This window comes from Telopea speciosissima, chromosome 5, assembly GCF_018873765.1.
Source record: "Telopea speciosissima isolate NSW1024214 ecotype Mountain lineage chromosome 5, Tspe_v1, whole genome shotgun sequence".
Taxonomy (NCBI): domain Eukaryota; kingdom Viridiplantae; phylum Streptophyta; class Magnoliopsida; order Proteales; family Proteaceae; genus Telopea; species Telopea speciosissima.
Genome location: NC_057920.1, coordinates 26384433 through 26456521, shown reverse-complemented (window position 1 = coordinate 26456521; position 72089 = coordinate 26384433). Strand labels below are relative to the sequence as shown.

General features: G+C 42.7%; 1 protein-coding gene across 1 annotated transcript; it reads right to left on the bottom strand.

The window, feature by feature from the left end:
• Positions 1 to 18010: 18010 nt before the first annotated feature.
• On the bottom strand, positions 18011 to 58509 carry LOC122660994 (endonuclease V). The gene is made up of 8 exons (XM_043856271.1): positions 58213 to 58509; positions 57855 to 58125; positions 56504 to 56566; positions 56280 to 56319; positions 42867 to 42931; positions 42372 to 42488; positions 34002 to 34130; positions 18011 to 18184 (listed from the first exon to the last, which is right to left on the bottom strand). Exons 1-8 carry the CDS (start codon positions 58278 to 58280, stop codon positions 18113 to 18115), a joined length of 825 nt encoding a protein of 274 aa, XP_043712206.1. The 5' UTR covers positions 58281 to 58509; the 3' UTR covers positions 18011 to 18112.
• Positions 58510 to 72089: the final 13580 nt, after the last annotated feature.

The following is a 72089-nucleotide window of genomic DNA, read 5'->3' as shown; positions in this document are numbered from 1 at the left end:
TATGCTACGACCCTTACCAACAGGGTTTAGGTGTTGGGTAATCGCACACTGGATTCTGTGGAGGTGGGAGAGGCCAGTCATGGTAGTATTGGTTATCGTGGGTCGCACCGAGTGGTCTTAGAGGCTTCGATCGGCGTAGGTCCCGGTGACAATTGAGGTTTCATTGTGGCGATAAGTTAAGTGACCCACAGTGTCTCCCGAGTTGTCACAGTAGCATATACCTCTGACTTAGTTGTGATGTTAGGTGAAAAATTTACTTAACATATGCATGCATCATTGGACTATGTGAATTGTGTGTTTGTGCATCCCCATCCCCTCACTGGCTCAGTGGAGAGCTAACCCCCTTGTGTACACAATTTTTAGATTATGATGCAGGTACGGAGGAGCCGGAAGCTGTGTTAGAGGAACATGGCAACGGGTGTCCTTGTGACGATTGCGCCTACGGGCCGTGAGAATTCTTGGGACTTGTTCCCCTTTTGTTTATTTTAGGGCGTAGGCCCATGTAAAAATATTTACTGTTATACCCTTCTTAATCATTATTAGATGGTAATGAAAAATGGATTAACTACAGTATTTATCATCTAGGCTTTGATCATCGTGTAACTATTGATTTTATACGCTTCCGCAAAACTACTGATCATTTGGAATGTAATATTTCCCTTTCGCACTCTGATATTATATTGTTTTAATATTAGTTATGACTGTGCGTTGGGACACTGTGTCAGTGATCCTGGCAGCTTAGTAGGATGACAAGCGTTGTCCTAGTCACCCCTTATAATGTATTTTATCCCTTGTTGGGATGGGGGCGTGACACCAGGGGAGATTTGCACAGGAAATCTTCCTACCAGAAGTAGGCCCTCGCATGTGGAAGAGCAGTCAGTGTCCACCAATTGGAAGACCCATACCAGAACAGAGCGAGGTCGCTCCAAAGCCTCAGATGTACGTACTGAGCAGGTCGACTAGCAGAGGTTGCCCAGGCATGACCTCCGAGATGAGTAAAATGAGAGTTGTGCCCGCACTGACCCCACTGCCAACCAGATTGTGGAAAGTGAGCTTGATCGTAAGCTCAGGGAGATGAATACAAAGATTGCGGCCCTAGAAAAGGGCAGTGTCCCCGAGGAGAGCTTCAGATCCGGCCAACATCCATTCACGACTAAGATTATAAGGGCTGAGCTCCCCAGGGGCTTCAAACCTCCCACCTTTGAGGCGTACGACGGGAAGGGTGATCCCAATGACCACATCAGCTACTTCAACGCCATGATGATAGTCTACGGTGGATCTGATGTGGTGTCATGCCGCTTGTTCCCCACCTCTCTTAAGGGGCCAGCCGCACTGTGATTCGCGAAGCTGAAGCCCAACTCAATCAGAAGCTTCACCAAGTTGGCCGAGGCATTCGTGAGCCGCTTCCAGAGTAGTGTCAAGTAAAAGAAGATAGTTGCCAACCTATTGGCTGTCAAGCAGCGACCTGATGAGTCCATCAAGGACTACATCACCCGCTTCAACACGGAGAGCTTGGAGATCAAGGATCTAGACGATACGATGGCTTTCAATGCCTTGCATAATGGGGTCACCAACTATGATCTAGTCAAGTCGCTCGCCCTAGACCCGGTGACCACCATGCCGCAGCTACTGGACCGCTATTGCCAATACGCCAATATGTTTGACATCATGAAGGTGAGAAAGGTGGTGGACACAAAGGCCCCAGAGAAGAAAAGGACGAACGATAAGGACGGGAAGAAGAAAGATGTCAAAAGGGCAAGGTCAAACCGAGACCAGAGCCCAGACTACACCCCGCTCAACACCACCAGGACCAAAATCTTGATGGAGGTTTATGACCGGGGCTTACTGCAATGGCCCAGGCAGATGTTCTCTAGGCCAGAGGACAGGAACAAGAATAAGTACTGCAAGTTCCACAAGGATGTTGGACACGACACCGAGGACTGCAGACAATTAAAGAGAGAAATAGAAGATGTGATCCAAACGGGACATCTCAAGCGCTATGTGAAGGAAGATGGAAAGGATAACCCTAGAGGTCGTGAAACCAGAAGGAAAGACCACAGGGGGAGGATAGAGACAGAAGGGGAGGTGATCGAGGTCATTGCGACGACAGGCGCGATGACCGCAGGGAGGTCCGAAGAAACCAGGATGAAGCAAACACCTCCACAGCACCTGCCATTCTCACCATCCTGGGAGGCCCGGGATAGGAATCGTCACGCAAGGCCAAGGCAAAGGCGAGATTCGTGGCCGTTGCTGAGGTACCCGAAAAGAAAGCACGAACCGAGAACGTGATCAAGTTCTCTGATGAGGACATGAAAGGGCTAACCTGGCCACACGACGATGCTATTGTGGTTCAGGCAGTAATAGCCAATCGACCTGTTCACAGGATCCTGGTGGACACAGGGGCGTCATTGGACATGCTATCCTACGATGCCTATCTAAAGTTCGGGTTCGAGCCAGGCACGTTGAAGCCCTAGTCTATACCCTTATATGGGTTCTCAGGCGCACCAGCCCCGATCGAGGGGTCAGTAAAGCTCCTAGTGACAATGGGTACTGCCCCTTTCCAAAAGACTGTCAAGGTGAACTTTATGGTAGTGTGGGTTGCTACGGCTTACAATGTCATTCTGGGTAGACCTAGCTTGAACGAGCTGGGGGCCGTAGTCTCCACCAAGCACCTGAAAGTCAAGTTTTCCACCCCGAATGGCATAGGGGAGTGCCAGATAGAACAGAAGAAGGCCTGTGAATGCCATGGTGCCTTCTTGAAGCAGATCAAAGGCAACTGTAGGGGAATGGCGTACCTCGTGGAAGTCGTGGATAATTACAAAGCGGATAAGCACTACCAGCGGGGCGAGCCGGTCGAAGGGCTCGTTGAGGTCCCACTGGACGAGCAGGATCCCACAAGAACTGCGAAGATTGGGTCTCTGCTGAAGGGTGAGGAAGCAAGGGAGCTCACCTCGTTCCTCTAGAGGAACAAGGACGTGTTCGCCTGGTCAGCGGTTGATATGCCAGGAATACCATGCCACATTACTGAGCACGCCCTGCATGTGGACCCCACCAAAAAGCCAGTGCAACAGAAGAGGAGGATGTTTGCCCTAGAACACAGGCCGCGATGAAAGAGGAAATTAAGAAATTGAAAGCATCCGGCTTTATCAAAGAGGAGCAGTTCCCAACATGGCTCGCAAATGTGGTAATGGTCCCAAAGCCAAATGGAAAATGGAGGATGTGTGTAGATTACACAGACCTCAACAAAGCGTGCCCCAAGGATGTATACCCACTGCCAAGAATTGACCTGCTAATAGACGCAACGGCAGGGCATGAGAGGCTAAGCTTCATGGATGCATACTCAAGCTACAACCAGATCCTGATGAAGGAAGGGGACGAGGAGTATACGGCGTTTCGTTCTGACCAGGAAAACTTCTACTACCTGGTGATGCCTTTTGGCCTGAAGAACGCGGGGGCGACCTATCAAAGAATGGTGAACAAGCTGTTCAAAGCCCAGATTGGCAGAAACATGGAGGTCTATGTAGAGGACATGTTAGTCAAAAGCATACGTGCAGAGGACCACCTGGTTGATCTAGACGAGGCATTCCAGGTTCTGCGAGCTCATCAGATGAAGTTGAACCCGGCCAAGTGCGCCTTCGGGGTCAGCTCTGGCAAGTTCCTGGGCTACATGGTGTCTCAAAGAGGAATTGAAGCCAACCCAGCAAAAATTAAGGCCATCCAAGAGATGAGCCCACCCAGGACTGTCCGTGAAGTACAGAGGCTAAACGGGAGGATTACGGCACTGGCAAGGATTGTGTCATGTTGGGGGGACAAATGCTTACCGTTCTTCAAGACTTTGAAGAATCTAAGAGATATCAAAGGCTTCGTGTGGACTGAGGAATGCCAGAAAGCCTTTGACGATCTGAAGGCATACTTGGCCAATCCGCCACTGCTGATGCGACCAATCCCCAAGAACGAGCTGCTACTATACTTAGCCACCTAACCTGTAGCAGTGAACACGACATTGGTAAGAGAAGAAGAGGGTGTTCAAAAACCAGTGTATTATGTTAACCACGTGTTGCTAGATGCAGAGACTTGTTATCCGCAGATCGAGAAGCTCGCGTTCGCACTCGTAAAGGCAGCCCGCAAGTTGAGGCCTTACTTTCAGTCTACCTTATAGTGGTTATGACCAATCAACCACTAAAGAAAGTGCTCCATAAGCTAGACGTGTCCGAAAGACTGACCGCATGGGCTGTGGAACTGAGCGAGTATCAGATCGAGTACAGGCCCAGGACGGCCATAAAGGGCCAAGCTCTCACGGATTTCGTGATTGAGTGTACACAGAATGAGAATGCATCGGAGTAGGAAGACCAAATGGAAGTAGAGACCAGCCCAGAGCCGTCATGGACCATGTTCGTGGATGGTTCGAGCAATGCAGAGGTTAGGGGGGCTGGCTTCATTTTGTCGAGCCCAAAGGGCTTCAAGATACAGTTCGCGCTATGCCTTAACTTCCCAGCCTCAAACAACGAAGCAGAGTACGAAGCATTGATAGCAGGGCTAAGAACGACCAAGGCCATACAGGTCAAGAGGCTGGCAGTATGAGCTAACTCACAGCTGGTCGTGAACCAAGTCAACGGGCATTTTGAAGCCAAAGACGATCGCATGGCGGCATACCTTAAAGTAGCCAAGAGCTTGGTGAGCTCGTTCGATACGTTCGAGATGGGCAGAGTGCCCCGTAGTAAGAACGAGAAGGCAGACGCACTCTCACGCCTATCGACAGAGGCGCTGGCTCAGCTGGATGGGTCAATATACATTGAGTAGCTATCTGAGCCCTACCACCAAGCCCGAGAGGTTGCGTTGATCGTGGTCAAGCCTAGTTGGATGGATCCAATGGTCGCATACTTGAGGGACAATGTTCTGCCCGAAGATAGGGTCAAGGCGAGTAAGGTTCGAGGTCGCGCAGCTCGATATGCAATGGTGGAGGGGGAGCTATACAAAAGATCGGTCTCTGGTCCATTGTTGAAGTGCCTGACCCCCCCCCCCCCCCCACATGCTCTAAATGCCTTGACAGTTGTTCACCGAGGCATATACAGCAGTCACATGGGGGGCCGCCATCTGGCCTATAAAGTGCTCAGAGCAGGGTTCTATTGGCCCAATATGCAGAAAGAAGCAATCCAATATGTGAGAAGGTGCGAACAGTGGCAGAAGTTCACATCCATACCCCATCAGCCTGCCACAAAGTTAGCATCCATTCTCAGCCCGATCCCATTTACGATGTGGTGCGATGTGGGGAATGGACATCCTGGGTAACTTCACCCCAGCTTCAGGGAGAAGAAAGTACCTAATTGTTGCAGTGGATTGCTTCACTAAGTGGGTAGAAGCCGAGCCAATAGCAAAAATCACGCGACAACAAATGGAGAAATTCTTCAGAGATAAGGTCATCTATCAGTTAGGGCAACCAAAGGTACTGGTGACAGACAACGGAACGCAGTTCAACAACCCTCAGTTCAGGGCATTCTGTACCCAGTACGACATTGAGCTCCGAACGACCTCGGTTGCTTATCCACAAGCAAACGGCCAGGCGGAAGTCACCAACCGCACCCTATTGGCAAGAGTAAAAAGAAGGTTAACTGAGGCGAAAGCAAGGTGGGTCGATGACCTCCCCAGTGTCTTATGGTTATATCGAACTATAGTTCGAACGTCCATGAGGGAGAGCCCGTTTTGGCTAGCCTATGGAACTGAAGCTCTAGTACCGGTCGAGGTAGTAGCAGGCTCACTTAGGAGCCTAAATTTCAATGAAAGGACGTACCAGGATGGGCTAAGGGCAAACCTGGATTTCCTTGATGAAGTCAGAGAGGACGCGTTGATGAGAAACGTAGCCTATCAACAGAGAACGGCCCACTACTGCAATTCTAAGGTCAAGGAAAGGACGTTCAAGGCCGGTGACCTAGTGCTGCGCAACGTAAGCGCCTCCCAACCTCAACACCAAGGCAAGCTGGACGCAAACTGGGAAGGACCATATGTGGTCTCCAAGTAAATCAGGCCAGGCACCTATCGCTTGAAGACCCCTAGGGGCAACAAGATACCACGACCTTGGAATTTAGAGAATCTAAAAAAAATTTATCAGTAAAGTCATTAAGGTCTTGTAAAAGTTGCTCGTGAATCAATAAAAATATCTGTTCGTGGTCACAGTCTTTTCTACAGTGGCATTCACAGTTTCGTGGTGACCTAAAATGGTCGTCGTTAAAGTCTAGCTAATTGAGCTAGCACGAAAGCCTGACCTCTACAGGTCAGCACGAAAGTCTAGCTCGTTGAGTTAGCATGAAAGATTGACCTTTAGGGTCAGCATAAAAGACTGACCTCCAAGGTCAGCACGAAAGACTGATCTCTAGGGTCAGCACTAAAGACTGACCTCCAAGGTCAGTATAAAAGACTAAATCGCCAGAGCTAGCACAAAAGCTTGAGTTCCAAAATCAGCATTAAAATAAACAAAGGTAGCAAGATCGTGACTTGAAGAAAAACTCAAGTGAAAGATAAAGAGATTCCTTTATTAATATTCCAAAGCATAAAGTACAAGTACATGAGGAGATTACAATATCAAACGACAGTTCCAAAGATTGATTCATGATCTAGGTACACCTTCATAGAAGGAGAAAACGTTGCAAATTAAGCCCATCATCGAAACGAGTTCGAAGAAAGGCATCTCGGTGCTCTCGAACAGAAGAAGGCTGATGAAGCACAAGCACTAGGGGTCGCAAAGTGTGAAACAGGAGTAGCATCAGATAGAATGATACTGAGCTCAGCATTCATGATGCAATAACACCTGTTCCTGAAAGACCCCGAGAATCAAGAGCAGGCTGCTTGGCCAAATGGGATTCACCATCAGAGGGCTAAAACGCTAAAATAGCCTTGTTTCTACCCCTACCTCTGTAGGGAGCTAAGAGCTTGTAGAGCACGAGCATATTGTTGGCTTGGGTCCTCCAGCGCACTGATGGCTCCACATCATAACCTTCCAAATCCTTTAACAGTTGGATTGGAAAGGGGTAGTCTCTTCAAGATTCTCCACCTCTCCGATGTAACGTTCCCACTCCTAAGAGTTGGCAATGGGACGCTGCACAGAGAGGAACCCTCATAGCTAGTCACCCAAAAGACACTGCATGTCGATCGAGGATTGAGGCTGTAAGGGTCACTATCGATCGAATATTGAAGTCGAAAGAGGCATCAACAGGATGAAGAAGACTCCCGGAATTTGCAACCCTTGTATCTGGAAAGTCGTCGGCACTGTGAACGGTGGAAGAGGTATGAACCTTCAAGAGAAAACCAGCGCAATAATGAAAAGGAATCCATGGGTCTATGACAGGTACACGGAACAAAGGGCATTGCCCCTATTTAAAGGGTCAAGCGACAGTTCGAGATCCAGAGACACGTGGAGGGGAAGTTACGTCTAAAACCACGTGTCCTACCCTTATTGGCCTAGCACCGCCCCAAAAATTGGGAAAGGCAGTCACAAAGACAATGATTCAATTTCCGTGCCAATGTCATTACTCCCAGGGCCACGTACCAGTGCCCCATTGGTTCTTAGCCTCTCCAAGAAACCTAAATGGCGTTGTTATCGAAGCGGCATTTCAACTTCAGCGAGAGTCCCATTAATGGCAAGGGCAAATCGTGTGTCAGTCAGAAAGGAAAGATAATAAAAGCGTACATGGGAAATCCACAGAAAATCTCAGGGGAAGATTCAAAGTCATGATGACGCTTACGTCACATGGAAAGCTAACTTCAAAGGATGATAGGAAAGCCTAGTCCATGGGGCTGGCCTAAAGGCACGACCACGGAGGTTAGCACAATAGTCCAATTCCGAGAGTGGACTACCTAAAGGAAGGGAGAGACGAAGAAAAAGGAGCGTGCTCCAACACTTAAGAAAAATATCTTTCATTGAGGATGGGTTGAATATTTACACAGCAAAAAAAAAAAAAAAAAAAAAAAAAGAGGAGAAAGAGAACTTCAAAATCTTCAATCCTTGGCTAGGGGATCAGAAGCAGAGGCTGCATTGGCCGAGATCGAGTCCACTGGAAGAGGATCTGAAGCAGAGGCCGCAGGGGCCGAGATCGAGTCCGCTAAAGGGGGATCGTTAGAAGTTTGGTCCATCGGAGGAGGATCAGAAGGAATGGTCCCATCCGCGGTGGTCGTGATAGCTGCAGGAGATGGCACTGGAGCAGGGGGATCGCTCACAATCGTAGGGCCTTTGAAGGCCGCAGGCACCACGGGAGTTCCAGGAATAGGGGGGATGTAGTATTTAAAGCCTGAGAAGTTATAACCGGGAGTCTTCTCAAAGACTGTTTCACCGTGTCATTCACACCACCCCTGTAACCCTTGTTGCTCACTACTTTCATACGATCCCTCAGCTCTTGGGAAATTTTGAAGGCCTCCAGGGCTTTCTTGACAGCCTCTTCGATCACTCGGGGTTGCCGATTCTGGAAATTGGTAAAGTCCTCCTGGATTAAGGTGGTCTTTCTTTTCTCCAGCGCCTTCTCTGCCTCCGTTGCCGCCAACTGCTTCTCCAGCTCCGCTATGCGATCAGTAAGGGATGAGACCGTCTCCTTGTGATCCTTGGCCGCTTCCTCCATAGTAGAAATTGTGGTCCCAGCAGTCACCGCCTGCTCCTCTGTGACCTTCCTCATCTTTTTCTCCTCCTCGTTGGAGGCAGACAGGCTCGCCACCCTCCGTCGGCGTTCGCTCGCCCCACGGGTAACCTACAAAGAATAGGGCGATGTCAAGGTATGGCTAGCACGGAAAGCATGGGAAAAGCCAAGTTCGAGGCTCACCCTAGCAAAATCCAATGCGAACGAGTCTGTGAGCTCGTCGTCAGATTGGGCACGAATGGCGGCCACGTCCTGAGGAGGGCCATAATCCATCAACTCCTTAGCGACCTGGGGAAAATCAAAAGATGATTCGCCCTCGTAGATCTCCCACTGAAAATGGAGACGTTTCTTCCCCTTTGGGGGGGGGGCTGGCCCTTCTCGCCCTTGGTGATACCCCCATTTGCAGGATCTTGGGGGGCTTGCTTCATGTCCTGGGGAGCCTTCTCAGAAGACCCTACCCCCAATGCTACATTCTTCGGAGGTGGGTCTAGGACTACCACTTCGTTGCGAGAATGCTTCTTGGAGACTTTTAGTGACAAGGCCTTGTTGAACTTCTCCATCTTGTCCTTGCCCTTATCCGCCTTCTCCTTACCCTTCAAAGGGAGCTCTTGCTTCTCCTGACTAGTGGTGGAGGTCGTAGAATCCTTGATAGTGAAGCCCGACAGAGAAGTTTGGGTCTACCGCTTGGGCTGCTTCTCCAAGATTTTTTTCTTCTCCACCTCCGTCTCTTCGCGGAGCTCATCAAAGTTTAGCTCGTAGTCCACTGGAAGAAACAAATAAATACGAATAACAAATAGTTCGTGACCAGGCGGTGAAAAGAAAACGAGATCGCAGGAGAAAGGACTCACCCCGTGCTGAGCTCAACCCGTACCCAACCAACAGGGCCTCATTTTCCAGACCGAGCATGTCGAAGGCCGTGCCCTGTGCGACGAGCTCGAGAGACCGCTAGTCGTATGAGCTTAGCATGGGGACCTGATTCACTTGCTTCATCCACACAAACCCCCACTCCGCTTTGAAGGGGTCACCCTTGATGTGCGCGAAGAAGAAACGATCTTTCCACTTCTTTGTGGAATCGGGCATATGGCATACGAACGCTTTGGGCTTCTGTGGCTCCTTCGTACCACGCAGAGCCACATAGAACCACTCATCGATGGTCCTCTTCAGGTGGTAAGAATAAATCAAAAGCGCACACGAGGCCTTGTGACCGAGCTGGGCGAAGAACAAGTAAAAACCAAAAAGCTGCTTCTAGGAATTCGCCACTAACTGGCCGGGAGAGATCGTGAAGTGATACAGCACGCCCAAAATAAAACGATGGACGGGGAAATGGAGGCCGCACTGAAAAGTGACCTCGTACAGGCATACGATGCCAGGCCGTGGGGTGTTCGCTCTCTCGGCTTTGGTAGGTATCCATGTCTCCACCCATGAGGGGAAGCCATACTGGGCCCAAAGCACGGATAATGAATCCTCAGTCATGGTGCTCTCAAAGGCAGCCACATAGGTGGGTCGCACCAGGACCTCTTCCTCTTCCTCCTCATCCGTTGCGCCACCGCCTTCGGCGGTATGCTCTGCTAGACCCTCGGCTGACGCCTACATACCCCCACTAGACTAGACAGAGGAAGCCTTGGCTAGGCGTTTGGCCTGGGCAGTAAACTTTTTGGACCCAAAGAGTGCAGATCGATCCTCTTGTGTCCTCTCGAAACTCACTTCGGGGTCAGAGCCCCCACTTATTCCAGCAACCTCGTCGGAGCCCTTATTGGACTCCACCTGAGATAAAGGAGAAGACATAACTGGAGAAAACTTACTGATGAAGAGTTGCAGAAATAGGAAATGAAAATAGGGCAGAAAACACGGCTTAAACGGGTAACGTGGCACGAGTCTGCGAGGAAAGAGCTTCAATGAAGATGCTCGTGAGTTGCTGCAGAAAACGGTGGTCACCAGAGCAAATGCAGCAATAGGTAACAGCAGCAACAAAGGACAAAGAAAACCAGAAATTCGAAATCGCAAAGTGACAATAAAGAGTCCCAAGGAAGAAGACAACTCCTATTCATAGGCCAAAGAGGAAGTGCGAACGTCCAGATCCAACGGTCAGAAAGCAAGCCCATCGTAGGGCTAGGGAAAATCGACGTTGGGCCTACCCGAGATGTAATAACTGCATAGGCCATGTGGCCAAGCCCCAGTGGGTGTCTCATCATGGCAGAGAGCGAGCGGCGGTAGGCCTAGCCTAGGCCTTATAATGACCATGGACACGCGGCCGTACAAGGGTGGAACGCCAAGCGTCGCCAGGCAGAAACGACGAGAGCTCCAATCGAGGTGTCTTTATGGCCTGGGCCACGTGTCCACCAGTGGCTAGAACGTCAAGTCATGCCCAGGCATCAATGTGTCAGGCTTACGCGTGCGAGAACAGATGCCAAAGAATTTGAATCGATTTAACTCCCCAGGATGCTAATGTCCAAAGGAGTGGGGGGCTCGTGATGGGACAAAAGACCAGTCATAGCGAGAAAGAGCCAGGGAGGTCGTTAGTCTAAGACGAAGTCGCACGGCTGGCCAAGCGCAAACTGGCATGCTCCCCCTGTTCGTGGAAAGGACCGAGTTATGAACAACGTGCTGAGCTGGGCGCCAGGTCGCACCCCAGCCTGCACCACTAGGGTGCAACGCGCTCGCCTATAAACGACGACGGTCTGGCCATAGCCAGGCATATGACGGACGACCTCCTTAACTTACGTAAACAACACCAAGTTTAGCATGGACTAACATGGTCCGAGACTTTTGCCTAGGTCATGCCTAATCCGGTGCATGGGAAGTAATGGATAAACATTATCCCCACACTTCACTCTACAACGGTCTCACTCCACTCCGAGATTCTAGCTTACCTATTCAGGCACGACTCTACTTCTCAACCACCATAAGAAGGGAGGTAACCCACATCCAATCTATCTGAATTCTCATTGAATTAACTGTTGCTCAGAGATCTAACTTAAGCATCGGAGTGAGATCACCGACGACACTCGGTCTTCTCTGTTAATCCTTGTCTTGCCGGCAGAACTCGCTCCGGCAGGATTGCTGACTCAACACCATCTATGGTGAATCCATTTCTTTTTGGTTGAAACTACATGATGTTGATTAGACTTCGAAGGGACTAAAATGCTTCTTGACACTCTATCTAACAATTTACATAAACCCCATCTATGCTTATCTCTCTCTAATTCTGAAGGCACTGAAGCAAGAACTATTTTAGTCGGTGAGGTCAGCGGCTTTGCTGGCACCAAGGCCTTGGTGTTGGTGGGGGTGTTGATGGAGATGTGGACAATCTCTGCTTCAGCGACGTGTGCTTTGACGTCGGTGCTGAAGAAGAGGTTCTTGTTGTGGCAGGAATTGACGACTTAGCCGAGGCCAGGTCCAAAGATGGGGAGGCGATCGCTGTTCCAGGCATTGATGCGGGAGACGGAGATGTCGACGATGACGACTTGGATGTCGGAACATTTGTAGGCGATCATGGCCACTGTTGGACCACCAACGTAGCCCGCTTCGATGCAACAAAGCTTCACCATTTCTGATTGTTCTTCTCTTTTAGCAATTCTTTTTTCTCTACTCTTTCTCTCGGTGGGTTTTAGCTATCATCGTAAAACCCACCGATATAATGAATAAGGAAAGGGTGGTGGGGCGGTGAAAGGGGAGTGAGGAAAGGATGGTGGGGGCGGCGTTGCGGGAGAAACAGAGGTCTGGCTGAGTGGGCTTGCATGGAAAAAAAAAAGGGGGGGGGGGAGGGCGGTGGGGCAAGAATGTTGGAGAAAGACGAAGAAGATGAAGTAGAGATAAATTGAAAAAACAAAGAAATGTAAAATGTTTAATTTTTTAAGCATTAGTGGGTCCCACTTTATTGTGGTTTAAAAAGAAAAAAAAATGGAGGTAAGAGTATTTTGGTCCTTCGTAGATTTATAGTCTTTTGACATCATCACTTAACCTGTTTTTTTTTTTTTTTTGGTAAATGGGGAATTTATTGATGGAGGGGGGTGTGCAACCAGTAGCTTCAGGCACGCAAAGCTTCTGAAGCCATTGCAAGGAGTTTGGCCAATCTGTCATGCACACAAGAGACAGAGCCTTCCTAGCTAGGGCATCTGAGACAAAGTTCATAGCCCTAAGAACAAAAGAGAAGGAAACAGAAGGGAAGGAAGAAGAGAGCCTAATTACATCCTGTATCAGATCTTCCACTTCCCAGCTCGGGGGCTTCACACCATTGATAAACGAGACTGCCTCCAAACAATCAGTCTCCACTTGGATGTTCTCCAAACTCAGCTCCAGCCAAGGGTGTCAATTGGGACGGTTCCCGGTATTTGGGACGGGACGGTACCGGTACCGGCACCAAAAGTACCAATCTCAGTACCGTCCCATTTAATTAACGGGACCAAACCTAGATCCCAGTCCCGATTACTAATGGGACGGGACGGGACAGTTCCGATTTTTAAACTGTTCTAAGCACTGCAGAAAAAGGGAGAAGAAGTTTGATTGTTTCTAACAAGGTGGGTTTATTAGTGTTGTGGAATTTTTTCATTATCATGAAATCTAAGTTGTCTACAGCTTTTTATAAAGCAACTTAAATTATGAAATCATAGTTCGTACAAAAAAAAAAAATTTGAAACATAGTTTTACTTCTTCAAATTCCCTAAGATCACATGTAATAAGCTTCTCATTTTTTTAAATTTAGGGAAGTCCTACAAAATGGAAGAATCCCATTGTGTTTCCTCTTTGATTTTTTCAAACAAAACTCTATTTATCACACATGTCACATGGTTGTATGGTACGAAGTACGAAGTGCAAAAAGGAAGAACCTAGTAGATGTAGTTGGTCAAGGGAGGAGGGAGTAGCACTGTACCGGGTTTTGTGAAGAGAGACTTCAAGCTACGGCTGTTGACCTGTTGTTCTTCTTTGTATTCAAAAGGCAATTAGTGAAACCCTAATGAGTCGTAATTCTTATACCCTTTTTTTTTTTCTTTTAAAAAAAAGTTTTTATATACTCTTTCTTTTTAAACGGTACTAGTAGTTTCGGTACCATCCGGTACCTAATTGGTATTTCGGTACTGGTACCGTTGAGAATCCCGTCCCAGAACCGTCCCATCCCATTTATCATTCGGTACCAAAATTAGATACCAGTACCGTCCCATTTACTAATGGGACGGTCCGGTATCGGGTTTTAGAGGGACGGTATTGGGACGGTTCCCGGTTCCGGTCCCAAATTGACACCGTTAGCTCCAGCGCCAGCATCAAAGCACTACGAATTGCAAGGACCTCCCCTTGCAAGGCTGAACTGAAGTGAAGTGGGATAGATCTAGCCACAAAACAGGACCCCTTATGATCTCTACAGATCAAGCCCAGGCCACCCTTCGCTGCCCCCTTAGGTAACGAAGCATCACAACTAATCTTCATCACACCCACAGGAGGGGGTTCCCATTGCCGCCTAGACTCGGGGGAACCATTCGGTTGAACACCAACTTGCACACCCTGCCCTTCACTAGCTGTGACAAACTCTAGAAAGGCCTTCTCTGCGAGAAGAATAACGTCCAAGGGAGACCACTTGCTACCACTATACGTCAACTCATTTCGAGCTCTCCACAAGTACTAACAGAGAAAAGCAGCCTTGGAGAGGGAGTCACAAGCTAATCTTTTATCATGCCTGAAGAGGACGTCTCAACTTTGAATCCAATCTGCTAGTCTTGGCATATCAGGGGGGGGGGGGGGGAGAACTGGAGGGAGCTTCCAAACCACACGCTACGCGCAAATGGGCAATCAAGTAAAATATGGTCCACCGTTTCTGTAGTAGCACCACATCTTGGGCAGCTTTGGTTGACCTTAACCTGCCTCGAGAGTAACCCTGCACCTATTGCCAGAGCATCATTGCAAGCACGCCAAAGAAAAGACTTGATCTTTGGGAGGGAATGGGTAGCCCAAATATGATTCCAAACCTCATCTGGAATGTGTTCCCACTGCCGAACTCTAGACGTAGAAGCTTTGCCCCAACCCTCCACCTCCTCTTTTCTCACAAGGAAGTTATAAGCTAACTTCACACTGAAACGGCCCTCTTTGGAGACCCCCCACACCCTCTTATCTTCCACGGGAAATAGACTAAGAGGGATTTTAATAATCGCCGCTGCATTAGCCGGGTGGAAAAAAGACTGAATCAGGTCGAGCTTCCATCTACGAGTTCCCGAATCAATAAGATCTGCGATCACAGAAAGGGTACAATTCAAGGGCTTGGGAGACTGAATTCTGAAATTTGGCTGCGAAGGGACCCATCTGTCCTCCTAGATATGAATATTTGAGCCATTCCCTACTCTCCAAATAAGACCATCCAACAAGACATCACGGCCTACCAGCAAACTCCTCCACCCCCAGGAAGGTCGATTTCCAATCTTAGACTGCAAAAAATTACAATGTGGGAAGTAGATAGATTTCAGAAACATTGCCCACTGAGAATCCGGAGAGGACCATAATCTCCAGGCTGTTCACTCTAATGGAATGGGTATTCCATCAGTCCCTCAACAAACCTTGGGGATGTACAAGATGTTTACTAAATTATCCATCAAAAAAGCATTTTTTTTTCATTTCAGAAAAAACGTAAATACTTTGTTTGGCTATGCGTGTAAAACTACAAAAAGAATTCACACGTTATAAGTTTTAAGTAACTATTTCATAAAAAAAAATATAAGTTTTAACTAACTAGGGTATATACCAAAATGCTCAAGTCAGAGCAAATAGGGCCCACCGAGGATGATTTAACCGCAACCACGGTTTTAAAAATTGGGAATCGGATCGGTGATTCAGTCGATTCCAATCCACCGATCCCAATTTCCACCTTTCCTAATCGTTGATTCTTGAATCGGAATCAGATCGGTTGAATCGGATCGTACTCGTTGACCGATTCTGTTTCCAATTCAAAATTTTAAAACTGTTGTTGGAGTATCTGATATCAGCGGTCCGCAACCTTTTGCCGGAGGACATCAACGAGGGAAATAGTTCCATAAACAAAAAAGGAAATCGGAGCAAGAAAGTGAGGGAAGTTTAACGATTATAGTTTCTGGCATGCCAAGAAATTACGGTAGGACACTTTATTGTTGAGTATCGGAGATCACTTAAGAACATGGTTCGTAATCTCGGATCGGATAAGTATCTGCCATCACTGATCCTACGATTTTGTCGATCTTGTTTAGGTTTGGTGGAGCAGTGTTTGGATCGGACGATCTGATCCGATCCGATACACTTGAAAACGCGCAAAAGGGTTTTAAAACCGAAAATTTATCATCTCATCTCAAGTGCAGTGCACTGCCCAGTGCACCACACTTAAGAATCCAATCATCCATCCAACACTTGAGAGGATAAAAAGACACCACTACCCATATTTGTACGGATTATCATCCTCTCCAATTCCTTAAGTGTGGCAGTACGACAGTGCTAGGTGGAGATGTCGACACCTGACAGTTGCTGCATCTAACGATCCATATCAATAAGATTGGGCCATTGGATGTAGCAGTTGACAGGTGTCGATATCTCGACCTAGCACTGCCGCACTGCCACTCTTTAAGGAATTGGAGAGAATAATTTTCCTATTTTTATAGTTGGATTCTTAAGTCTTGAGAGGATGAAAATCCTTTAAAACCCAAATTTCGTTTCTTCTTTGTTAGTGAGAGTTTTCAGACGCGATTTCAGCTCCCAAGAGCCTCAGATCCGCAAGAAAACCGCTTTTGACTGGGGAATCCCACTAAGGTAAGATATTAGCATTTTGGCTGGATTTAGTGTTCAAGAAGCTTGTTCACTAACATCTTCTCTCAAGTCCCAATTCGGTTTTCCTAGGAATGGCCTCCACGCAAAACAAAAAATCTCTAACGGTCTTCTCCTTCCCTACGTGATTGCTTCTGAACAAGCTTTATGCTTTTGATCCAAGTTAATAAATTTTATACTTACCAATAATGACTTCACTTTTGATCCAAGTTGGATCTCCACCTTCATACAGTTTTCGCTTTTGATCCAATTTCCAACTCGGCAATGGCTAAACTTATGATTTATTTGTGTATTAAAAGAGAAAAAATAATTAATTTACTTCGTTCTGTACCCATCAAAGCATACAGATGTAGCTTACAATCATTTGGGTTTTTTGGGGACTTTCTTTTCCTCTTCTTTTTTTTTTTTTTTTTTTTTTTTTGGATTTTTTGAAATTTTTATTATTTTGACCGATATTGACCGATACCGATTTGATTCAGATAAAATATAAGAGTTTCCTAAAATATACAAGGCTTGAAGGATTTCTACCACATTCAACCATACCTGACTAATCCGTGTTAATGACCTCATTTTAACCTTTGGATGGATGAGGAGATCTCCCGGATGGGTTAGATTTCAATTTGATTGCCAACCCTAAATTAGACAAAATGTTGAATAGAGTAGAGAAGCATGAAGCAAGGTTCTAATTTTGGTGTGCCAAAAGCCCAAAGGTGAGAAGCTCCAAGTTTAGAGAGGTGTTCATTAACCCTAGATTCAAATCCCCTTCCATCACACCCTCAATAACAGTCACATGGTAATTCGGTTGGGGTCCAAATTCAGTAAACGTGCTTTCTAAACCTAAATCAACATTTAACCACAATTAAATTTCATTCCAATCTGACAATCTCTATATTGTTACATAGGTTTAAAAATGTTTGATGAGTCTAGGAGGTGAACTCGTTAGTGACTCAACTGGAGTTATTGAAAAATCGAAAGAGAAAACCCGTACATGATGGGTCATATTGCTGAGATAAATCGCAGAACTTGATAAGTGGCCCTATCAAAGGGGTCCAAAACCTATTCAATGGCCAGACAAATCATCAATTCAAGTGGCTGAAGATACATGTATGATCGAAAGGATTCCAGGTCAAGGCATGGTGGAAACATTTTCACTTGGTTTAATTTTTGAAAAAGGACAAAAAAAAAAAAAAGGGTTTGGGGTGGGGTTTGGGGGGGGGGGGGGGGGAGAGGAGGGTTACAGCACCAAACTACTGCTTACCTGAGTTTTGGTTCAGATGCTCTCATCCACTGAAGCCAACCCGGCTTCACAGATATTGATTACAGAATAGACACATATCCTTTTATGTAGGTATGAACCTGTACATTTTAACTTCCTATCCTTTTATTGCAGCTAAAATACAAAGGAGGTATTATTGTTAGCTCTATGGAAATCTAGAAATAATATATGCATAGTTTAGACTTTTTCTATTAAAAGCAAAGTATGATTCACACTTGGACTATGAAATTACTCAGGTTAGCCAAGAGTTCTTTCCTTCATGGAATATCAATTCTAAATGTAGTTTGATGAGATAGTTAATTGCAGAACTACAGAAAAGGGCCACAGTGGTGTACATAAAAAAGATTCTTGATCAAACTGCATGGAGGGAACCAGTTGTTGTTCAGGGACTAATTCAGGTCATCCTCTTTTGTCATTGACCACATAGAGCCTCCAATCAGCGACATGTTTACTGCGAGTCTTGCATTAATTTGGCGACCCCTGTATGTTTCTGAAGGTAGTCCCTTGATCTTATATCGGCCTGCAATGCACATTAGGGAGTAAACAGAAGAGAGAAATTATCTCTAGATAGATCTATAGATGAATGAGCAAATCCACAACTCATAAATTATGAAACTGGAATCAAATAAAAAGTCTCAACTCCTCAGTAGTTGCCATATACATGTCATGCGCAGAATATGCAGGACTAATGTTGTCTGTTAGATATGACCTTCAACTGGGATTGGAAGAGGGGGAACATTTAAAGTGAAATCAATGGTTTTTTTTTCCCCTTCCCTTCCTTTCTTGGGGTGTATGGTGAAATTCATTTAGAGAAATATCTAGTGGGAAAAAAACAAATTGCAAGGGAAAATTCAAGACTCAGAATGAAGATTTTGAGGGCATTGCAGAATTCAAGACACTTTTACAACATTTTTTTGCATTCTGACCAAACTTTAATGAAAATCATTCTTCCAAGGTAAAATTCAGACCATTTATACTTGAATTTTCAGTCACTTCACATCTAACCAAACAAAGCCAACAAATCTGCCAGGCAGACCGGATAATTGGTCAATCCAACAGTTAAGCTATAAATCAATTTCATATAATAATTGTAACTATTTGATGTGACAAATTTTTATGTGCATTATCTGTTACCATGCTTTGGAATGCTGGATTCTAGTGTTTATTACCTGTTGAGCTGAGGGGAAGACCAAATATGAGAGGGTGCAGGATCTATGCTTCTTGGTCTGGAAACTATTCCTCAGAAGCTAACCATGCACTTACTTTGTGATGCTACGTTATTGTAGGACTGTTTCTTAGTGGTTCTTATTTTTCTGAGCTGGCCTGAGGACGTCTCATCCCCAAGACTCCTATTTTCCTTCCCACATTTAATGATAAAAATAAAAAGGATATTTCATTTTGAGTGGACAATGGAGGAAGATATCTTCAAAGTAATGCTGTATATTTTTCTCAAGGAATGCAAACATATATAGGTAATGAGAAACATTTAGAATAAAAGAGTAACACAATATCTGCTAATACAAGGCTTTAAATCCCAAAATAAGTAGCAGAAAAGTGTGGCAGAGAAACCATTTCTGTCACTTCTATCTGGAGTAAACTAGTGTGGTGGGCCTGGTGCCTGAAATAAGGGTGATCAATGATGGACACTCATATGAAAAGGCAGTGAGTATGTTGGCATGCCATTAGAAATTAAGATGATTTTAAAAATTTAATTGATAAAAATAATGCTTGTTCATGCCACTTAGGAACACTGGATAGTGATGGAGGGAGTGAAAGATGTTATTGGAGGAGATAGATGTGTCTTGTTCATGTTTTTGTAAAAATGTTGTGAAGTAAAATTATAACAAACCAAAATGGAAACTTTTGCAACTAATGACAACAATGATTGTTTTAACTTGGGAACTTACTGGAAATTGATCATTTCAGCAGTTATCAAATAAAATTTCCTAGCCCAAATCAAAGTGATTTGGTTGGAAAGTGCACTAATTTTTTTTTTGGATGGATAATATATTCAATGAGCACAAACGGGTACAAATAGACTCCGCCAGGAGATGAGGAGCAAAAAGAAAAAAGCAACAAAAATAAATAATGCAATCAACAAACACCCTCAAGGAATATCCCTCTCTGCAGAGAAATGGATGGGAAGATCCCAGGAACAAACAACATGCCTCATTCCTAGGGGTAACCAAGCAAGATCCACCATGGAGAAAAAGCTTGGCCCATACTTCAAAGGAGATAGAGTCCCATATCTGTAGGATTGTTCTTGATTTTGAAGTCCATATTCTCAAGTTCCTCTCCAACCAAACGTGATAGATAGTTGCACAAAAGGCAAGCTTGCCCACTTAGTCACAACATGTTTTTCTGTGAAAACTTCTCCTAACCCATCTCCATTCCTCCTCAAAGGGGAGAATCCTTCTCATAACGGGCGAGTATTTCTGGTGCAGACATTTGCAAATAGAGTAGAAAGGACATGCAAAGAACAAATGGTGCACATCTTCCAAAGCGTTCCAACACAAACAACAATTGGAAGAGGAGATCCTCTTCTCCAGAAGAAAAGCTTGCATTGGGCGAGATTGTGTTAAGGCCCTCCAAGAAATAAAACTATGACAGCGATTATGACCATTAAACCAGACAACCTCATACCATGGGACTTTGGGCACCAGAGGTCTTACCAGATTCCAAGCAGAGCTAGAAGAAAACATGCCAGATTCTAATTCAGACGAGACCACTAGATCACCACTCCCACTTGGTCCCTTGACGATATCCAACAAGGCTCCCCAAGCCTCAATCAGACTAGGGGAGGGAGTAGGCCCCAGACTCAAACCTAATGACAGATAATATCAAAGACCTTGGGTATTCTATCTGAACCCGAGTCAGACCTTATCCTGTCCCCATAGACATTAGTCAAAACTCTGTGTGGTGCTAATTATCCAGCCAAAGAAGAGAATTCAAGCGATCATCAATCTTGGACCTAATCACATCTGCCACTAGTTGTGTATACTTCAATATTTTCCTCCAAGCCCAAGAGGAGTTAGAAGAGCAAGTAACAGTCCATTTTGAGCCCCTATAGAGAAAACGAGAATACATCCAATCTACCCAAATGCTTTTCTAATTTTCGGCCAGCTTCCACACCAATTTGAGAACACCCACCGCATTAACATCTTTAATTCTCCTTAAGCCAAGACCCCTTCACCTATAGGAAGGCACACTGAAGCCCAACTAATGGAATGCAAGAATTTGTTGTTATTAGTGCCTGTCCAAAGAAAAGCACTCATCAAAGACTGCACTCTTTTGAATGATAAGCTTAGGGAGACCAAACCAGTCCAACACATATATGAGCTTTCCAAAACTGCTCGAACCAACTCCAAGCGACCTGCATAAAACAAAGTTTGGATTTCGATAACTAGAGCCTCTTTCAAAGCTTGTCCAAAAGAGAACAGTGATGCACAACCAACCGACCAAGATATTTCATTGGGAGCTGACCCACAGAGAACCCTGAGATACACCTCAGACTCTCTTTAATGTCCTCAGTAACACTAGCCAAGAACAGAACAGATTTGTGGCTATAGATCCTTAGGGGTGACATATATAAGCAAAGGGATTCAAAGCCCCTAGCACAGCTTCCCGGGAGGAAGGAGTAGCCTTAGTGAAAACCATGAGGTCATCAGCAAAGGATAAATGAGAAAGCTAGAGAGCCTTGCATTTGGGAAATAAGATAAAGCTTCTGCTCCAACTGGATTGAATAATCCTGGAGAGCACCTCCATAACCAAAGTGAAGATATAGGGGGGCATTAAGCATCCCTGCCTGATGCTAACTCTACTGCCAGAATAACCAGCGGGGCTCCCATTGACAAGGATAGAGATGTGAGTGGAAGAAACACAGTGAGTGACTCAACTCACAAACACAAGGGGAAACACATCTTAGTCATGACATCCTTGATAAAATCCCATCTAAGCGAGTCAAAGGCTTTATTAAAACCCCTTACTAGCTCGTGATAGAGAAGAATGTTGTCCTTAATACTTCTTCCCCCAATAAATGCAGGCCGATTTTCACTGACCAAACCGTCCACCACCCCCTTAAGCTTGTTAGCTAGGAGCTTAGCAACAAACTTGTACAGGAGATTACACAAGGCTACAGATCTGAACTCTGTGAGAGAGCCAGTCCCCTCAACTTTTGGAATTAAGCACAGAAAAGCTTGACTTACTACATTTATTTGATTTGGATACGAGAAGAAGCTCCTCACAGCATGGACCAGATCATCTTTCACAATGCCCCAAGCAGAAATGAAGAACCCATGCTAAACCCATCCGGACTAGGAGCCTTATGGGCCTTGTTGGACTTAATAGCAGAAAAATTCTCGTCTTCTAGGGGAGGGGCTTCTAGCAAAGCCCAGTGCTCATCAGATAAGAATTTGTCAAGCAAAGCATCAGGAATCTGTTCTCCAACAGCAAGATAGTCAGGTCTAACGATCTCCATATAGTAATCCACTGCTTCCGTTTTAATATCCTCTGCCTTGGTCCGAATGGTCCTAACCCTTGTCGTCAATTTGGAGATAGAACTTCCATTAAAATGAGCTTTCATGGATCGGTGGAAATAGCTAGTGTTGGAGTCCCCATGCTTAAGTCAGTTAATCCTGGCCTTCTGTTTGTAGAAGCTCTCTTCTTGGGCCAGAAAACGCGTAGCTTATTGGGAAGAATCTTTTCCTCATTGGCCAAAGAGACATTCCTCCTCCCCCCCCTCCCCCCAAAGTCTGAATACGCTTCTGAACATCCTGTTAGCTCCTCTTTCTAGCAAGGACTGAATTAATAACATTCCCAAAGGAAGAGAAATTACAGGTTTGCAGGGCCTTCTTAACTTCTCATAACTTCAAGGCAAAGGAAATTAGAGGGGGAGCGTTCTTATTCCTCAGCTTCATCCAGGCTTCTTGGACAATTCTGAGGTAGTCTTCATGAGTAGCACACATGTCAAAGAACTAGAAAGGCTTGGGACCAACGGACTTGTAAGGCTGAATCTGGAGAACAATTGGGTTGTGATTAGAGACTCTTGGGAAGTCAAAAGACAGCCTCAGAGAAGCTAAAGGAAGACAACCAGTGATCATTGACCAGCACCCTATCCAATTTGCAAGAAATTTTATTGGCACCGCATCTCCTGTTGTTCCAAGTGAACTTCATCCCTGACCATTTCAAACCAGTCGCCCCAATGTCATTCAAGCAAGCATTAAACTCCACCCACTGAATCTTTAGTTACTAGTTTTAGCAAGTTTTGAGCTAGTTTCACAATTTTTGTAGATAATGACTATAAAAAGTTCCATTTTTCTTTTCTTTAACTTTAAATTTGTTGAGCTATGTAATGCGATAAGGGTATTTTTGGGTTTTTTTCTGTTTTATTCCCTGTAGCTAGCATAGTCGGCTATACAGGGACATATTTGTAATTCTGCCCTCGTATTGAAAACTATAAATAAAGGGGCTGAGTGATCGTATTAATTACTTAAGCCATTCTCAAAAATCTGTTTTGTTAACATGGCATCAGAGCCAAATTCCCTCTTATCTAAGTTTTCAAAACTCCCTACCCTCCCATCGTTTTTTCTTCCTCTCTTTCCCTTGATCTTTCTCTCTTTCTTCTTGGTTCTCTTCCTTCAACTTAGGGCAGCAACAATGAGGTGATCATATGATCTAGCTGCTGCCCTCAAACCTACCTCTCTTTTTTTTATGACCTAAAATTACTTGTGCTTGATAGTTGCTGCAGCCCCTCTCTGCGATTTTGGAGTTCTCCTTGTTTTTTGAAGATCAAGCTCTTTCCACTATGAAGTGTTAGAAATCATGTAATAGGGAAAGTTTAAGAACTAGTTCTATTACTAGTTGCCTTATTATGTAATTCTGTTTTTCTTCTTTATTTCGCTTATACCTCCCTAGGGAGGTGGATGTAATTCTCTATTAGTTATGATTGAATGAATATATGGTGTATGGAGAAGCCTCTCCAACACAATCGATTACAGCCTAATATTCTCTTCTCTCTTCTCTCTTCTCTTGCTATCTTCTTCCTCCTCCAACTTCTTTCTTCTCCCTTCCTATTTCCTAAACCTAGAATCTAACTTGGTATCAGAGCAGGCTCAAGGTTTGAGAGTCGTGTTCAGTCCCTGTTTTCATTCTTTATCTTCTCTTTGAAATCCTTTGTGTCTAAGGATTCCAAAGAGGAGATTTTTGTGTACAGCTTTGCTTAAAGAATATGGAATAGGCTCATTCTAGCCTCTTTTGATGATTGAAGCTTCTTTGGAGATTTGGATCTCCCACAGCTGCTGCTCCAAGTTCTGCCAGTCTCAGTTTCAGGTTGCAGCTGCTGCCATTCTCGGATTCCTTTTGTGTCTTGGTTTGGCCCACTTGCATCGCCCAAGGACACTTATGAGAGTGGATATGATCTCCCTTGCTGATTGAAGAAGCTATATGAGCAGTTTTGCTCCTTGTGTGGGATCCTCTGTTCTGCCCAGGTAAACCTGAGAGTGTTTACTTCTTTTTTTCTTGCTTCGAGCTGCAGTTTGATGCTCCCTTGGTTGAGGGATGTGTATGCATAGCCTTTGTGAGGCTTTTTTACTTGTTTGAAGTTATTACTACACCTTGCAAGCCTTTGTGAGGCCTCTTCTTAGGGACTGCCTGCTGGACTGCTGTTGTTATGCACTAGAAGTGCTTGATTTAAGTCCTCTTAGAAATTTGCTGCTAGGACTGCTTCGGCAGTGTGCTATCCTAGGCTGCTTATTGGACTTCTTGCTTGTTTGGGTTGAGTGTGTACTCCCCACTTGCCTTTGGTGATCTTGTTTATTGTTGGTATCCATCATGAATGATTCGGATACATCTGTGCTTGATACTGCTGATTCACAACCACCCACTGTTGTCCCTCAGTTGGCTTATGAGAGTACTTATCAACAGATTTCTTTTGTGAAGCTTGATGGTACTAATTACCTAGATTGGTCACATTCTGTGAGACTTTCCCTAAGGAGTAAGGGAAAACTTGGATATATCACAGGTTCTATCAAGGCTCCCACAGCTGGTTCACCTACTTTTGATAAATGGGAGACTGAAAATTCTACAGTTATGACAGGGTTGATCTTCTCCATAAAGCCCGAGATTGGGAGAAGGTTTATAAGGAAGGAAACTACCAAAGCTATTTGGGATAGTGTCTCTGTGGCCTTTGACAGAGTAGGTGACACTGCTAAGGATTATTGGTAGTGGACGTGAGGAGCAAGGCTTCTACTTTTTTGATCCGTTTTTGCCCACAACTCATTCCTATGTGTGTGGTCGAAATGATAGTAGTTCTGTGGATTCTGTTATGTTATGGCATCGCCGTCTTGGCCATCCATCTTTTGTAGTAATGAGGAAACAATTGCCTCACTTATTTTCATCTATTGCCTCTTCTCATGTTTTTCAATGTGAACCATGTATGTTTACCAAACATTGTCGGTCTTCATATCCTTATCATGGTAATAGAACTATTGCTCCTTTTCATATTGTGCATACTGATGTTTGGGGTCCTTCCCCTACTACTTCTTTATTTGGCTTCCGTTACTTTGTGTCCTTTGTTGATGATTTTTCCCGTGCCACATGGACTGTACTTTTGAAGCATAAGAGTGATGTTTGTGATGCCTTTTAGAATTTTTACCAAATGATCCTTACTCAATTTGAGACCCGCATCAAAATTGTGCGATCTGATAAAGGGGGAGAGTACATGTTTGGTGGCCTTCAAACCTTCTTTACTACTTATGGCATTATCCATCAGCTAGCGTGTGTTGACACGCCCCAACAAAATGGGGTTGCTGAGAGGAAAAATCGCCATCTCCTGGAGGTCATCTGTAGCCTATTGTTTGACATGCATGTCCCCAAGACCTTTTGGTTCGCAGCTCTTCTCACTGCCTCCTTTCTCATCAATCGTATGCCTATCAAGCTTCTTAATTTTAAATCTTCCTTGGACATCTTATCTCCCAAGGCCTCTGCTTTTTCTCTTCCACCTAGAGTCTTTGGCTGTGTTTGTTAAGTGCATGTTAACAAATCTGCTCGCACTAAACTTGACCCCAAAGCTTTAAAGTGTCTCTTCCTTGGGTACTCCTCTACTACCAAGGGGTATAAGTGTTATCATCCTTCTTCCCGCCAATGTATCATTTCCAAGGATGTTACCTTTCTTGAGTCTATCCCTTTCTTTGTCCCCTTCTCAGCATCCTCTTCAAGGGGAGAATTGTGGGAGTGAACAGGCTACTGATGATTTCTTTCTTTCTCCTCTACCTACATCCCCTTTTATGCTTGACATTGGGAAGCGCAGGACTGTAGATGTGGTTGAAGTTGATGATCAACCAGGGGGGAATACAGATTTGGTTGTTGAAAGTGGTTCTGGTAAAGAGAAGGTAGAGAAGGCTTACCACTTTACATACAAAAAAGGTGAAAGCTTGCATAATACAAGAAAGATGATCTACCAAGAGTCCTCTTCAGATCCAGATCTAGATCCACATCCTGAGATTCATCTTCCTCAATCAGGTGACATTTCTTCTCCTCCATCTGATTTGGACCTTCCTATTGCTATTAGGAAAGGGAAAAGAACTTGTACTAATCCTATATCCCAGTTTGTTTCCTATGATGCAATTTCTCCTACAGGCCTTGCCTTTATTACTGCTCTCTTTACTGCTTCCATTCCCAAGAATGTCATTGATGCTATGTCTGACCCAAAGTGGAGATAAGCCATGTCTGAGGAGATGATGGCACTTGAGAAGAATGGTACTTGGCAACTTGTTGACCTCCCCAAGGGACGTGTCCCAGTTGGATACAGATGGGTCTATACAATCAAGTATAAATCTGATGGCAGTATTGAGAGATACAAAGCAAGGTTGGTGGCCAAGGGGAACAGTCAAGTCTATGGAATTGACTACTAGGAGACATTTGCTCCTGTGGCCAAACATAACTCGATAAGAGTTCTTTTATCCTTGGCTGCCAATAAAGATTGGCCTTTATATCAGTTGGATGTGAAGAATGCCTTCCTTCATGGTGATTTGGAAGAGGAAGTGTACATGCACACTCCACCAGGCTTCAAGATGCCTTCAGCTGAAGGGAAAGTGTGCCTCCTTAAGAAAGCCCTATATGGTCTCAAACAGTCACCAAAGGCATGGTTTGAGCGCTTCCGACAGGCTATTCTGAAGAATGGATACTCCTAGAGCCAAGCTGATCATACTCTCTTTACCAAACGGAGTAATGGTACTATCACAACCCTCATTGTCTATGTTGATGATATTGTGGTCACAGGAGATGATACAGCTGAGATAGGTAGATTGAAGAGCTACTTGGCACAGCAATTTGAGATCAAAGATCTGGTTCCCTTGAAGTACTTCTTAGGAATAGAAGTATCAAGGACCAAGAAAGGAATCAACATATGTCAGAGGAGGTTTATTCTTGACCTGTTGACTGAGACAGGGATGTTAGGCTGCAAACCAGCAAACTCTCCTATTGAGCAGAATCACAAACTAGGAGAGGACTGTGGTCCTTCTCTTGTTGATGCGGGAAAGTATCAAAGGGTAGTGGGGAAGCTTATCTATCTCTCTATGACTCAGCCAGATATCTCTTATGCAGTGGGAGTTGTCAGCCAATTCATGCATGCTCCCAAGAGTGGCCATTTGGATGCTATGTATCGCATTCTGAGGTATTTGAAGTCCTCTCCAGGGAAAGGACTGTTGTATGCAAGGCAAAACCACTTGAGAGTGGAAGGTTTCACAGATGCCGATTGGATTGGTTCCATTACAGACAGGAGATCTACCTCCGGCTATTGTACCTTTGTGGGAGGTAACTTAGTCACATGGAGGAGTAAGAAATAGCATGTTGTGGCCAGATCTAGTGCCGAGGCAGAATTTAGAGCTATGGCACATGGAGTGTGTGAGCTCATCTGGCCGAAAAGACTAGTTCAGGAACTGGGATTTGACACTGAAGGACCCATGAGACTGTACTGTGACAACAAGGCTGCCATCAGTATCGCTCACAACCCCGTTCAACATGACCGGACAAAGCACATTGAGGTTGATAGGCATTTCATTAAGGAGAAGATATACTCTGACTGTATTTGTACTCCTTTTGTGAAGACTGGTGATCAGCTGGCAGACATCTTCACCAAAGCTCTTGGCTCTCCTCAATTTAGCTCTTTCCTAAGCAAGCTGGGAATGCATGATATATATTCTCCAGCTTGAGGGGGAGTGTTAGAAGTCATGTAATAGGGGTAGTTTAGGAACTAGTTCTATTACTAGTTGCCTTATTATGTAATTCTGTTTTTCTTCTTTATTTCTCTTATACCTCCCTAGGGAGGTGGATGTAATTCTCTATTAGTTATGATTGAATGAATATATGGTGTATGGAGAAGCCTCTCCAACACAATCGATTACAGCCTAATATTCTCTTCTCTCTTCTCTCTTCTCTTGCTATCTTCTTCCTCCTCCAACTTCGTTCTTCTCCCTTCCTATTTCCTAAACCTAGAATCTAACTTGAAGGCTGCTCTTCCTTAGTTGGAGACTCCTCTGCAGTTCCTGGCCAGCATCTATCCAAGCTCTACTACAAGTTTTTTGGAGCACCTTACCAAAATCGATCTCACCTTTCAGGGTTTTTTTTCAAAACCCTGACACCAATCAATATTTGGGTTAGGGTTCTTCATTGCTGCTGATTTTTTCAGAGGAGTTTTCATCATCCAAGAGGACCACTCGACCTTGCTTCCAGCCCTTATTTCTGAGGTTTTGGTCATATTCAGGTTTTCTGGTTTTTTGGATCAATTTATTCCCTTATCGATTTTGCTGTTCTGCTTCTTCTTGGCTGGCTGCATCGGCTCCTTGCTGGTTCCCTTGTTTGTGTGGCTGCAACCATGACAGGCTCAGATTTTTCTTCTGCAACTTCTGGGATTGATGGACAGCCCCGGACAGAATTTCTTTCCCTTGCTGCTCCTATCAAACTCAATGGCACAAATTATCTCAAGTGGTCTCGGACTATCTATTTGACCATTGCTGGTCATGGGCTTACTGGCCATATTCTTGGGACTGACCCCATGCCAGCTGACCCTGGTTCTCTGCAAGATAAGTGGATGTGTCACACCCCACCAGAACCAACCGGGTTTGATATGACTGGACCCTCATGGGGTATCCCTATAACCCGCCAGGATCATAATAGCAGTGTAATTAATCTCACAACATCCACAATACCAAATCAGATATAATAAAAGAGTTCTGTTAGTACATACATAATCAGAGTATTAAGCGGAATTCTACGTTGTAATACTTATTACATAACCTTCAGCTTTACAATCAGTTTATAGCTGAATAAATACACACTTTAATAAATGCCAAATGTCCAATAAGAAACTGCTTGGCCCCACCATCAGAAAGGTGAAAAGACACAGATGTCGCAAATACAATCTGCAGCATGTTCATCGTACACCATCTTGAAACCAGCAGCGGACTCAAAAGGGGTGCCTTCCTCTGTCGGAGTCTCCTTGCAGCATCAATATCTAAAAAGGGAAATCCACACGTGATACAGATCCAAGCCTCCATGAGCTGAAGAAGCCCCCCTGATGATAGGGTTTTAGTAGGAGCCTTAGACTAGTTTATACTTAGTTTATTTCAGTTTTATACTTAGTTTTATTTTTATGTCTTTAATTGAACCGATTCAAATTGGTTGCATCCAATTGGTTCAATTTAAGTTGGTCTAATTTAAGTGAAGTGTTCCTATTGGCTATTAGGATCTTATATCCTATTGGTTGATGAGGAATTTTCTTAGTTTAATAGTTTTAAGTGTTTTAAGTTAATAGGGGCAATTAGGACTTTTAACTTTGAGTTATTTCATTAAGTCACACTCCTTCCACGATTTTGGAAGAGAGGATTTTAAATTGTATCAGGATTTTGGCCCTTAGGCCTTTATTAATAGAAATCATGAGAGAGGCTCGCCCACTGATTAAAGTTTTATAAAAAAATCGTCTCTTTGTTGCTGGCTACTACTGCTGCTGTTTCTCTCTTCTGAGATTGTCTTGTGAGTCATATCAAGACCCCCCTTGTGAGTCATATCAAGGTTGAAGGACTGGTGGACCTCCGGTGATTCCTTGCATCTTGTAGATTGGGAGGTTCTTCTTCAAGCTTCTTCAAGTTACTGCTATTGCAGATCTGCAAGACCAGTAAGTTGATTTAAATTCCTGCAATTCCCCTCTTCTTCTCATCCTCCAACCCAAGCCTCCATTACCCCATCGATTCCCTTAAACCCTAGATCATCTAAGCTTCATAAAACCTTCATCCCTTATCAAAATTCAACCAAATTCAGACCACAGCCCCCTCATACCACCTCCTACACTCGACCTGAACCCTAGCCCCAATTGTTCATCAAAACCCTAATTTACCTTGTCTCTGTAAAACCCAAAAAAAACCCTAAATTCTGTATAGCCCAATTCAGCCATCAAAATTACACCATATCACAACCTAGCACCCTTCCCATTGCCCCTAGCACTCGACCTTAGCCCCTTGCCCTAATTCCAAGTTTAAACCCTAGTTTTAACCTAAATTCTAAAACCCGAAACCCTAACCCTAATTTCTGAAGCAATCTCCTCGGGCTTGGTTTGGCAGGTTCTATAAAGCAATGATCTTTGTAGGATACAAACAGAGTAATGCCGATCACACCTTGTTCATCAAGCGAAATGGAGAAAAGGTCACTCTTCTTATAGTCTAAGTTGATGACATAGTTGTGACAGGTAATGTTGCAGATGGAGTTTCTCACTTGAAGACTTTCTTGGGACGAGAATTTGAAAGATCTAGGACAGCTCAGGTACTTCCTTGAGATTGAATTTGCCCGTTCTCCCAAATGTATTTTTCTCTCCCAAAGGAAATATGTTCTAGACCTACTCTCAGAGACTGGTTTGTTAGGATGTCATCCGTGTGACACTCCTTTAGAAGCTACTACTCGTCTACAAGAGAAGGATGGTGATCCGGTTGATAAGGGTCGATATCAACGGTTGGTGGGAAAATTAATTTATCCCTACCACAATAGACCGGACATTGCATTTGTAGTAAGCTTGTTCAATCAGTTCATGCATGATCCCTACTCCACTCATATGGTAGCTGTTGTTCTTCATATTCTCCATTACTTGAAGTCAGATCCAGGAAAAGGAATTCACCTGTCTCCGCATGATCATCTTCGCATTGAGGCTTACACAGATGCTGACTAGGGTGGTAATCCTGACAGGAAATCCACTTCAAGTTATTGTACTTTTGTAGGAGGCAATCTTGTCACATGGTGAAGTAAAAAACCAAAATGTTGTGACAAGGTATAGTGCTAAATCCGAATTCCGTGCTATAGCCCAGGGCATATGTGAGTTATTGTGGCTTCAAAGTTTACTCCAGGATATTAGTGGTTCTATTCATCGTTCAATGATGTTGTACTATGACAACAAAACAGCAATCAACATTGCCCACAATCCAGTGCAACATGATCGTACCAAGCATGTGGAGATTGACAGACACTTCATCAAGGACAAGTTAGAAAGTGTGCAGATTTGTATACCTTTTGTGGAGTCTGATGATCAACTTGCTGATGTCTTCACTAAAGGGCTAAGTGGAAAGTTATTTCATCATAGTTTAGTCAAGTTGGGCATGTGTGATATCCATGCCCCAACTTGAGGGGGACTGTTGAGTTATGTAACCCGATAAGGGTATTTTTGGGTTTTTCTCTATTTTATTTCCTATAGCTAGCATAGTCGGCTATACAGAGACATATTTGTAATTTTTCCCTCTTATTGAAAACTATAAATTAAGGGGCTTAGTGATCACATTAATCACTTAAGCCATTCTCAAAAATCTGTTTTGTTAACAAAATTAGTTTGCAACATTTTATATCCAACCAGCGAGAGCCTTGGTGAATTGAGCAAGTAATATTCAAGACACTTTTTTGTTTCTCTTTTTCTGGTTTCTTAAGGAGGATTTGCTGGTTTTGAACTGGAAAGCAGTGTTTCTGGAAAACTGGCTGTTTTAAACATCTGTTTTCTGGATTTGTGTGCGTGTGCGTGTCTGTGTTTTGGGAGGAACAGTTAATATGGTTTATGTGGGGTTTGGTTAAGTTGTGAAGTCTTGGGATGTCAATAAATTAGTTTCACTGTTAGTTGTGGAAGACCTTGAAAATGTAAAGTACATTAAATATCTAGAAAAGTTCCAATGTTAAGTCCTTGGAAATGTACAGGCCATTAAGTCTAGGAGGAGGTCCCAACAAGGGCTAGAACCATCCCAGCTTCTCTATAAAAAGAGCTGCCTGTAAGCATTTGAAATCAGAATTTGAATGAAATTTGGTTTTAACCATTCTTCTATGAGAGACAGAGCTTCAGCAGTTCAGTGAGATGTTGGTCCTGTTGAGATGCTGGGGTGGTTGGTGAGATACAAGCCTAGGCTTGGGGTGAGACTTTTCAAGTCATACCTTCTTCTAATTTTCTATTTTGCTTCTGCTAGTATCATTCTTGCAAGATCAACTAAGTCACCCTATTCTGTTCCTAAATTTGTTGATTAAAAAAAATATTGATATTCTATTGAGAACGTGAAGTTCTTTCAATGTTGATCAAGAAGGGTTTACTAAGTTGAATCTTAGTTGATATTTTCTACAACTTGTAATAGCCAACCCGGTTTTATATTATTATTGCTCTGTTTTGAAGACTGCTGTTGGGGAACATCTAAGCATTAGATTGGGCTAGGATTTGGGGTGAATAATCACTGCCCTAGGGGGTAAACTCAATTGGAATTTGGCCCTGATCAGACACGTGGATTTTGAGATCTGAAGTTTCACTTAAATCTGATCACTTTTGGGTTCTGCGATCCTGTTATATTGGACTGGTTCTGAAACTTATTAGAAGGTTAGAGCAGACTCCATTATTAGCCTCAAGTGATTGGATATCTATTACAAAGATTGCCCCACTTCCATCCACTACTTCTTCTTCCCCGGAAGTGCTTTAATACCCTTTGTTCTGAATCTCAATTATGAAGAAAGCATTTGAATTAGGCAAAACGTGCACTTCTGATTGGAACTAGAAACTCAGAAGTCTTTGTTGATGACCACAAAAACTAAGAACTACAACAGAGGTCCAGCAGCAGAGATCTGAACATCATTATTGGAAAAAAAAAAATCTGTCAGGAGGCTAGTTTCAGCAACCATCCATCAGGAGGCTTCTACTCAGGAAGAAACTATATACGGTCTTGACTTCTATCTGAATCTGGACTCAGCAGATTACAGCTTAATTCTATCGGATGGGAGTTTTGATCCCTCAAATAACAAGGGAGGATGGGGATCTTTTATCATACATAAAAATAAATTAGTTGCCTCTTGCATGAATTTTGGATATACAGGGTCAGCATAGGAAACGGAACTCAGGAATCAAGGAAGCAATCGAAAGGGCGCTTTTACTGGAATGCAGGAACCTGACTATTTGGACGGACTCGATGGAAGTGAAGGATTGGCTGATGAACCAAGAAAATCATCCGTGGCCATGGGACCTTTTCCATTTGCTTTTTGATATTCAGTCTCTAATTACTTTATGTTGGACTGTAACTTTTATTAAACAGCCTAGGACTTTAATTCGGCCTGCCCATAATTTGGCTACACATGCCAGATTATTTAACTTCTCAGAACAATGTGTGTTGAACTATTTTAATTAATATGACTTATCCTTTTTATCAAAAAAAAAATCTGAAATCATCTTTATCAAAGGTCCCAATCCATCATGCATCAGAGTTCCCTATGAACTAAACAGTCCGAAGCAAGAACCACCCAGTTCTTACCCATGGCACCAGATTTCTCTGTTTTATGGCATAGAGAAACAAGTGCAGTGGATAAAGAAGTGTTCTTTCCTCCAGCGCACAAGGGGTCTATTTCCATCAAAGGTAAAATTACCAGACTACCCACATCATATCTGCTACTATCTGATTTGCCCTGCCAGAGGCTTCAAACAGTACTAGCAAGCAAAAGTAAAACTTTGAGGAAATTACTCATTTTACCCCTAATTCAAAATCATCAACAGCTTAATAGAAGGGGCAGAAAAGATAGTCAGACTAATGGCTATTCATAAATAGTTATGCCATTCATAATGACAATTTTTATTTCATTGATAAATGTGAAGAGCAAGACCAGGGTCCTAGGAATAAGCTGAGCTCTTAAAAAAGAAAAGGCTTTACATCCTGCAAATATGACATATTCTCATTTCATTTGTGTGATCTTTCAGGATTCAATAAAATCCCCAGTAACCGTAAGTTAATTCTATGATGAGTTCAATAGTACTGAGCTTTCAAATACTTAATAAGGGAGACAGTAGACCTTACCTGTCGGATAGGCTCTGGTACACGGTATTTGCAAGTCATTTTAACAATTTTGACTGCAGTATCGAGTGATACACGGTGGCCAATTGATATAAATATTGGCTTCAAGGAACCCTCAGTCGATCGCATGGCCTGTGCAAATTTTGGTCAACTACATGATTCAAAGGATATCTTCCAGGGTGAAAAAACAAATAAACTACATTGACAAATTTCGATATAGCTAGGAACAGCACTCAAATGAAACAATTATAAGATGGCAGAAGCCATTGACTGTACCACCTATATAAACAATCTGCCCATACTGTCACATACTAGGAGATTTGGACACGCCATTCTATCAGTAAGTTGGTAGTGCTTAACATTATTTCTCAGTGTCTATTGCAAAGTTTCAAGTTATGAGGAGCCTATTTAACCTGAGTGCTATTGAGAGGATGTCTAGCTTCAAACTTAACTCTAGGTTTGGTTAAATAATGTGTCCACATCTAATACATGTGTAGGACATTCTATGACCTTGACATACAATACATGACTTATGAAGAGATATATCCCTTGCCGTATCGCTTGAAATTTAATTACCAAGCACTGTCCTAGAAATGAACTCTAAGCCACTGCAAAACTGTGTAAATTAACCCTAGACCAAATGCAATCTAGATATAAGAGATTAAAGGTGATAAAAGATTCAACCTTTTTCTTTTGAGTAGTATCGATAAAAGAATGTTACAGATTTAAAGTACTGAAAAACTTACACTCAAAAAGAGAGGATGAAAAATGTAAAAAAGAGATGAGAATATATTAGCATCATATAGCAGAGGCATGGGCCCATGGGCCAATGGGCCAAGCTAGTAGCAGCACATCCAGCTGTCCAAACTCTTCCAAAAATAGATCTCAATAAAAAGAACCAATCCAATATCCACACAGATTCAAGGGGTAAGATAGGAAAAGGCATAAGAATCCTCCTGTTTGCTCTTTCCAAAGGCCCCTATAGGTTGTGGATGCCATGATGTAATCCCAACGGGGCTGAGTATCAAGGAAAGGCATTGATCCCAATTGTCACTAATAGACAACAATTCCACACTGAACATCAGTAAGAATTATTTGTTCCATGTCATCGGCAATTTCCAGCTTATTTGTAAATTTGATTCTTTTGGTCAAAAATCCGATGAATTTTTTTGGGTTTTGTGCTTTGGTTATTTCGACCAAAATTTTTTGGTCTCGTGCTTTGGTTATTGCAATCCTTTGTGACCGATTCAGTCTATTTTGGAAATTTTGGAGGAAACGAATTGGAGATATGGGTTTGGAATCTTTGCTGTTTTAAGTTGAATTTGTTACTTTAATTGGGTCCAAATGAAAGCCCACCAATAACTAAGCTTCAACATACCCATTTGTTGCTCCTTTCAAGGGTATCCTAATGTCAAAACCCAAAAAAAAAATAAAAAAAAATTGTCCATTTATGTTATAACATTTCTTTAATTTATATACATCTGAATTTTAAATATTTGTATTGGCCAAAAAAATTTCATCAAAACTACCAAAATGTCACAAATCATTTTGGGACAACTTCAAAACAACCACTAAAAATGAAGTTTACAACCAAGGTTTCTAAAGTTAGTGTTATCAGCAGGGGAAGTACAGTACTTCCCATGCTAATAACACCAACATCCAGTTTCCTCATTATCCTGGACAGGATCCATCTAATTGTGAGTCAAAGACCAAATCCTTCAACTGGTCCATTGTTGAGTCTCCATCCTAACCAACACTAAAAGAAGTGCTATGCATTCTTGAAAGGGTATTTTTCTCATTATCATGTAAGAGGGATATAATGTGTATAACATACTAGGCCCGGATGAGATCCCAATTAAAGTATGGAAAGCCCTAGGAGTTTGTGAGGTATATTGGTTAACCAAGTTATTTAACAAGATTATGATCGTAAGGAAAATGCCAAATGATTGGAGACAAAGCATTGTAGTTCCTGTATATACAAAAATAAGGGTGATGTACAAAGCTGCAACAACTATAGAAGCATAAAACTAATGAGTCATACTATGAAACTTTGGGAGAAGGTTATTGAAGCCCGTCTGAGAAGAGAGACTCATATCTGAAGAATCAATTTGGTTTTATGCTAGGTAGATCCATGACAGAAGCTATCTACCTACTGAGGAGGCTTATGGAAAGATGTAGAGCTAACAAGAAGGATCTCCATATGGTCTTTATTGACCTGGAGAAAACCTATGACAGAGTCCCTAGGGATTTAATCTGGCATGTTTTTGCAAAGAAAGGGGTGGTGAGTAAGTATATAGAGATAATTAAAAACATGTATGATGGTGTGGTGACTAGCGTGAGATCTGTGGGAGGCCAGGGCAAGGAATTCCCAATTACGGTTGGGTTACATCAAGGATAAGCCCTAAGACCTTATTTGTTTGCACTTATCATGGATGAATTAACCAAGAGCATCCAAGACTACCATCGTGTATGCTCTTCGCCGATGATATTGTTTTGGTAGATGAGACAAAAGCAGGGATTAACGCTAAGTTAGAGATGTGGAGATTTACTTTGGAAGCAAGAGGCTTTAAGATTAGTAGATCAAAGACAGAGTATATGAGGTGTAACTTTAGTCACACTATGATGGATGATGATATGGTGAAAATTGAGGAGAGAGAGATACTGACAAGTGACTATTTCAAATATCTGGGGTTTATCATACATAAAGAAGGTGACATAGATTATGATGTTTCACAGAGAATTAAAGTGGGATGGATGAAGTGGAGAGGTGTAACAGGAGTATTGTGTGATCGACACATTCCTTTAAAGCTTAAAAGAAAGTTCTACAGGACTGTTGTCCAACCTGCTATGATGTATGTGGTGGAATGTTGGGCAATTAAGAAGTGTCATTTAGAGAAGCTATGTGTTGCAGAGATGCGGATGTTAAGATGGATGTGCGGCAAAACTAGGAAGGATAAAGTAAAGAACGAACGTATTAGAGCTGATGTGGGAATTGCCCCGATCAACGACAAGCTCCGAGAATGTCATCTGAGGTGGTTTGGCCATGTGCAAAGGAGGCCTGGGGACGCCCCAGTAAGGAGGAGTGATCTAATGACGATTGAAGGAGCTAAAAGAGGTAGGGGCAGACCTAAAATGACCATAGGTGAGGTTGTGAAGAATGACATGCGTAGTTTAGGTCTTGTGCCAAGTATGACCTCAGATAGAGCCTATTGGAGGGCAAGGATCCATGTTATCGACACCATGTAACTGAGATTTTCCTGATTTCCTAGGCTATCCTTTTTCCTCTTACTTTCAATTTTCATTTTCCACCACTCCCTTTTCTTATCTCATTTATTTATTAATTTATTTGTGTGTGCGTGTGAGAAAGGATCCATTTAGCCAACCCCATTAAGTTGGGACAAGGCTGAGTTGTTGTTGTTATTGTTGATACTAGCCTATAAAGGGAAATCTTCATAAGTGACATATTGGGTTGAAGTGCCAATTATAAGATGCAAAGAACCATTCTCTTTTACTCTTCTTCCTTCGATCTTGTTTCTCTTACCTCTTTGTGCTTAATCATCCAACTTGGTAGCGGAGCGGAGGATTCTTGCTGCTCCTCTCAAGATAGTGAGCAAAACTCCAATTCTTGAGAGGAAATTGTTTTAAACTATAGAAATTTGTCCCAGCAAGTGGAGATCATAAGTTTTAGGAACTTTTGAGGAATTAGATTGTAGTATGTAACTAGCCCTGTTTTAAGTACTTTTTCATTAAGTCCCCTATGAAGGTGTGCTGGCCTCTGTTTTATGAATGAAAATTTGAAATCACCGAAAAATCTCAAAAACTTCAGAATGTCTTCTCTTTTATTTCATATGAATGGGTGTAAAACAAAAGTTATGTAGCCATACTTATGAAACACCCATTCTATTGTCCATTACTTCATCGTACAAATACAAATCCTCCATCCAAAAGCTTTTTGAGTATGCCTTCTAATTTGTACCAAATCCTTATTTCGCCATCAGGTTTGGCATTAGGACTTATGTTACCAATTTGTCTCATCTTGGCTACCCAATCACTCAATGATCATTCTATCAAAGCTCATCATTCAGATTTCCTATCCATGATGATCTCTTGTAGACATAGTAGGATTTTCCTACTAAAATAATCACCCTAATTGCTCCTTTCTGTGTGCAGAATCAAACAGTTGAATGACTCATACACAACTCCTTTCACAAATACCCCAAATGCTTTGGGAATACATTGAAATAAATGACTCTTGGAGAGCCAATAACTATTCACTTGACTCTTTGTCCTCTATTTGGGGTTAGTTATGTGATAGAAGAATTCATCCCATGGAACAATAAAATGATAAACACCAGCTCAACAAGCAGCTTCCCAAAAATGTTTCTACAACCTTCTCTTCTTAGTTCATTTTCTTAATGAAACTCTCAAGGTGCACAACTACAAACTTTAGTAGTTTCACTCTTCAATTGAATATAGAGAACTCTAACTATTTAGCATTCCCATAAATTTTCTACAAATAAGACATCAGCTACTTTTCCATCCTTAGAATGACAAAATGAGTCAAGATCTTCTTATTACTTCTTCAGTTATATTTATTTTTTAATAAGTAAAGTTTGTCACAGGGATGAGATACCCCCCAAAAAAGAATCTGTATGCCATACAAGGCCCTCAAAATGTAGCTGTACAAAGTTTAGCTGTAAAAAAATTGGCTAAACATTTTGCTTCATTTTGGAAGTCAATGCATATCATTCACTCTGATTTTTCAATTTAAAATTGGAAAAAAAAGGGCCTTTCATTGTCCATTTCGGCCATTCAATCTGTTAAGTCTTTCCATTTTAAAATTCGCACTAGTTAAAGGTAGAACTGAGCTGGGCTAAATTGGAAATCTCAGTTAACAAGCAGAGCAGGACCAATGCCACATTTTCTAAATGATAGGATTTTATGGGCCTATGGAATGGAAAATTAGATTGGCTTGGGCTGAGCTCTGTCATGGTTTAATTTCTACTCTTTAAATTTTTTATATGGGTTAAAAAAAAAGGATCCCCTCGCCAACAGTGTGGGGATTCTTTCCCACATCCTCTCACATAACTCTCTCTCTCTCTCTCCCCTCCTGACACATTATCTCTCCCCCCTGATCTTGTGGGACCCTATTGACAAAACAGATTCCCATGTGCTCATTGGTGTGGTGTGGGGAACCCTTGCCCTTTTTACATTTACTGAAATATTGAACCACAATAACCAAAATGCAAAAATATTTGATTTAGAGAGAAAACCAGCGGTCAACAAAAGTATATGTTATAGCTAATATACAAGCAGAATTCACCCAAATATTTCTGCCTACAAATAGAATCTTCAAGAGGTTCATGGAATGGGCAGATTAGCTACCACATTGTAGCTTTGGTGTCCTAGAAAACATAGGCAGATAAGCTAATAGCACCCCTAGTATATTCAGTGCTACCGTGGTACGTCATACATGGGTTAATCTTGAATTCAATAGAGTATTCTTCATCCAACCGTTTTCCCTTAGATGGAGTTGCAAAATATTATGGAGTTGCAAAATATTTTCCTTCCTTTACTTGTTTATCCAGAATGTATCATTCTTCTCTTTATCTATCATTTTAATCCTTCACTTACTATTCATAGAATAAATCCAGCACAAGCCCATGCCACTCCACTTTAGCCAAATTCTAGTCCTAAAGGAGTTTATGATGTGATCCTGGGTTCGAAAAACCCTGTTTAGGTTCACTCTGGGCCAACCCAATTGTATATAAGTAGGAAGAAAATGGCAATTTTGTAAATATTTCAAAGTTTGTAAAGGGGAGTAGCAGAGGCATAATAATCAGAACTTAAAAGGACTGTTTGGTAGTAATAATAAGGAAGATATAGAAGGAATTTAAACATATTAACCAGGGGGTAGACTTGGAATAGAATTTAAGATAAGGGACAAATCAGAATTAATGAAGAAGAGAAAGGTAGTGCCCGCTTGATTACCTTACGGGTGTTTCTGTTCTGGTTATGTGCTGAGAAACAACAAAATAGTTTTTTAATTTTCTATGCTGAGAAACCATTTTTGACCCGCTTGGTAAACCTGTTCTTGGAAACACGCAAAACCCTTTTTTTTTTTTTTTTTTTTTAAATTAACAAAAGGATATGTTTGGCACACTTTTCCAATTTTACAAAAGAGCATAGCGAATGAAAATAGGAGTTTTTATCAGGCACACTTTTCCAATTTTCAGCCAACATGTTCTGTCAAAAGTCTTCCGGGGAGCATAAATTTTGATTTATGTTTCCAAAAACAGTCACAAAAAACACTTAGTTATCAAGCGATTTTTAGGTGTTTTTCCATTTTTCAGAACGGAAAAACAACAGAAACTGTTTCTCGTAAGGTTATCAAGCGGGCTTGTAGTTGTGGAAAACAGAATTAAGGGTTTAATGTTAAAGAAGAGGAAGCACCTTCTTCAACCTTACGATCGAAGGAGGAGACGGTAAAAAAGAACTTGTTGTGATGGAGGGAAGTCTCTCCTAAGAACACCAATCAGATCGAAACTTTAGGATTAAATAGCTAACCCCTGAGCCTCTTAGGAACACCCAATACCAGATCAACTCATCAACCAAAAGATTAATATTGAACTTCTAAAATCAGACCAGGCAAACAAGGGAGTTGTAGGTATGGTTTGCAGGTTGGTTCTCAAGAACGAAGGCGTCTTTGGGCCAAGGATTTGGAGGGTTGAATCGCCCAGGTGAGGGAAACTACAACCGAAATTTGAGAGAGAGGACATAGGGAACTCGATGACCATCACAAGGGTACTGCTGGTATCGTGAAAGCAGAACCATAAAGAGAAAGAGGAAAACAGGAGACGAGAATGAAAGTAAGGAGAGGATGGCAAGGAAAGCTTACCTGAGATGGAAGCAAAGAAATAAGGGAGAAGAAGAAGGAGAAAAGTAGGGGTGGGATCAAGGGGAAAGGAAGAGAAGGCCACATTGCCAGCGATGGCACCATAACCACAGTGAACCCAAATGAAGTTTTTTGAACCTGGGATCGCATTAATTGGTATTAGAGCTAAATTTCCTTCTCCCTATCCTAAATTATGGTGTCTAACAGTGAAGTTGATGGTTTCAACATCACAGTATCACAAATGCAAATTCTCATTCAATTATCTTCGTTGTAGGTTACATGCCACTATATAAAGATAACGAAAAGACTCCTAATAGAAAGTACTAAAACAACTCTTCTCGAAATATGAAACTAACAACTCAATTTAATCTCCTACGCAATCTACCAATCCTATATAAAATTCCTAAATATAAAATATTACAAGATAATTCAAAATAAATAAATAAACTTCTAATATCCTACTGAACCACAACAAACTTGAACCCGGTTCTCGGTCTGGGCTCCAATCGAGTTCGAGCTGGCCCACACCAGAATTACCGCATCAGTGTGCCATGTGGCAAAAATTGAAGTCATCTTTCAGTATTTTACTTGAAATGTTAACATTTTGGATGGCCAAAAATATGAGGGGAAGAATCAAAATCATGTTATATAGATGAGATGAGTAACAAATTAACATCTGACCAAGAGAGTGGATCTTCTCTTTTATAAGCAATTTAATTGACCACATCATCCTCCATATGGCTACGAAAAAAAACCACCCACCCTGCTAAGATTACCAAGATGGCCGTTCGGAACACATTATCCTAATCAAATATAAGAGACGCATATATACAGTTTAGGGCAAGCTGAGACATCAATCTAGTCAAGCCACAACAACCTGCCACATTCCATAACACTTACTCTTGGGTGTTAACCTGACCAGGTGAGCATCTAGTCCGATCTTACCAAGGCATGTGACCTAGCCTCTCCAGACCCCCTGGTCCCCTTGGCCACACCTATACTGATACAAGAAATAGTAACTGAGAAGGTTCCTAGGTATTAAAATGTGCCTCACAGCATAACTGTAATTATTAATAGCTACTGTGAAGAGATGGATTTTTTCAATATAAAAAAGTTGTCTAGAAGTTACCAAGGGTTTACTAGAAATGGGGATTCAGTTTTTTTTAGAAAAACATGTGTTCCCGTGGAAGGACTAAGCTTTGCGATTTCCTATATATTTCTATTTCTGCAAGCCACTCTGTTTTGGTTCAATTAAATAAATTTTCCACAGAAATTCGGGGGCCCTGGCTAACCGTCTATCAGATTGTCTGCATTATCCATCCACATACCATATTTACGAGGCCAATTAACATATTGTCATTCAATCAGAACCACTGATTTTCCCAACAACTGCATAAAAGAGCAGTCATAATAAAAGGATGCATTTACTATTCAAAGACTGGAACAAATAGGAAGAACAAGACTTCTAGATCTCTTACCACTCCCCATGTGTAGTTGGAGTTTCCAGTTAAAGGAATCAGATCTCTAGCACAGTTTTCTTTTGCTTCTAGAAGTTCTCTCACTCCAGATTGTGTAAGACCATCCACGTGATGCAACTGGCATAGATCGAGGTTAGGACTTTATTTTGATTTGATGAAAAGAACTGAGTATTATGAACCAGGTTCGCGGTTAAATTCCAAACTTGGCATGGAATGAGATAATTCATTCTTTATCTTAACTCTAAAAGAAGGAATTTAAAAACTTAATTTAAATTTAGTAAGGGCAAGAGATTGCTGTCTGGTCGTGTAGCGCCTGCACCAGCGTGGGACCAATGAGAGCGCAGCAAAGTCATCAACATAGATGCAATTTTTTATTTCATGGAGGGGGGGGGGGGGCGGTACTTTCGCGCGCTCCTGTGTCTGGTTGCAGGAGCCACTTGACCAGGTAGCGTTCTTTTTCTCATAGTTATTTTGGGGTTAAAATTCGAACCTCACATTTTTTCCTATCCCAATGGTAGGGAGATTAGCCATAACACCAAGATGGCAAGCCAAACCAAAACCTACAAAAGAACTTTAGATTATAGCTCTTTCTTTGGTAAGCCATGGAGTAAATCAAAAATCAATCAAAAACTAAATCATTAACAAATTTATCTCACAAAACTCTCCTATTACTTAAATTGGACATTACTAGTACAGTGGTTCAGAAAGCTGAGTGTAAGCCACACTGACCTGAACAACCTCAAAATGCCACACTTGCAGGCTGTGATACTCAATTACTTCCAGATACTTATTGCATTTGTCCCTACTAGATATGATTCTAATACTTAACATATTTACAAGGCCACACAGGGGATTGAGGTTTTCTAAACCAGTGTGCAGAATATTTGAAGTTAAGATGATGTTCTATGTAATATTAGTAGATGGATGGGGGAAGGTGACAACTAATAACCAGTTTTGGAAGGATAAGTGGTGGGGATAGGATACCCTCAGCAATGTGAGTGAAGAGAAGTATCTTCTGACGAATGAAGTTACAGGACCACAATGATCATCTGCAGAACGGTTTCGTTAGTCCAACGATGTTATTCAACGGCTCAAATTTTGAAACTGATATGGGTGGGATATCAAAACCTCTTACATCTGCAGGAAATGGGCTGACAGTACAACAAAATAGGCTAGGATTGACCTCTAAGCATAAACGACACCCCCTCCCAAAAAAATTAAAAAAGTTGAATTTAGGGTTATGAAATATGATTGTAGGGCTTGTCATGGGTAAAAGTCTAGATTTAATATGAGTAAGGCAATCAAATAAACAAGCAAGGCAGCAAATAAAGTGGCAAACAACAGATAGGGACACCATGGGATCCACCACGTGTCAATCAACCCTGCACCAATAGTCCAATACAGGATGAAACTCCACCATGGAACCAACTATTCAGTAAAAGGACACCAATCTCCAACCAAGAAAGATACAAACTCAATCACCATATATGTTGATTGCCTTCTCATAACATGAACATACATAGAATCAACTAATAAGAAACCAATTCATGCTCAAAATCAACTCAAACTTACATGAGGACTTTAAAAATAAACTCTAAAGAGAATTAACTACAACAAAAATTTAAGGAGGGAAGGGAAGAAAATATGAGAGCATTCTCTAGATTACTTTCCTCTAGAGCAATTTATTATTCTTGCAATAATTCCTAAAAGAAACCAAAACCTAGTTGGTAAATAGTTCCTTTGTTTACCAAAAACACTAACCTCATGATTTCACTATAATTAGTGGAAAAAACTTAAATTCATAAAACACAAACTTATCAGGAGAAAAAAAAAAAAAAAAGTAGACTCGAGATTTAGTCATTAAAGACCAGCTATAAACCAATAACTCCAATGAGGGCTAATTGGATAACCTCAAGGAGTCTTCACTCTTCAGTTATATAGTTGGATCACTTACATCAGTAACATCACCTCCACTGTGAAAGATGAATGAGTTCACAGAACATCACTCCATAAACTCTTTAGCATGGCAGCTGGTAGGAAAATAGAGCTGAGGGTGGCAATGAAAAAATTCCACAGATGGTATGCCACAGTTCAACCCTACTAACATTCAGATCTCTGCAAGGAAGGTGCTTCACGGTTGTATACCCGTACATTCTGCCATTCAAAGAAAAGGTGTGATGCAGATTTATCACCAAATTGGGCTTCTTTTATTAGGAATAAGTCTAGGGTTGGGTGATATACATGTTGGGCCTTTGATCCCATGGGTTTTCTATGTAATAGGCCACTTTTATGGGCCTAAAGTTGGGGTACATGAGTTGCATACGGGATTAGCCCTATACTTAGTTTATTTTCGTGTTTTTAATGTTTTAAATTGAACCGGTCCAAAGCTGGTTTGAACCAGGGGTTCAATTTAAGTGATTTTATTAGTTTATCTTTTAGTCGTTTAGTTGGGCTGGATTAGGACTCTATTTTGAGTCTATTGCAGTTTCCTAGTCAGTTTAAGTTACTTAATAGACTAGGGATTGGGTTAGGCCTTTCCTTTTTAGTGTAGGAATCTAATTTTAAGTCTTTTATATAAGGTTGTAAGGAGGCCAAGTATTGAACACGAATTTGATTAATAAAATTAGCTTTTGCTTGCTGCCATTGCTGCTACTGCCTTGCTCTATTGAGTGTTGCCTTATGAGTAATATCAAGGTGAAGGGATTGGTGAATCTCCAATCGACTCCTTGCGTCTGGTAGACCGGGAGGATCCTCTTTTCATCTCCTTGCATCTTGTAGATCGGGAGACATTATCTTCTTCAAAGCTGTCACCATTGAAGGTTCAGTTTTTAAGTAAGTATTTTACAGATTTCTGCAAACAACCTTCTTCTTCTAATCCTCCAACCTAAGCCCTACCAATCCCCATAGATCCCCATTGCCAATACTCAATCATTACTACCTTCCTCATTCACCATTAATACCATAGATCCTGTGAAACCCGCAAAAAAAAAAAAAAAATTTGAACTTTTGGAACCCGAGTGATTTCAGATTTTGGTTCAATATTTCCCATGCTAACCTCAAGCTATGGGCAGCATCACATCTTTTTCCTGTGCTTGGCATGCTGGTTTGATGGCCTGCAAAGCCTCTCTCTGTCTTAGGCCGAATCCCAAGTAAGAATCCCATTTTATATGTATATATGTTGTATTTTTAATTAATTAGTGTATTAGGGGCAGAATAGTAATTTTTACCTAGTGGGACCCCGCACCAGAGCTACCTGTGTCGGGTCTGCTGGCTGGAGAGGCTGCAGGACCTCTCCCTTAATTAAACTCAATGTAAGTATAATTTAAAATATATTTATATAACGTTTTGTATGACCAAACAGGGTTAGAAGGGTATTTTAGTAAAATTGACTCTGTGGGACCCAGTTCCCCAGTGGGGAATGTAATTCCGGACAGTTACCCGTATCCGGGTCATCCCTGATGTCGCATGACATCATTCTGTAGCTGGAATAAGGTAATAAATACAAAAGAATCAATTTTAGAAATAAATTATGGCCAAAAGACCATTCTGCCCCTTAGTGGTTAAGTATCCTATATATATATATAGATATATATAACTTCTCTTATACTATTTACAAATCACTTTACAAAGTTAGAGAAAACTGAAAATTCGTTCCAGCTTAGGAGAGAAAGAAAGAAAGAGGAAAAGAGAAGAGAAGAGGAGAGAAATTGGGGCTGCTCTTGAAGGCTTAGCTCCCTCATCCAATTTTGGACTTGAAACCTCCATTGCAAGGCTGTTCTCTAACAATTTCAGGTAAACCTTGAGAACTCTTGCTGTTTCTTTCTCCTTCTCCTCTTAATTTACTTGATTTCAGTCTAAGTATACCTAAAATAAAATTCTGCCATTAAAGCTCTAAGTTTGAGCTCAAGTAATAAGAATCTTACCCAATTGCTTGCAGTCCTAATGCTATTTAGGCTCAGTTATGCCTGAATTTCCATGGCAGTACCTCTAATAAGCCCAATTTCTGTCCCCAATGACTAGTCCATGAACCCTAGACAAGAAATTTAGGTTTAAATTATGAAATTCCTAAATTAACTAAACAATTGTGAAATTGGAACCCAAAATAGACTGACCCACCTTAATTTGGACTTGAAATATCAAATTGGGGCCATGCATGTTAAGATCTGGCCCTGTAGACCAAAAAACCCCAAATTCGGCCACTGACCTAGATGAAGTTGCAGGCCAGGGGCGGTTGACCGGCTCCCTGGAAGTCTGCATCCGGCTCCCCCATTTTTGTGCCCTTATGACCTAGACCCCTTGGGACTTGACCTTGGACCATCCCAGAACCTAGTGCATGGTGTTTGGTATGTTGTTTAGGGCTGTTTCTACTGTTTTTAGCCGATTTGTTGGATTTTTGGTGGGTAACTGACCTAGGATTCCTTCTATAACTAATCTATAATATTATTGTCTCATATTTATGACTGTCTTGGTCTGTTCTTACCTGCCTATTGGAGTTTATTCACCTAGGCTAGCTACAACTACAGGTAAGGGGATTCGACCTTAATTTCCTACGTATTTATCACATTAATTTCAACTTTATGCTGAATGCCATGCTCATGCATCATTACCTCTATACCTGGAGCATGTAGTTTTTTAGCTTTTATTTAATGCATTAGACTGCATGTAAAATAGGTTGCACAAAGACATACTGCATTGCATTTGCATTGATTATTTATATGATGTGAATTTATGATGATGGAATTGTTAGATGTGTATAGAATTGTAATAAGGATAGTTCTGGTACTAGTCTTGTTACTAGTTACCTTATTATGTAATTCTGTATTTTCTTCTTTTTTACCTTTTACCTCCCTAGAGAGTGAGTTGTAATACTTTAATTTATGACTTTGAAGTAATATAGATGTGTAGAGATCTCTCTCATACACACAACCATTACAACTGAAATATTACTCTTCCATTCTCTTGCTCTCTTCTTCTTCTCTTCCTCTCCACCATCTTCCTCCTCTTCTCTTACCTACATCCTTAAACTAAAATCCAATTGGAATTCGGTAATTTATAACTCAGATCATGCTTGCCTCATCATGTTTAGACTGCACTGGGCTAGGTTGATATTCATTACCCAGTACTACGCCCCTTACCAACAGGGGGAAAGGTGTTGGACAACCCGTGGCAGAGACCGATGTGTTAGTTTCGGGATGCCATCTTCGTCCCACGTTAGCGGGTCCCTAATTCGCGTGGGAATAAGCAGCGAGGTTGGTCATTTGGGGGTCTGTCGGGGTCCGATGTGTTAGTTCCGGAACTGGGGGGTCCTCACCGTGGTAGAATGGTTTCGCTCGGGTGACCGAAGGGTTAGTTCCGGGACCAAGGTTAGCATCTACCACTAGTAGTAATACTTATACCCCATGAGACTTAGTATCTGTGCTAGGAACATGTTAGTTTAGCACACGCATCATAGATTTATTGTGTTTGTATGCTTGTACCCCCCTTACTGGGCTCAGTTGAGAGCTCACCCCTGTGGATATCCTTATTTTTCAGGTGATTTAATTACTTCTAATGTTGGATTTGTGGCACTGGAGTTTGAAGTGCACGATACTTTGTGCGCACGTGATGATTGCGCAACCTCCTGATCTTGGCCTGATAGTCCAGGCTACCTCCTCACTCTTTTATGCTTTATAAATGCTTTATATAGTTATAGTATAGTTTCTTGTATACTTTTACTCTGTGGTACCTTTGAGAAATGTATAGTTGTATCACAAGTCTTATCCTTTGTATAAATGAAATATCACTTAGACTTCTCTTACTAATGATGTTATCCCTATTAATTAAATTGTTTCTGCTGCTTCTGATTACTGTGTCTGTGAGCAATGATTGTAAATAGGGTACTGCACTTGTGATCCTTAGGGATTGGTTGGATGTTAGAGACATCCCGCCACACTTGGCTCTTAATAACCGGGCCGGTGTGTGACAGATCCATTAGAACCCTAAAACCTGTAACTGTTCTTCCCTTCTAGAAGGTCACATGCAAGGTGATTTTTGCGAGAATTCTGCCCAGCCAAATCTAATCGTTAGAACCTGCTAAAATTTTGATCGAATCTTCCTCAAACCCTAAGAGAGACTTGATTCAAATTTCAGCACCATCAACCCAGCCGATTGTCTGAAATTATAGTTTTACCCCTCTCCTACTTCTACTAGGAAATCTCCATAACTCCAAATCTAACCATCTGATTTAGCTGTAACTTTCAGCATACATTCCTCTCTACCCCTAGAGAACTCGATCTAAAGCCCTTGCCCTAACTCCACCTCTAAACCCTAGATTCCATCACTTCCCTATTTCCCAAAACCCTAACCCTAGTTACTTCCTAATTACATCTAAACTACTTCTACTCATCCAAAACCAATAAAACTGTTAGAATATGAGAGAAAATAGTCTAGAGCTGAAATGCTTAGTTGATCAATTAGGTCAGCCAAGATTCTATTTATAAGAAGCATTGAAAGGAAAATTACACTGCTACCCCTACTCTAACTAACTCTAATATTTACAGTTATTAGATAGGGAAAAATACAAAGTAAAGTCCTATGTATACCCCCATGGTATACACCATATAATTCAACACTCCCCCTCAAGTTGGAGCATAGATATCAATCATGCCCAACTTGAATACAAAAGGATGAAACAACTTTCCACTCAACCTTTTAGTAAACACATCAACGAGTTGATCTTTAGACTGCACGAAGGGAACACAAACAAGACCACTCTCAAGCTTTTCCTTGATGAAATGTTTGTCAATCTCCACATGCTTAGTATAGTCATGCTGAACTGGATTGTGAGCTATGCTAATTGCTGTCTTGTTGTCACAATATAGAATCATAGGAAGAGGAGTAGGAACACCAATGTCTTGAAGTAAACCTTGAAGCAATAACAACTCACAAATGCCTTGGGCCATTGCACGAAATTCAGCTTCGGCACTTGATCTAGCCACCACATTTTGCTTCTTACTTCGCCATGTAACTAGGTTGCCTCTAACAAAGGTGCAATACCCTGTAACAGACTTACGGTCTGAAGAGCCACCCCAATCAACATCTGTATAGGCTTCAACCCTCAAGTGATCATGTGGAGATAAGAGAATTCCCTTTTCTGAAGCTGCCTTCAAGTATCGAAGAATTCGAAGAACAGCCTCCATGTGTGTGGAATAGGGATCATGCATGAACTGGATTACCAGGCTCACAACAAAGGCAATGTCGGGTCGTGTGTGAGATAAGTAGATCAGTTTTTCCACCAACCTCTGATAACAACCTTTTTCAACTGGTTCTCCATCACCTTCATTCAGCCTAGTGTTAGCTTTAAGAGGCGTATCACTTGGATGACAACCCAACAGCCCTGTCTCCGATAAAAGGTCTAGGATGTATTTTCTCTGGGAAAGATAGATGCCTTTTGATGATTTGGCAACTTCAATCCCATGAAAATACCTGAGCTTTCCTAGATCCTTGATCTCAAACTCACGTCCGAGAAACTTCTTAAGATGATTTATCTCCTCACTGTCATTTCCAGTCACAACTATATCATCTAGATAAACAATAAGGATTGTGACTCTATCACCATGATGCTTGATGAACAAAGTATGATCAGCATTGCTCTGTTTGAATCCCATGGAGGTCATGGCCTTATGATTCTGCCAAACCAAGCTCTAGGAGACTGTTTGAGGCCATATAGAGCACGCTTCAACTTGCAAACTTGGCCACTGGTTGTGTCAGAAGAAAAACCAGGGGGAACTTCCATGTACACTTCCTCATCAAGCTCTTCATGAAGGAAAGCATTTTTCACATCAAGTTGCTGTAGATCCCACCCCAGATTCACAGCACATGACAATAAAACTCTAACTGTATTCAGCTTGGCAACTAGGGCAAAGGTCTCCTGGTAATCTATCCCATAGGTTTGAGTGAACCCTTTAGCCACAAGTCTTGCTTTGTATCTATCCACACTGCCATCAACTTTCTACTTGACCACAAACACCCATTTGTACCCAACTGGTTTCTTCCCTGGAGGAAGAGCTACAATGTCCCAAGTATTGTTTTTCTTTAAGGCATTCATTTCTTCTACCATGGTTGCTTTCCACCTCGAATCTGTAAGAGCCTCCTGCCAATTGTGTAGAATACCAACAGAGGAAAGAGAAGAAACAAATGTACGATAGGAAGATATGGGGTGTTGGGTGCAAAACCTAATGCCTTTAAGATGAGCAAGAGGTAAATCCAGATCAAGAGAAGGTTGAGGAGAAGAAGGATTACTAGTGGAGGTCGGTTCTGGCTCAGGGGGCTTCAATTGGACAGGTTCAGGTGTTGTTGTGGTAGTGATCTCAAATTGCTTGTTCTTGACGTCTTCCGAACTATCAACTTCTTTTTTACCTAAGAAGTAGGCTCCCCCTGTGCTGGAATCCCAGTGTCCACAACATTGAGAAAAAGGATCGTGGACAGCCACATCTTCACTAGTACTCTCCCCCTGAAGAGGAGGCGGGGAATAGTAGGAAATTGACTCATGAAAGGTAACATCCATACTCACCATAGTACGGCAAGTAGGAGGAAAGTAACACTTATAGCCCTTCTGGGTTGGAGAATACCCAAGGAAAATACACCGTAGCCCACGTGGTTCAAACTTGCCTGGAGAATGTGCGTCACGGACATAACAAACACAACCAAAGGCACGGAGAGGAACAATAAAAGAGGAAGAGCCCTCCAGTATCGCAATAAGAGATCGAGCAACCCAAAAACGAGTAGACATGTGGTTGATAAGATAAGCAGCAGTAAGAACAGCATTACTCCAATACTGGGAAAGGACATGATGAGCAAACATGAGAGCACGGGCTACTTCCAAGAGGTGGCGGTTCTTTCTTTTGCCCACCCCATTTTGGGCAGGGGTTTCAACACAGTTGGTTTGGTGAACAATGCCATGATCAGCTAGGTATTGTTGGAACTAGCCCTCTGTGTACTCAGTACCATTATCACTCCGAAGAATTTTAATGGTAGCCTGGTACTGGGTCTGAACCATTTTATGAAATAGCTGAAAACAATGAAATACTTCACTTTTATGTTGCATCGTATAAACCCAAGTAAGATGAGAATGGCAATCTATAAAAGTAACAAACCAGCGATGACCAGAAATGGAAGTATGACAAGAGGGACCCCCACACATCAGTATGAACCAGGTTAAAAACAGCATTGCTTCTTTGATTAATAAGAGAATAGGTAGAATGAGTTTGTTTGGCCATAACACAGGTCTCACAAAAAAATTTAGTTCGATTACATTCTTGAACTAGTTTAGGAAACAAAAGAGATAAGATCCCTAAGGGGGGATGACCCAAACAGCAGTGCCATTGATACAAAGTAGTAGAAAATGCAGACGGAAGCTGAGGATGAGCTGAATGAAGCTGAGAAAGCAAGGCTGTTGGTGTCGAGGCACCCTCAAGCAAGCAGAGACCACCATGCATCCTACCCAATTCAATTGTCCTCCCATGCGCCAGATCCTGGAAAACACAATGATCAGGATAAAATGTTACTTTACAATTCAAATCTTGTGTCAAACTACTAATAGAAAGGAGATTAGTAGTAAAGTTAGGAATATGTAGGACTGAACACAAGGTAAGAGAGGGAGAGCAGCTTATGGAACCCTTCCCAGATACAGAAGAGGGTACCATTTGCTACTCGAACTTTATCTTTACCAGATGAAGGAAAATGCTTATAAAATAAATTGGAAGAACCTGTCATGTGGTCAGTAGCACCGGAGTCTATAATCCATGGAGTAGAAACAACCGATGCACAATGACCACCGAAAGGGATACCTAACGGGGCAAAATGGGAACCTAAAGAGGCTGGGGCAGAGGCAATGGAGGATGCAGTGGAAGCAAATGAGGCCCTCAACATACGACAGAAGGCCTATAGCTCCTCCGAAGAAAGACCCAGATCAGTAGGGAGTGGAGTGGCAACAGCCTCTGTGTGATGAGCCTTGGTCTTGGATTTACCCTTGGTTGCACGTTTGGCTTCAAAGTCAGCAGGCTTCCCATGGAGCTTCTAGCAAGTAGCCTTTGTATGGAATGGCTTGTTGCAGTGCTCACAGCGAACAGCCTCTTTCGAAGAAGCACCCAAAAGAGCAGAACTCTCAGTAGTAGGAGTAGGGCTGGCCCCAACTTGGAGGGCTGATCGGTCAATAGTGAGAGTGTGCAACATAGTAGCTCGGTGACTCTCCTCCGTAAGGACCAATGCATAGACTGCTCCAAGGAAGGAAAAGGAACTCTGCCCAAAATCTGAACCCGAATCTGATCATACTCTACATTCAAACCAGCAAGAAAATCATACACTCGAATCTTGTCCACATGCTTGCAGTACGTAACAATGTCCGACGCATTGGTAGGCTGGTAGTCGGTATAATGATCAAGTTTCTGCCATAAGCTTTGGAGGGCTGCCCAGTACTGAGAGACAGATAGTTCCTTCTGGGTGGTGTCATGAGTCTTCTTACGGAGTTCATACACCTGGGCATCATTTCCAACCTGACCATACATCTCCTTTGCACCAGCCCAGATCTGGGTTGCAGTCTCAAGTAGCAAGTACCCACTAGAGATATCAGATTGCATAGAATTGAGTACGAAGGACATCACCATGGAGTCATTTGCAGACCATCTTTTCTTGGCAAGACCTTCCTTAGTTGGTTTAACAAAGGTGCCATCAATGTGTCCAGTGAGATCTCGACCTGCAATAGTCAAGTAGGTAGATCAGGACCACATCAAGTAGTTGGTACTGTCAAGCATAATTGCAGCTGCATGAGGAAGATAATCACTCTGAGGTTGTCCATCAGACCCAGAGGTACAGAGGTAACATCAGAACCAGCCATGATGATGCAAACAAGTGTTCCAAACAAAAAAGGCAGCAACACAATAAACTGACTGCTGAAAATGGCTACAGTAATAACCCCAAGAAATCTTCAATGAAAGAGGCTGAAAACTTGATCGAGTACTCTTCAAAGATGATGGAAGAAGTCATCAAAATTTCACACCAATCTAAGACGGAGAACTATAATAGGCAATTCATCAAACACCTGATGAGCACACTCGTATGCTGAAATCGATTGCTGAGAATAGCAATAGCTATAACTCCAAAAATACTAAAAAGAAGATACTCAAATTTGGATTGAGTATTCTTCTATTATGAGAGAAGCTTCCCTCAAAAAATCAGCATCAACAGAAAAGGGAAACATTAAATCGATTTGAGTGTCCGGGTTTTAAAAAACCTTGACAGTTGAGATCAATATTTGCTGGCTGAAACTGTTGATTGAATGGATGGAGATGATCGATAGAAGCTGTCCAAGGTGTGCTGGTGTGGATCTTCAAGAAGGAAGACTTGATCTCCAATAGTTGGTGAGACTCGATCTTCAAGAGCGGAAGACTCCAAAATCACAGAAAAGGGGCAGCAGCTATCAACCAAAGAGAATGTTCCTAAAACATAATCTGATTGAGGTAAAGGAAGGACAGCACAACATCAAATGATCACCTCATAAGTGCTGTCCTTTGTACAGATTTAGGACCAAGAAGAAGAGAAGAAGAAGGAGAAGAAATGGAGAAGAAAAAAGGGATCGAAGGTGAAGGGGCTGTTAGAGAGAGAGAGAAACGATAGAGAGGCAGGTTGTTCTAACCCTAGATCAGTTTCTGCTCTGATACCATGTTAGAATATGAGAGAAAATAGTCTAGAGCTGAAATGCTTAGTTGATCAATTAGATCGGCCAAGCTTCTATTTATAAAGAAGCATTGAAAGGAAAATTACACTGCTACCCCTACTCTAACTAACTCTAATATTTAGAGTTATTAGATAGGGGAAAAAAGGAAAAAAAAAACAAAAGGGAAAAATACAAAGTAAAGTCCCATGTATATCCCCACGGTATACACCATAAAATTCAACAAAAACCTAGTTCATTAGACTCACCTAAACCTGCCTAGCTTTACCATATAAGACTCATCCCCATTACCCTAACCCTAACTCTAAATTTGACCTAAAATGTCAATTCTGCCTCCATCGAACCAGCAGTTCTACAGGTCCTGGTTGTCTGGCTCCTAGTAGGTCTCCTACCTATCTAGGACTACATTAAGGTGCCCAACTTTTTTGGAGCTTGCTGATCTGACAGCTAACTTTACTAGTTTTTCTTTTAAATGTTTAGAAGATGCAAATCTTATTTCTATGCTACACTTCTTGGCTTTTAAACCTCTTATTGAGAAATTTGGACATTTCTCTAAGGGTTTACCTGTAAATTATTCTCTTCTCTAATTTATATATATATATATATATATATATATATATATATATTTATATATATATATATATATATTTTTTTTTTAAAAATAAAAAAATAAAAAGTGCCCAACTGACTTCTCAATACAACTGTGGCGGATATAAAAATGAGCAAGACATGGATTTTTCTTGAACAAAATTTCTTGGGAAAAGAAAATTTGGAAAAAATTTGGTGACAAGTTGGATACGCATCAGCTTGGTATGAAAAAAATATTGAGATTTTTATTCCCCATATATTTCAAGGCGAGGATAAGGCATCAACATTTAATCTTCCGAACCTGATTCGTGATACTGGTGCAGAGCATGAGACATTATCCCTTCTACCTTTCAACACCGGGGAAATCGATGCAAATACTTGGCTGGACCGGATTGACCATTCCTAGACGGCAAGGAACCGATTCCAAACTGGGTTGTTGGTTCAGTATTATATTTAGGGAGTTAATTTTATTTGGAAAAATATAAAGTAATCTTTTATTTTGGGTAGGGGTTAGATGCGTAGGATATTAAGGTTTTAGTTACCTTGTTTAAGTTTGCTTCAAGTTTCCTTGTTGGGTGGAATTTCATTTTATAAATATGCTTGTAATCCAACGAATTAGTAGTTGGAATGAGAATGAATTGAAGAAGTTGAATTTACTGCAGTGTAGGCCTGCTGGCTAATCGTGCCTTTCCTCTCTTATCATTTCTTCCTTCTCCCCCTTCCCCATCAACCAAGTACCTCTACTTCTCGGGTGAGTTCTTCTTAGCCTTCCTCCTTTTTTTCTTCTCCTCTAGTGTTCTTCTTTTACCCTGTTTTGTTCTAACATGACTTGCAGTCCAGCAAGTATAAATCGATCTCCCTCACTCCTCCTTTCCTCCTCATATTCTAAGCATCTGACCATCTCCCTAGAGCGACCCAAACCCTAGGTTCCCATACTAAAATACCTCCTAGTGTTGTGAGAGTCTACAATCAGCACTGAGATTGACTATACCTCCAGGTTGACTTTCAGAAATATTTATTAGTTCCTAGGTGGTTGTTTCGATTGACTCTTAAAATTTCAGCCATTTGTTTTTAGTGAACTAACAATCACAGTTATTGGACATTGGTGGTTCAAACAATCTAGGCCGTATTGGATATTGGCCAGTCAAAACATTCTGAGCAGCTGGATTTTAAAAACCAGTTCCCTCACATTCAATTTACTAAAGACTTTCATCCAATGTGATTCATTTGATTTCTGCCCTACTATATTTCTACTTCAAAATGGAGGGAAACCCCAAAACTGTTTCTGCCAAAGTTCCTGATCTGATGCTACAAAGTTTCAAAAGACTGAAATAAGAAAGAAAAAAAAGGGATCCAGTTAAACAACTAGGAGTTGCCATTAGTAAAATAAGATCATTTCGAGGTTTGATCACTGAAAATCTGGTAAAGAAAGTGATCTGCTTCGTTTTCTTTTCTTTACGGTGAACAAATTCATAAAGTTGGTCATCCTGGAAGATAGGAATGGCAACAGTATTTACTGAAAGGTCACTATTTTGCACATATCTAGTGCAATGATTACATCATATATTCTTTAAAGCATAACCAGCAAATATTCGGTCCAGAAAACTTGCCTCGAGGATGAAGTATTCCATTGCCATCAACCATCAGTAACTGCCAACATTCATTGAAGATCCAGATATCAGTCATCTGATGAATCGGTAAATTTTGTTGGAGAAATAGCACAAAAAAATTGAATAAAATAAAGAGTTACTGCTGATCTAGGTAGTTGCTGACAAAAGATTCCCCAAAATAAAATAGGAATTGAAGAAAGAACTAAATGAAATAGAACTATTACCTGTGGGTAGAAAATATGAGCATTCTGCTTCATTTTCTCCAGTAGCTCTAGAAGAACTGGAACCTAAATCAAAGAGAGAAGATTTATTTCCTACTATATACATTATTCAGGAATTTGATAGTAAAGAAAACAATAATGAAGATAACAGGGTCAAGGACGTCAAATAATTGAATTAAAATATAAAAGGACATAAGCAAAACTAAAGCTGTGCTTTCTGTACTAATTGAAAGAGAAGTAAAATTTTTTAATTTATGAAAAGAACAGGGTTATTTAAAAAATTTCCATTGAAGGGAGGGAGAAATGGATGATTTTACCAAATAAATTACCAGATTATGTCCCAGATGAAACAAGTATTAGAATCGTATAGGGGGTTATCATTTTAACAAAAAGAGATGCATGTGTAGGAAGGAACATGATAGAACTCCGTCTCATTTGATCAAGAGTATGTGAAATATTCATCAAGTATATTAAATATTTATCTATGCATCCATTTGAAAGGGAATGGAGATATATCAAGCTCTTCTTTAACCAAGACTCTTGCTGTGACTTTTGGGAAGATAGGTTTTTTGAGCCGAAATATATCATATTTGGTGGGAATGGAACTTAAGGAGATGGACTAACAAAACTAGAACCATTGGCCAGATTTGGGAATCTATCTCTTTTGAAGCCACCTCTAGGTTAAAAAATTCTTTGTGAGACCTTGCATTGATTCCCCTAGGAATAGACACATTGTATCTAGCTGGAACATCCCTGTCCCGATAGTGAGCAAGGATATTCCCTAACCCCTTTCCCTTCCCTTCTTCTCCTTTTTTCTTTCCCCTTGGGTTGCTCCGTATAGGCGCTGTTGAATACATAATCTTATTCACCAAAAACAAAACATGCAAACAAGTTCTTGTACAAGTAAAGAATCAGAACGTCTTAGAGGGATCTGTAGCAACAGAGAGAAGCAAGGTTTTATCAAGTACAGTCAAGTATAAATTTTCATGATGGAAAGTATGAACAGAAAAGCAACATTTAGAAGGAAGTAAATCTATGCTTAGGGTACAATGGAAATCTATTTTCAGCAGGAATCCTTTTAGTTCCAATTGAGAGAAGCAAGGTTTTATCAAGTACAGTCAAGTATAAATTTTCATGATGGAAAGTATGAACAGAAAAGCAACATTTAGAAGGAAGTAAATCTATGCTTAGTATACAAAGGAAATCTATTTTCATCAGGAATCCTTTTAGTTCCAATTGAGCATTAGAGATTCCCACAACAATAATTCTTGTTTGGACTATACTTGCACCGACAGATTACAGAGTTTTGAATCCTTAAACATAACCATAAAAATAAAAAACTAAAAAAAAAAACCTCTCGAAATGCAAGGAAACCAGCGATATAAGGAATCTGAAGCCGGATAACGCTGAAATCATCATAGATGACATTCAAATTTTCAAGATCCACAACAACAAGCGCACCACATGCTATGGAAGGATCATCTTTTGAGAAGCTTAAATCAACACCTCCTACATATCTTAATTTCTCTCCTTTGCCATTTTCCTCCAGCCCATTATCATGAGTTGGCAATCTCCATGTGAAATTATCTTCTATAATTAATCTTCTCTTAAGGGATTCCTGAGCCCTGAAAACCAGAAACTATTTTTTGTCAAAGCCAACAATGATAATAGTTTCTACAATGTGAATGGAGAAACAAAGTATAGGATGTTACTCAATCCAGGATTTTTTGACTGATGAAAGAGAGGCTTCTGATGTATTGATTTCATCTATCTTCTCCATTAAAATTTACTTCTCAGTAATCAATAGACTGAAGGGAGAACCTGCAAAAGAACAATTGAAGTTTGGAGAGCCAATATTATTTGGTAGATTGAACAAACAATGCAAGTCAACTAATAGTCAAATTAAAGAATTCCAGTTAAGACTTTAACCAAAGAAAATTATGCCAAATGAATCGAGGGCCGGCACTGATAGAAAAAATCAAAAATTAGCCCACCGAGGACGCAAACCGACATAGTCAATTTGCAAAGATAACTTCTGGAATAGGGGCAGACATAGACAGTAACCCCATACAAAGACTCGGAGAAGAATTTGACGATTATTCAATTAGTCTAAACTCTGAATTTACTAAAGAATTTTCATTCTAAATCAAAAGATGGCGACATACCTTTAAAATTTCAGGATTTGTGCATCCTTGTGCTGGGAATTGCAGGTGAAAACTTCCCCAGCATTGTGTTTCACAGAAGTAGTCGTTCTTCACCACTTAATTAAAGAAAGAATATCAGAGTTGGAAAAAATTAGGGATAAATCTAGATTTTTCCCGTTACTATGTTCTTCTGATATCAAATTAAATAACTGAGATTAAAATTAACGGTGTTCAAGTTCAACTGGTCGTATGCATGTGTAGACAGCCTTAGCTTGGAAAGTGTTTGCGACCCAAACCACCTGGGTCTGGTCAGGCTGGGCCAGGGAGGAGCCAAGGCTGAGCACTTGTCGTTGGTCCGAGATCAAGGGAAGACACAGGAACGTGGCTGCACCCCGACAGTTAGGGGCTGGCCCACGTGCTAGGGGCACAGGCATTGCTGAACGCAGAACCGCGTCTCGCGAGTAACGTGAATGAGGACGATGCTAATGGGCCCCACCACTGCCTTAGCAATTGGAGGCAGAACAGGCTGGTGGCGTGTGTGGCAGCGCCTGATTGGAAGTAAGGAATCATGGACCGAGAAGAATGGCCCTGGTGGAAGCAGTTGCACAGACTGATAACCGTTGGTGCTTGTCTTATACAAGGAGGACGACAGATTTGAGGAAGACACACAACACACCTAACAACCAGCACTTATTTTACTTGTTCTGCATTTTACCTTTCCTTGTTTCGTTTTTGCATTCTTTATTGCTGTTCTTGTCATCATTTGGGACTGGAAGGATGTACGGTCACATACTAAGGGTAACAGGAGTGTACGCACAGGGCTCACACTTGTATCTGGTATGATTGATTAATACATTTATTATTTCAATTCATTGTCGTTTGTGTCTCAAATCTCTCTCGCTTTTCATTGAGCAATAGCAGTTCGGGCTGTAGTCCGTAGTTGTTGGCTTAACCCAAAAGACCTTAGAGTTACTCAGGCAGGAGGGAAACCTACTAGCTTGGTAAGGAGTCAGATTAGGCTGCTCTCGGCCTCGTTTGAACCTGCGCAAAGGTTCTGGCACGCCTGCACTATTCGCACCACGTGCGTATCCCCGCGTGTGAGTGTTTGGGATTTCTATCACCAACACATTTTGGCACGCCCGGTGGGACCCTCATAAGCCAACGACTGCTATAGTCAAGAAAAAAAAGAGACTAGGACGTCCTCGTATTCAAAAGGAAACTATGGTGGATGAAGAAATGGAGAATCCCACGGTAGCTGCATTTGCAGACCAAGCCGAGGATGAACCATGCGGTTCACATGGCAGCAATGCTAGCCATGACTCAGCACATCATCTGGCGGTTATGGTGCATGATGCTGTCGACCCCCTCGCGAGCAGCATACAGCAGCTTATAGACCCATTTTCAATGACTTACGACACATAATGGCTGCGGTTGATAAGTTTGTGGCCTGTCAGCAAAGTCAGTTTGAAGAGTTCCGTGAAACCCTCGTTGCCTTGAGGCAGCATGCCACGTCAGGGGCGAGACCGAACACCACGGTCACACCACCTGATGGGACTACCGCGGGGGCCGAAGGTAGAGGACTCAAGGTAGGCCGAATAGGCTTGCCGGCTCAGGCTGCGTATGGCGGCAGCTCGAGCCAAAATCCCATTGTTGGGGACCGGCCTAGGGACAGTCTGCCAGCGACAACTTTCGTCAATCCCCTGTATCAGGCTACCTCACCCAGCGTCCCTAACCCTGTTGGGAGCTATGTGGTCAACAGCCCTCCCACTGGCGCCCCAGGGGGCATTAATTAGGCAACAACCCTAGGGGCAAGCAATGTGCCCACAGCGGCTATCCCAACGGCACTGCAGTGGTCAGCTGCTGTAAGTGCTACCCAGACAGGGGGCATCAGGCCCATCCCGGGGTCCAGTAACACGGTCGCCACATGGGCAAACGTTGTTCCTTTAGGAGGATACCCCCCTCCAGGATGTGGCAATGCGAGCACTGGAATGTCTGGGTATAGACCCGTAGGGGTAAGCATCAGGGAAGGTGTGCCCGGATTCGAACCAAAGCCCGAGGAGTTCCTAAATGCTCAGCCTGGCCTGGCCTACCACGGTAACCCATGGCCACCCGACGCGGTAGGGTATCCTGCTGCTCAGGGGGCACCATTGGTAATTGACCGGGGAGAGCTGACTAGAATCATCCAGGACAGCATTAACCCTTTCTGTAGGATGACCCCACGTCCTGCATACCGGAAACCCTACCCCAAGTATTTTGATGCAGTGGACCTCGAGAGAAACCCTAAGATCTCGGAATTTACCAAGTTCTCAAGCGAGGACAAGGTGTCCACCATTGAACATATAGCCCGCTTCACCGTATAGTGTGGTAATCTGGGCGGATTGGAAGTGGCCAAGCTCAGGTTGTTCCCTAACTCCCTAATGGGATCGGCCTTCACCTGGTACTTTAATTTGCCCGCCAACTTGGTCCAGAATTGGCAGGAAATGGAGGAACTCTTTCACACTCAGTTCTATCATACTGAACCTGAGATCACCATAGGAGACTTGGCCAAAATGACCCAGGAATCGGGTGAGGTCGTCGAGGGGTTCATCACCCGATTCAAGATGGCCAAATACAAATGCCCGACCACTTCACTCGAGGCCGAATACAAGAAGATGGCCTCGGGAGGACTCAATTTTGAGCTTCGGAAAAGGTTTGTTGGTCAGTACTTTGCTGATCTCGGACAACTGATGCTGCAGGCCGCACCCTATGAGCAGCTCCTAAAAGAAGAAGGCCAGCGAAAAACGACTTCTATTGGAACGTATTATAAGGATGCAACTGGTCATGCTTTCCCGTTACTGGGAAGCAGCGATCAAAAATAGGTCGACTATGTAGAATTTGAGATGGATGCTGCGGAAATCGCAGAAGGAAAGCCCAATGTGTGTAAGGCTTTGGTTAGGCCGAATGATCAGGCCAAGCAGGCCGAACCACCCAAGACAGCGCCTCAGAGGACCTTTGACTCGAAGGTGACATACTCCTTCGATATTTCGAAGGCCGAGTTGATTTTTGACCAGCTGCTCAAAGATAAACAGATTAAGTTGCCGTCAGGGCACCAGATTCCACCTAGCCACGAGCTAAAAGACCAGAAGTATTGTAAGTGGCACAACACTCGCACCCATACTACTACTAACTGTGTGGTTTTACGAAATGCCTTACAGAAAGCAATTACGGCCGGACGCTTGCAGTTCCCAAGGAAGGAAAAGGGAGTCATGATGGTTGATGAAGACCCCTTCCCAGTTAACATGGTCAGCACCGACTTTTCGAAGATGGTCGGGCCAAGAGGGAGTACAGTGCTGGCCTTGAGCTTCAGACAGGGGAGCAATCCGCCCAGACCGAATCCATTGGCACGGTCATCAAGGTCCCGTTTGAACCCATGGGCCGTTCCTTTCCATACCCAGGCCAACAGTGGCCGGGTAGCTAACAATCTGGGGGATGCAACAGGTGAAACAGCGCATGCATGCTTGACCCCACCTGAGCAGCCCAGGGCGCCTGCCATGGGCCGGTCTAGTAATGTGCCAACTCAGTCTGAGAAACAGGTCAGGGTCCAGAGACGACGAAGAAGGGGCAAACGGCCCACAGTGAAGTCCCTCTATGAGTTTAATCCGCACGGGGAAGTAAGGGGATTAGAAGAGTACGAGACTGGCACACCCAGGCTGAGTAAAGCACCAAGGCTGCATCAGGAAGTCTATCCCAGTTGCAGTCAGCCAATCGAGGGGCAACGAAACAGAACCACAGCTTGGTCAGGCCAAGCACCGTTCGATCATGGCACACGACCTTCCCTGGGGTCGAGGGGAGGTTAATCCAGTGTTCGCACAAGACAGGAGGCTAGTTTCTCATCAATCAACCCACACTTCTAGGCTATCTACCAAAGACCGGCTTGGGAGGGTTTCAGTAAGGAGGCGCCTGACATATGAACAGTATGGGCTAGACTACTCACGCTCAGAGTACTCCGGATGGGAGGCCCCTCAACACCAGGAGGACCCCAGGCCAAGGATGGTGGTTCCTAACATAGATGGAGAAGAGTGGAAGGTTGCAAGGCATCCGAAGTTCCCGGCCAGCCCTGATCCAGCTCGCATGTCCAGAGCACAAAAAAGAAGGCGACAGAGAAAGAAGGCGGCCCAAAGACGGAACCAGCAGGCCCAGGTCAACGAAGCCCGCGGCAATGCGCTCCCCCAGGACCAAGTTAGGGGAGGCGTGAGCTCTGGAGAACAGAGTCAGAAGGCAATCAACGGGCTATCAGGGGCAAAAGACCCAAACACTGTCGTTGGGGAAGCAGGAGCTCTGGAGCCAGACGTGTCAGATTACAAGACCGAGGACAGTGATCCAGATGTCTTCGGGGACATAGTGGCGAGTGCCAGCCCAAGAGTTGACAGTACAGACAACAGCGGCCCCATCCACTCACTAGATATCGACTTCGGTGGGTTGGTCGAGATGATGTTCGGCACAATCCCAACTCAGGTACAAATCTCAATAGTGTACGTCCTGCCAAAGACATTCCAGTATCAGCCCGGCCAGGCGACACAACTGGAAGTAGACGTGGATGAAGGGGACTCGCATCCGGAGATACTAGGGATAGAGCTAGTACCCACTAAGGAACAGGCCGGGAAGAGGGTAGACTGCGATGAGCCAGACCAGCAAGGTCCAAAGGACAATGTCTAGACGGTCATCACCAGGGAAACAGAGTACACCTCTGATAATCCAATACCACGAGGAAAGATGGCCAACATATTCGAAGAGCCAACTCACGAGATGACAAGGCATTTGAAGCCGCTGTACATTCAGTCTCATATGAACGACAAACCAGTAGCCAGGGTTTTGGTTGATAATGGAGCAGTAGTGAATATCTTACCCTCGAGAATGATGAAACGTCTCGGCAGGAATGAGATCGATCTGCTACCCGCTGATGTGTCGGTCACGAACTTCCTGGGTGGTTCCACTAGGCCGAGAGGAGTGCTCCCGATCGATCTGAAATTCGGAGACCATACATCCTTGACGGCCTTCTTTGTCATGGACGCCATGGCCAACTACAATGCCCTCTTAGGGAGAGACTGGATCCATGCAAACTCCTGCGTCCCATCATCTCTACACCAATTTTTGGTGCTCTGGCGTAAAGTGGGGAAGATTGAGTTGGTAATGGCCGACAACCGGCCATTCATGGTCGACGCGAGCCATGCAGAGGCCGCTCTGTACGACGGATGCATAGGCCCCATCCAGTTCACTGGGGCGGATGAGCATGGAAGGCCTACATCCCTGGTTACCTCGTCCTCGATCCTGGAAGAGGTGTTCCAGTTAAAGGGACCACAGATAGAAGCCCTGCCGAATCTCAGGGAACGGTGAAGGAAGACTGACCAAGATTACTTATGAAGACAAACCAAGCGGCTCTGACAGACATCATGCGCAGGCTGGCAATCGCAGGCCTGGAGCAGAGGATGTCCCATGAGGTGAGCATGGTGGGTGAGATCTCGGCCGAGGAGCACACAGTGGATGGCCCTGAAGTTAGGCTGCCAGACCTGCCACCTGCACCGCCGAAGATGGAAGAGACATTGGCAAAAGCCTAGGATCCGTTGATAGAGGTATCATGCGCAGGCTGGCAATCGCAGGCCCGGAGCAGAGGATGTCCCATGAGGCGAGCATGGTGGGCGAGATCTCGGCCAAGGAGCACACAGTGGATGGCCCTGAAGTTAGGCTGCAAGACCTGCCACCTGCACCGCCGAAGATGGAAGAGACACTGGCAGAAGCCTAGGATCCGTTGATAGAGATAGATTTAGGAACAACCGAGGACCACCGGCCTATTTATGTTAGTGGTCTACTCCCACCCGAGTTAAAGGGGAATATTGTAAGTTTATTAAGGGAATTTAAGGATTGTTTTGCTTGGGATTATTCTGAGATGCTTGGTCTAGACCGAAAGTTAGTTGAACATCGGTTACTGTAGACACCAATTTTTGTCACCACCTTCGGCGATGATGACAACAGGACATGGACAGACATCGGTATTTCTCTCAAGAAGGACTCTTGTCCCTACATCTGGACCAAATCACCCTGACTCATAAGACCCTTTACTGAACATTGAAGGAGGAACTGCTCACCCTTCCCCACCACTGCTCACCCACACTGAAGGAGGAACTGCTCACCAAGCCCATTTACTCATTTACATCATATCTATCATATTTCTAATTTTCCCCTTTCCCACTAGTATCCCTCTCTCTTTGATGCGATCCGATGATGTGAAGAAAAAGAAGCACGTCGACCAAGATCATGAAGATTTATAAAGAGATGATTAGGGGATTAAATGCCAGCAACATTGTACTCACCCTCTCAACCAGTAAGATGACTAGAAAAATCAGCTTAATGGTCGCTGGGGCAATCTCTATCCAAGATAAGAAGGACAAAGGAGCATAAGGAAAAAGGACTTGTTTCCTTGGGGGCAATCCACCAGGCAAGAGCATGTGAAATTAAAGGGGCATGTTGTCCATGAGGATTGACTCCCAATCATTGAAGAATCTCAGCCTAAAAGAGCAAATTACCATACAAGCGGAGAAGGATGATACTGTATGGGATAAAATGCCATGACTCTCCATGAAGGGAGGGAAGAATGACCTATCCACCCATCTTGTTCATACACATTCTCTCAATTTACCCCTTTGACTCGCTTTGTCAAAAATTCACCCCACACCCGTTCGATGTTGGATAAGCGATGTTTGATGAGTCTACGTGTGTAACGGGATGAGAATAATATGTCTATGTGGAATTGTGCATTACTAGGTCAGAATGTGAATAACCATAAGTTTTCAAAATAAATTTCTCTCGCAAATAAAATTGTTTCTTAAAAAAAAAATAAAAAAAAAAGGTTTGGGTGAATCTCAGATTTCTCTGCCAAAGTTTTTTTTTGGTAACGTATAATTGTGCACTAAGGTTTTGTGAAGGACAAGTGTTGTGCAACACAAAAATGGAGAATATCTGGCAAGTGTCTATGGTTGTATGTGATTACTTTTTACTTGCTTGTATTTGTGTAATAAACATTTGCATAGAATTGATTACTTGCATAGGGTTATGTTTTCCTTTTACATGACATAATTTGCATTAGGACTGTGATTCCCTTTGCATACTAAAAATAAAAAGATATATATAAAAATATAAAAAATTGCTTGCATAAGATTATTTTTTTTGTTGCATTTTGGATCATAATGCAACTACCTGAGTTTTAATGGTAGACTTCCTTTCCATTGTCATCATGGATACTGCACATGCATAGGATTGCATTTTCCTGACCAATGCCTTGATCATATACCATCTAAATTCTTATTTTCGTTGCACTCACGTGCAACCTACTCAACCAATCATAACAAAATTCATATACAGCCTGGGCTCTGATCATTTAGTTCCATCGGACCCTCGTACTTCCTGCACTCACGTGCAGTTGGACTATCTGATCACTGTTGAATTATGTACAACTCGATCTCCAATGATTTTGCCCCATGTACAGTTTGACCAAGTCCTTAACCACTTCTGCACTCATGTGCATTTGGTTTTTTGGATCACTGTTAGTTTGATCTTTCAGTTATACCAGATTCACCTATGGTTCCGCACTCTCGTGCAATTTGATCCTTTTGATCCCTGCTATACTCGTGTATAGTTCGATTACCATTTGAATCTTCTGGTCCCAGCTGTACTTGCGTAAAAATTGATTGAACCTTTGACCCTATTGAACCCTGCTATGCTTGTGTATATCTTGATCATTCATTGATTTTTTCGATCCCACTATACTCACGTATAGTTTGATCACTCTGTGACCTTTCTGATCCTTGCTATATTCGTGTATAGTTTGATCATCTCATTAACCTTTCGATCTCTATTGTACTCATGTATAAGATTGATCCATCATCTGATTTTCCTTGTACTCATGTACAAGTTAGTCATTAACATTTTTAATCCTCACTATACTGTTGTATAGTTCAATCATTCCGTGAATCTTCAGTCTTTGTTGTACTCATGTACAGATTGACCCATCATCCTGATCCTCTTTTTACTCGTGAACAAGTTAATCATTGAACTTTTAGATCCTCACTATACTCGCATATAGTTCGATCATCCTATGAATCTTTTGGTCTCTACTGTACTCGTGTATAGATTGACCCATCATTTGACCCTCACTGTACTCACGTACAAAATTGATCCAACATCTGATCTTCCTTGCACTCGTGTGCAAGTTAATTATTGACATTTCTAATACTCTTGTATAGTTTAATCATTCCGTGAATCTTCGGTCTCTGCTGTACTCGTGTACAAATTGACCCATCATCCTGATTCTCTTTGTACTCGCGTACAAGGTAATCATTGAACTTTTTGATCCTCACTACACTCGCGTGTAGTTCGATCATCCCATGAATCTTTCGATATCCATTGTACTCAAGTACAAATTGATCCTTTTTGGTCTAAACCTATGAACAGTTTATCATCCAAATCATTGTTGTATCCAACCACTACCAGACTTATGTACAGTCTGATCCTTGTGATCTCTTGATCACCGTGAAATTTTGTCATCCAACCATTGTCAAAACCTGTGTAGAGAAAAAAAAAACAATAAATAAATAAATAATAATAATGTACAAATAAAAGAAATGAAAAAAAATAAATGATAATGGGAAAGTAATAGTTATGACCCTAAGAAAAAGACCGAGTCCTCTTGCTCCCAACCAAGCTCAGTCGAGTCCTCTTGCTTCCAACCAAGCTCAGTCGAGTTCTCTTGCTCCCAATCAAGATCAATCAATCGAGTCCTCTTGCTTTCAAGACCAATTGAATTCTCTCAAATCAAGATTGAATGGTCCAATTCTTGGAATCGATCAAGTGCTCTTAGAGTCCTCTTGCTTTCAAGATTAATCAATCGAGTCCTCTTGCTTTCAAGATCAATTGAATTCTCTCAAATCGAAATTGAATGGTCCAATTCTTGGAATCGATCAAGTCCTCTTAGAGTCCTCTTGCTTTCAAGATCAATCGGTCAATCCCTCTTGCTTTCAAGATCAGTTAAATTCTCTCAAATTAAGATTGAATGGTCCAATTCTTGGAATCGATCAAGTCATCTTAGAGTCCTCTCGCTCCCAATTAAGATCAATCAAGTCCTCTTGCTCTCAGGAACCAATCAAGTCCTCTTTCTCTCAAGATAAATTAAGAACAATCAATTCATCTTGCTCTCAAGACCGATTGAGTCCTCTTGCTCATAATCTAGATCAGCCGAGTCCTCTGACTCTCAGATAAGATTTTTTTGCTCACCCTCAAAACTTGATTCTCGGTCGAGCGGTGCCGTATCATCCTCAAAATTTGATTCTCGATCGAGTGGTGCCGTATCACCCTCAAAACTTGATTCTTGGTCAAGCGGTGTCGTATCACCCTCAAAACTTGATTTTCGATCGAGCGGTGCTTTATCACCCTCAAAACTTAATTTTCGATCGAGCGGTGCCTTATCACCCTCAAAATTTGATTTTCGGTCAAGCTGTGCCATATCACCCTCATACATTCTCTATCGGTTAAGTGGAGTCATTTCCTCATTAACTTCTAGTTCGTCTAAATCTTTTACTAGATTTAGCGAATGATTCCAACCCGTTTGAATCTTTTTCAAGATTTAACGAATGATTCTTCAAAATTTAGCAAAAGATTCTTGATCGTCTGAGTTTGTGATTTTTGACCATTCGGGTCGACTGTTACTCTCAGGTAAAAGACCGAAAGGTCACTTGCCAGAAGAGTACAGAATGAAGACTATTACTCTTAGACGTGTGACTGGATGGGTCACTCGATAATAGAGTGCGGAATGACAGAATGAAGACCGTTACTCTTAGATGTGTGACCGGATGGGTCACCCGATAATAGAGTGCGGAATGACAAAATGAAGACCGTTACTCTTAGACGTATAACCAGATGGTTCACCCGATAATAGAGTGCAGAATGACGGAATGAAGACCGTTACTCTTAGACGTGTGACCGGATGGGTCACCCGATAATAGAGTGCGGAATGACAGAATGTAGACAGTTACTTTTAGACGTGTGACTGGATGGGTTACCCAATAAAAGAGTGTGGAATGAAATTACTTTGAGTTGCTGAATGATCAGTATTATCATGAAGATTTGGTTATTCCTGAATTTTTTTTTATCGAAAGATTTCATCACCATTAACCACCTGTTTGGCTACTCCAGTTGAGTGGTACCACATTGCCCTCACATAATAAAGATTTAAGTTCTTCCCGAGTTTTCCTTTTGAGGTTTATCGAAGGATTTCATCGTGATCAACCATCTGTTTTGGCAACTCTGTCACCTTTGGGCAAAGCGTCAGCAGTACATGCTCTTGGTGACAAAATTAGTTGGTCTTTTATCTTTACCCTTCGGCTGTTGGCACTGGCCTCGGACAAAGAGGGGCAAACTGTAGACACCAATTTTTGTCACCACCTTCGGCGATGATGACAACAGGACACGGACAGACATCGGTATCTCTCTCAAGAAGGACTCTTGTCCCTACACCTAAACCAAATCACCCTAACATCCATGAAATGACTCATAAGACCCTTTACTGAACACTGAAGGAGGAACTGCTCACCCATGGGCCCAGAATGGCCCAAAATCAGCAAAAAGTGGTACTGTGCTCCCACAGCGCCGTGGGCTCCTTCCCACGGCATCGTGGGGATGTGTACTTGATTTCTACGACGCCATGAAGGGGTGTGACATCAGCCTGCTGACGTCACACACGGCGCAGTGGAAAATTCCCCCACGGCGTCGTGGACACGACGCCGTGGAGGACTTATCTGGCCAAGGGTGAGGGTCCTCCCTCCCTCCAAAATGGGGTTTTTGGGGTAGGGAGACCCTCCCAGCTCATTCTTTGGCCTCTTTTTTCCCAATTCTCTCCCTCTTGAGTGTCTGTTGGAGCGGGATTCTGAAGGTATGGGTAGATCCTTCGATTACCCATTCGAGTAAAGAGCGGTTCTTATCCCGCAACTTCGTTATCCCGTCAGTGTACGGATAACGAAAAATCCCCTTCGCATCCGTTATTCTGTCTGCATATAGATAACAAGAATCCCTTTTATAACCGTTACTCTACCCAAAGTTTGAGTAGCGAAACCCATCTCATATAGTCCTTACTCTATCCGATAAGAGAGAGACAAGCCGATTGTCCATCTCCACCTGAGCCGTGGGACATCACATATTTCGCACTCGGTGCGCTTTCATTTATTTTGTGTATTTCTTGACAGGTATCTGTCTTTTTCCTTCTTATTATTTTTTGGCATAATGTAGACAATTAAAGTAACTCATTTTAATGTACATAGTAAATGATTTTTCCTTCTTTGTCATGATTAGTGCATCATAACTTAGCCTTACATGTTAGTATAGGATATATTATTAAGGGAGAATATTCTAAAACTAGCATCTAGTAGAAAGACCGATTTATCTGGGCGAGGTGGGTGCCTAACACCTTCCCACCCTCGTAACCTGACTACTTACCCTGAATCTCTGACCAGACCATATGGAATCACGTAGCCTTTTTCGCTAACCCCGAATGGGGCTACACCCATTGGGTCCTAGGCCCTAATCCTAGGTGGCGACTCCATTCCTGTATAAAGCATGATCCCAATCCCCATGATGATATATCAGAATGATACGCCGTTATTCATCGAAGCTAATCCTTATCGCCATGAGGCTGAGGAATCCTCATCCCGAGGACCATGGTACTTATAGTTTCCCATCATAAAAATAGTTGCCCAGGCAAATGGCACCGGATGTCATCCTCAAGGTCAGAGACGAGATCGAACGGTTGCTCAAGGTAGGTTTCATCAGGACCACCAGGTACGTGAAGTGGGTGTCAAACATATTGTAGGTCATAAAGAAGAACGGGAAGTTAAGGGTGTGCATCGACTTTAGAGACCTGAACAAGGTCACCCCTAAGGATGAATATCCGATGCCAGTGGCCGACATGCTGGTTGACGCGGCCGTAAAGAATTGCATCATGTCTTTTATGGATGGCCACACCAGGTACAATCAGATCTTCATTGCAGAGGAGGATGTCCCAAAAATAGCCTTCCGCTGCCCAGGTGCCCTAGGGACGTATGAATGGCTAGTCATGCCATTCGGGCTAAAGAACGTTGGCGCCACTTACCAGCGGGGGATGAACACGATTTTCCACGATATGATCGGCACCTTTGTGGAGGTCTACATTGATGACGTTGTGGTCAAGTCAAAGTATGAGCACGAATACCTTGAGCACTTAAGGAGGGTGTTCTCTAGAATGAGGACTCACGGCCTGAAGATGAATCCACTGAAGTGTACTTTCGGAGTGGCAGTCGGCAATTTCCTCGGATTCTTGGTTCATCAGAAAGGAATTGAGGTGGACAAGAACAAGGCCAAGGCCATCCACGAGGTGAGGCCGCCTTCAAATAAAAAGGAGCTACAGAAGTTTCTGGGGCAGGTGAACTTCCTCAAGCGCTTCATTTCCAACTCCGCAGGGCGGACAAAGGTTTTCTCCTCGCTATTAAAGTTGAAGGCCGACGAGGACTTCAAATGGGGCGATACCCACCAGGAGGCGTTCGACCAGATAAAGGCTTACTTAACAAAGCCTCTGGTCCTAATGCTTCCAAGGGAAGGGGTATCTCTAAAATTGTACGTGTCCGCAGCGGAAGGTTCAATAGGGAGCCTACTCGCACAGGATAATGAAGCTGGGAAAGAACAGGCTGTGTTCTACCTAAGCCGGGCCTTGACGGAGGTGGAACGGAAGTATCCTGCGATCGAGAAGCTATGTTTGGCACTATTTTTCTCTTACAGCAAACTTAGGTACTATCTCTTGCCAACGACGGTGGACGTGGTTTGTCAGACCGATGTCATTAAGTACATGCTTACGTGCCCCATTTCTAGGGGAACGGTTGGAAAATGGACTCTCGCTCTCACTGAGTTCGCCCTCCAATATGTGCCCCAGAAGGGAATCAAAGGACAGGCGTTGGCAAACTTTCTGGCGGATCACCCTCCCATGGAGACAGCTAGGGAAATGATGGAAGTCCCTCTCATTGGCCTGACACCATGGAAGATTTTCTTCGATGGGTCCAAGACCGAGCAGGCCATCGGGGCAGGGGTTGTCTTACAGTCACCAGAAGGGACAGAGACCCAAGTGGCCTTTCGGATCAATTTCCCTTGTTCGGACAACCAAGCCGAGTACGAGGCTCTCATATTAGGGCTAAGCCTGCTTCTTGGCCTTAAGGTTGACACCGTGGTGGTCATCGGAGACTCGCAGCTGGTGATCAAGCAGCTGGTCGGGGAATATCGGTGTGAGAGTAAACATTTGGTGGAGTATCTTGCGCAGGCCAAGAAGCTAATCGAGGGGTTCCAGGACGTGGTGGTTCACCATGTCCCACGAGGCTAGCCCAGGCAGCGTCTGGCATTGG

Excerpts from the sequence above, each read along its gene's own strand:
- LOC122660994 (XM_043856271.1), bottom strand. The coding sequence starts at position 58,280 with ATGGAGAAGATAGATGAAATCAATACATCAGAAGCCTCTCTTTCATCA. Across the intron at positions 56,320-56,503 it reads CTCATATTTTCTACCCACAG|TTACTGATGGTTGATGGCAA; the intron begins GTAATAGTTCTA and ends GAATGTTGGCAG. Across the intron at positions 42,489-42,866 it reads CCATTGGGATAGGAAAAAAT|TTGCATCACGTGGATGGTCT; the intron begins GTGAGGTTCGAA and ends GATCTATGCCAG.